Genomic DNA, 61,337 nt, shown 5'->3' on the forward strand with positions numbered 1-61,337 from the left:
AGGCTGCTGCCGGCCCCGCGCCCTGGCTCTGGGTGCTCCGATCAAAGAGCCAACAGCCCACGGCTTCGAGGAGACCGGCCTGCAGCCAGGACTTGACTCCAGGTCTGGTCCGGAGATGGGTGCCCCCCCCGCCCCCCAAGGGCAGTCACTGCTGAGTGGCCGGGGAGCAGGTGAGTCTGTCCCGTGTGGAGCACACGCTTGCTCAAGAGGCGTGGGGGACGCACGACGTCCATCGCTGAGGACGCGGGACAGGAAAGCGCCGCGCCGGACGACGGGCCAGCTTGGCGGGATCCTCCCCGATACCCTCTTATGAGCGGGGTTGGCTGCGGGTGGGAAGGGTGGTCACACCTGCCCCCCTCTTCCTTCAGCACAAGCTTTCCGGAAGCAGGCGCGGGCCGGGAGCCGTTCTGCTCCTGGGGAGGGCCTGAGCCAGCCACCGGCCAGGCGGGGATCCGGGCCAGGGACCTCTGGGCAGATGGCGAGGTGGGGAGAACTGTGGTCGTGTGCCCCCACATCCACCCCCCCCACTCCGTGACAGAACCCCAGGGTCAGCTGGGCACCGCACCCTCAGCGAAGAGCACTTTTCCCGATCTCCCTGGACCCAGTTCTGACCAGTGCGAGACGAGTGGGGTGTCCCGGGGCGGGAGAGGCGTGTGTGCGGCTTCCACTTCGCAGCCGGGACGGCGGGCGTGATGGTGGCGCTCCGGCAGCCACTCCGAGGCGGAAGGAAAAGCCGGCGGGAGCCGGGACCCTGAAGACAGGCAGGGTCTTGGCGCCCGTCCTGGGCGGCTGACAGCCTCCTGCTTCGGCGGGGAGAATGATAAACACGTTGATCTGTAAAGCTCTGCTGCTTGGCGCTTGCTCTCGCACGCGGGCTGCTGTGTGGGGAGAGCATCTGAGGGGGGAGGCCGGCTGTGCGTCAGCTGGGGACAGTCACAGTGCGGCGTGGATGGCACGGCGCCAGGGGATGACTGGGTGGGTCAGGTCACCCCCTTTCTGGTAGGAGCGCCCCCATTTTTCCGATGGAGCACGGCTCTCCCTTTCTCAGCCTGCGCAACTGGCGTGAGAAGGCCTCCAACCTGGGTTTCAGGATCCTGTACCGCCGGACAGTGCTTCCTCTCCCGCCACCGGGACGGGCCCAGCCAGAGCCAGCAGAGGTCATGACGGTCCATCTTGGACCCTGGCTGGGACCTGGCCGAAGAAGCTCTGTCCTCCCATTGCTTGTCCAGCTGCAAGACAGAGCCTGAAGCTGCGAGGGGCCAGGGTGCCGACAGGGCTGCCCGAGCACGAATCCTCAGGAAGCAGAGCCCATGGCAGGGGAGAGAGAACTCACAGTACTTTCATTTGATCCTGGATCCAGCTATGCCTGAAGCTGCGATGCCCTTGAACTCTTCGGTTATGTGAACCAATGGTTCCCCCTTTTGTGACCTCCAACCTGGCTTCTGTCATTTGCAAAGGAAAGGTGCGGATGACACGAGGCCAGCAAGCTACGGTCAGGGCCAAATCCCCAAGCTAAGAGTGGATTTCACTTTGTTGAGAGTCGTAAAAAAAAATCAATAGATCAAAGAAGAGCGTGTGACAGAGAGCACACGGCTGTTTACTCTCTAGCCCTTTCCAGGAAAAGTTTGCTGAGTCCTGGCCCACCACCCACTCGTCGAGCCTTCTACCCGCCCACCTGTAGATCCACACCCGGCCCACGGAGAAGCGGGGTTGTCATGGCCAGAGGGCAGAGGGCACCCTGCCTGCCTACCGTCCTCATTCGCCTGTAGCGTCCACTGTCCCTCTACCCATCCAGCCAGCTGGCCACTCGCCCTCACCCACCCACCAAACCCTTCCTCAGCTCGCCTCTGGGCCCTGGGAGCAGACATGGGTCAGCGGCGGCCCAGGGCCCAGTTAGAGAGGCGCCCAGGCCAGGGCCCCCACGTGACCCTGCTGCTCCCTGTACAGAACCTGCCGTGGCTCCCACTGTCCTCACGGCCAGGCCCGGAATCCTTGGGTAGGGCTTCGGGGTCAGGCTCCTTCCCCACCTTGCGCTCAGTCACACGGAATGGCCTCGCCTCCCCCAAAGGGGTTATGTTCTTCCATATCTTAATGTCGTGCAGGTCACCTCCTCCAGGAAGCTCTCCATACACAAAGAAGGCAGAGTCTCATGGAGGCTGCTGCTCTGGAGGAGAAGGGAGGGTCTTGAGAGGAGCCTGTTGCGTAGAGAAGAGGGAGCGGACCAGGCCGCAGAGGGTATCCCGTGGCCTGCCAGGCGGTGGCCAGGGCGGGGGCTCAGCCATGCCCACTGGGCCCTGCCCCCCTTCAAGGAGAGTCAAATAGAGGCCCAGGAACTCCTCCCACCTGCTTAGGGCGGCCCTATTAGTGCCCCTCAACTGTCCCAGGAAATGGGGGTCAGTGGAGGGAGCCTGGTCAGACAAGGGGGGCAGACGCCTGGCTCACCCTGCTCAGCCACGCCAAAGGCAGCCGGCTCAGGCCTGGAGGACCAGGGCGGGGACCCCGCACGCCGCGCGGCCTGGCCCCGTGCTGGGCGCCACCTGGATGGTTGGCGGCGGAGGACTTGCCCGCGGGGCGGCCGGGCTGCGCCTTCCCTGGGGGGCGAGGAGGAAGCCCAGGCGGGGTCTGAGAGCAACGCCAGGTCGAGCAGGACAGGAAGTGGCTGGACACCCCTGGAGCCCCCTCAGAGGCCCTGGGGTGCCCTGACTCTGGACACGTCAGCCCTCTGGACAGGGGCAGGTCCCCGAAGAGGCGGGAGAGCAGAGCCCGTGCCCGACAGCAGCGCCCTCGGCGCTTCTCTCCCCGCCCTGCCCCACCCCAGCCCTGAGGGGCCTTGGAGCCAGACACGTCCTCCTCAGGGTGCACGAGTGACCTCGCCTTCGGCTGCGACCCCGTCGGTGTGTGTGGGGTGCCTGCGGGGTCACCCTCCGGAGGCCTGCGCTGGGCATAGGCGCGGGGTCCCCAGCAGCCTCCAGCTCCGCGCCCGCCGCCCCGCCCTTGCGCACCCCTGCACGAGGTCACGCCTCCATCGGACTCCCCCCACCCCGCGAGCTCCCCCAACCTTGGAGGGGTTCAGAGCCCCCCTGAGACACGCCTGGCCGGGGTCGCTGTCTCCCTGGCCCAGCGAACCTCCCTCGCGGCGGCGCGTCCCCCGGGGCCGGCAGGGGGCAGCAGGGCGCCGTCCCTGGCCCCCGAGGCCGGGCTCTTCCCCCGCGGGTCCTGGGAAAGGCCGGCCCCAGAGGCGGTGGAGTCGGGGATCCAAGCCCCTCGGGGCTCCTCTCGCTGGGCAGAGCCTTATCTCTGCCCACCCCACTCCACTGGCTGGCCCAGGAGCCACCCTGACCCCTGGCAGGGAGCGGACAGGGGTGCGTTGTGGGGGCCTGGGCCGTGGGGGGCCTGGGGGGCACCGTCCCGCCCCTGCAGTGTTCGTCATTAAGCACAGCCCAGGCCACGGCTCCTGACCTCTTCTGCCATAATGGACGCGAGACAGGCTGGTGGGGGGCAGGGTGTCTTCGAACTCTGCCAGGGATGGGGACACCATCTGTCGTGCGCCCCTGCAGAGGGGCCCTGTGCCAACACCCCAGCCCTGCAGCCAGTGGCCCAGCATCGCCACGGGGTGGCAGCATCTGCCCGTGCGCCTGAGCTCCTCCCGGGGCTCCCCGCCCTTAGCTGCTTTGACCCAGTGTCCGGGGCTCAGCTTCCAGGTCTGTGAGCTGGACACCCCCCCTCCAAGCTGGGGCGCGGGGCCTGGGCAGGGGCGAGCCTCCCATTTCCATTTCTTCTTTCCTGGGCCTCCGTCTCGGAGCCCGGGCTGGTGTCCCACGTCCTCTTCATCTGGGAGCCGCCCCCTGGGAGCCTCTGCAGCTGCAGCGAGGCCTCTGATGGGGGCTGGGGGGAGGGACTGGCCGGTGCCCCTGTCATGGCCAAGGTTCGGGGGTTTGGAAGGGTTAAGGGAGCAGATGCAGGGGTTCCAGGAAGACCGCAGGGAACGGAGGGGGCAGGCTCTGAGCGCCGGACCCCTCTGGCCTGGCCATGTGGGCAAGGAGGGGGGAAGCAGCGTCCCCTCCCCACCCCTGTGTTCACTCCCACCCTTGCCCGCTGGGGCCTGCCCGGCCCCGGGGTTCCCAATTCCATGCATTCGCTCAAGACTGACAGTTCAAAGGTGTCCTGCGCTGTGAACCCCGGCAGCAGGACCAGAGCCTGGTCAGGTCCGTGGTTAGGCTGCTGGCCACGGACCTGCCCCGGGGAGGCGGGCGTCCTGGCGGCGGGGTCTTCAGGGCCTGCTGCGCACTGACCGGGCACTGAGTCGGGGCAGACTGTGTGCAGCGGCGGCTGGCACGGGGTGCTGACCCCACGGATACTGGCCCCAGAGCGCAGGAATGGCGCAGGGGAAGTAGGGAGCCTGCTGCCTGGAGCCTCCCCCAGGCCAGAGAACCCCCCCTTATGTGTCCAACTCTCCCCATGGTGGTGCTCAGCCAAGTGGCCCCCACCCCGCCATGGGAGCCATCCCCGCATCTGGTCAGACCTGTCTGTCTGTCCCTCCCCTGCCCCGCTGCTGGTAGCAGTGCTGGCGGGAGAGACCTGAGCCGGGCACAGCGGGGCCACTGAGGCCAGGGAGGCGGCGATGCCTGGATGGGCCAGGAGGACCCCAAGTTGAAGGTCCCCGGGGGGCCGGGAAGCAGGCCCAGGGTGGCGGGGGCGGGGGGGGGGTCTCTCCCGCCCCCACCAGGAGAAGCTGGAACCCCGCTGGCCCCGAGCGCGTCCCCCAGGGCCGGCCCCTCCCGCCCCGGGCGCCGAGGAGCGGCGGCCGCGCAGGTGTCTCTCCGGCCGCGCCCTCCCCCGCGGCCCCCCCGCCGCGCGCCCGCGCCCCTCCCCGCCGCGCGCCCGGGAGGGGATGGGGACCGGAGGGCGGCGGATGCGCCCGAGTGTCGCGGGGGAGGGCGGGGGGAGGGAGCGGGGAGCGAGCGGCGCGCGGGGCGAGCCAGGAGGGCGGGCGGGAGGCGGGCCCTCCACCTGGGGCGCGCTCGCTGGCGGCTCCGGCGCGCGGAGGCCCGAGTCACCTGGGGAGGCCGACAAGTGCGGACACATTGGCCGCGCGGCGATCGGCGAGGCGCGCGCGGGCCCAGGCGGCTGCGCCCCGCGGAGGCCGTGCCTGCCCGCAGCCGCGCGCCCCGGGCCCCGCCGGCGCTCGGGGGCCCCGCGGCCGCCCGGCCCGGCCCCGAGGTCGCGGCCCCCGCGCGGTCAGCGCCCCGGCGCACGCGGCGCGGGCCTCGGGCTCACCATGGTGGCGGCGCGCGCCCGGTGCCCGCGCGTCGCCCGTCGGCCCGGCCGCCGCGCCGGCTGAGCCCCGGTCGCCGAGCCCCGCCGGCCGCCGGCGCGCGCACCCCCGGCCGCCGCTGTCTATGGCGCAGCCCCCCGCGCTGGATCATGCACAGAAACTTTCGCAAGTGGCTCTTCTACGTGTTCCTCTGCTTCGGGGTCCTCTACGTGAAGCTCGGGTGAGTGCGGGGGGCGCCGGGCCGCGGGCCGGGGCTGCAGGCGGCTCCGGGGCCCGGGCCGGCCGAGGAGCGACCCGCGCCCGCCGCCGAGGCCCCGAGCGCAGGAACTCGGGGTCCGCGGGGGGCGGGGCGCCGGCCCGGGCAGGAGGCGGGAGCGCGGACGCCGGGGGTAGCGGCGAGCGTGCCCGGCCCCCACTTTCACCTGTTTGGGCTCCAGGCCCCGGGGCGGGAGCGCCTGCCCTCCCCCGGCTGGGCTGCGCTGGGCGCCGCGCCCGGGCAGAGGCTGCAGCCGGGAGGGCGCGCCGGGCGGGGGCGGGGGGCGGCCGGGGCGGGGGGCGGCCGGGGCGGGGGGCGGCCGGGGGGCGGCCGGGAGCGTCCGGGGGGCGACGGGGGGGGCGGGCGGGGGGCGCGCCCCGGGCGCAGAGCGGCCGGCCGGGGCCGCGCGGCCCACCGTCTCTATCCATCACCCCGACGTGTTGAAATTACCTTGACAACTCGTCCGGCTGGCTCGGGATGGGCCGCGCCGCCGGCGCAGCCGCCTCAGGCTCGGTGCGGGCACCGCGCCTCCGCCCGCCGGCCCGGCCCGGCCCCCTCGCCGCGCTCCCCCTGGCGAGGCCCGGCGGGCGGGCGGGCGGGCGGGCGGGCGGGCGCCCGGCGGCCGTGCTCGCTGCTCGCTGCAGTAGCTGCTCCGAGTCGTATTTCCACATTCCTGAAGCCAGCCGAGTCCTTACCTGTTGAGCTGCGATCTCCTTTAGACGAAATCTGTCTCGGCCGCCCTGCGGGTGGGGGTGGGGGGTCCGCCTGACCAGGAGCCGGGCGGCGCCCCTCCCGCGCAGCCCGCCCCAGCCCCCGGCCCTGCGCCCTACTGGGTGCCGGCGGCCACCAGGAGGCGGGCGGTGGGGTGGCCGCAGGCCAGACCCCGGGAGCCCCTGGGAGGCCCGTGGACGCAGGAGTGGAGGATCCCCTGGCCGCCGCCCGCCGCCCGCCGCCCCCTCGGCCGCTGAACAGATGGAGAGGCAGAGGCCGGGCAGGGACCAGGAGGGTGGGCGCGGCCGCCGGCAGGAAGCGGTCCCGGCTCGGCCCAGCAGGCCGGCGGCGCGTCGCTGGCGGCTGTTTGCTGTGGGTCTGCGCAGCCCTGTCCCCGGGTGTTTGCTTACGGGAGGCGAGGGCGCCTGCCGTGCTCTCCTGGGGCTGGGGTGGGGTGGGGGTGGAAGGGAGGCGCTCTGCTCTGCTCGCCAGCACCCCTGCCCCTGCACCCGCAGCACCCTGTGTCCCCTAATGGGTCGCTCGCTCCTGGGAGGCTCCGGCTCCAGCCTGGTCTCAGCTCGCTCCTCCCGGAGGCCCAGAGTTCAGTGCTCTCCCTCGGCTAAGGGTTAGGCACGAGCGCGGGGCCAAGTCGCTTGTCCACGGAGTGAGTGGCAGAGCCTGGGCTGGAGCTGGCCCTGGTGTCCTCCACGGACCCCTCTTCCAGCACCGAGTCCCCACCAGGAGTGAGTGCCTCCCCCCCCCAGTAGTGGGCAGAGCTCCATGAACCGTCTCCACCTCCCACTCCCGGGCAGCAGAGGGAGGCAAGGCGGGTGCCCAGCCTGGGCTCGCAGGGCCGGTTCCGGGCTGGGAGGTCTCCGTGACCGTGGGCAGGTCCGTCCCTGCTCCGCCCAGGCCGCTCTTCCCTCTGTAACCCCGACTCCGCGCCGCCTGTCCCCAGCAGGGGGATGGCCTGTGGCCACAGGGAGAGGATGCCCAGCGAGCCCAGTCTGTGTGCCCAGACACCTGTGCCAGCCTCTCCCTGCCTGTGGGTCAGAACCAGGCAGCCGCCAGCCTCTGCCCTCTGCCCCTGCCCAGGAGTCCTGGAGGGGGGACCTGCTCCCCCACAGGCCCCCCAAAACACATGCTTATTCCTGAGGGAGGGGGAGGAGGAAATGCAGTCTCTGGACACCCCACTGGACCTACCTGCAGGGAGGTAGGTCATTGCAGGGTCTGCTGAGGGGTCTGGGGGAGGGGGTGAGGGTTGGAAGGTCCTGCACCGCCACAGCCTCTGCCCGCTGGGCTGCAGCAAAGGGCACGGCTCTCCTGCCAGCTGCCTTGACTGCACGGGCAGGAAGGAGGGGGCAGCTGGGCTCAGATATCATCCCGAGGGCAAAATGACCTGGGGGCCCAGTGCATTGGGGACCGGGCTGGGGGGCGAGTGTGCTGTCTGCGTCCATCCTCCCTCAGCCTCGCCGGCCCGCCTCCCCAGGGAAGGTTATTCCTGGGCCTCAGCCCTGGGCCGTGTTCCTGTCGGCCTCTCCTCTTGCTGATGGCTGGTGTCACAGCCACTGAGCGCTCCGGGGCTCCTTCCGCAGGGGCCCCCGCGAGCCCTGGGATTTCAAACTCAGATGGTACGCGCGGGAGCCTCTGTGGTCGCTGTTCCCGGCCCACGGCCGCGTGTGCCCCAGAGTTGGGTTCGAGTGCATCTGGGCAGCCCCTGGGGGAGCACCTGGACCAGCAGGAATGGAGGGCACTTCCTTGAAGCCCCTCAGGGGTCAGGATCCCAAGAACAGAGGTACTTGGATTCTGAGTACTTTCTAAGCAAATGGCCGTGGGGTTCGAGGCCCTGCACACCCCGCCCCAGGGGAGGCCAGACGGGGGCAGCAGCCAGAGCCCCCCACTCCGCCCAAGAGCACTGGGCTGCAGAGTCTAGGACCAGCCCTCTTCGAGCCTGCCCCTGCCCTGGAGGCCAGGAGGGACAGAGGGCCCCATTTCAGGGAGGGGGTGAAGGCAGAGGAGGCACCCCACAGCACAGATGTTGCCGGGGAGTCTCCAGGCAGGTCTAGAGGCAAGGAGATGTGCTTGCCCGGCCGACGGCCATCTGCAGAGTCCGCACCGCCCCAGCCCCCACGCCCTTAGTGCGACAGTCATATGTCCCCCGGAGGGGCAGAGAGCAGGAGGGGGCCCTCAAAACCTGTTTCTGGGCTTTAAAAAATCACCGGCAGGACAATGGTTCAAAAAAGGGTGTCTGCGTGGACCTGCGCCTCCCGCACCCACCCACCCAACTCCTCAAAGAAGAGCAAAAAAGTGAGGTGGGGAAACCAGAGTTGGGGGGTGGCTCCAAGCTCCTATTGGGGGTGTTTTCCCACCATCAACCTCTCCAGCGAGATGCTGAGTCCTGTTCCGCTGAGATGCCAGTGCGCATGTGCACAGGTAAGCACTGCGGGGGTGCACCTGGCCGGCTGAGGCCACGCGCGCCGGAGACCCAGGCCGTCCTCACGGAGCCAGGGGCGGCGGCAGCGCACCGCGCATCTGGGCGCACACACCTGCGCCCTCTCGGACGTGCCCATGCTTCCGCAGGCACACGCAGGCACACGCAGGCACACGCAGGCACACGCAGGCACACATGAGCGCGCACTCGGGGCACTCGGGGCACAGCCCCCAAGCGGAGCTCACCCACCTCCGCGCCGTCACCCCGCGGTGGCCGCCACCCCCGCCCAGGTGCACCCTCCGGGCCGGCAGAGCGGCGAGGCTGCTGACATGGGGGTGGGCTCCCGGCCCGGGCAGTCGGGCGAGTTCTGGGGGTGGCTGCAGTCGCACGCTCCGGTCAGCCTCCCCTTTAAAAAACCCGCCCGCGGAGGAGGCGGATGTAGGGGCGGCCCGTCCAATGGCAGCCGCGCGCCTCGGGAGACTTGGAGGCTCGAGCCAGAGCGAGCGACAGTGCCGGTTCCGACCGATCGACGGACGCAGCGCCAGACATCGGCCGACGCGCGCCCGCTGCCCCCTGCCCGCGCCCGCCCCGCGCCGGCCCAGCCCCGCCGCGGTCCCAGCGCGATGCGCGGCCCTGGTGGCGGGGCGCTGGCGACCACTGCGCCGGGGCCCGCGCGCCCGGGGCCCTAGCGCCCGGGGCCGCCGCCCTAGCTGGGGGGCCCGGAGACCCCGGCGTCAGCTGGCCCAGGCGCCCGGCGCGAGGGGTCTGCCCAGCCCACGGCGCGCGCCCGCCCACCATGCTCCTGCTGTCGCCGCGCCGCGCGCTGCTCTCCGTCTATTGCCCGCAGCTCTTTCTCATCCTGTCCAGCGGCAGCTACCTGTGAGTGCCGCGGCCGCGGGCCGGGTGGGCGGCGGGCGGCCCCCGCGAGCCTCCAGCCCGGCCTGGCGGCGGGGAATTCCGCGGCCAGGTCCCTGGGAGGGCGCCGGGGGCCGCGCGCGCGGGAGCGGGGCTGCGGGTCGCCTTGGAGGTCTCAGCGCGGCGCACGGGCTTGAAGGGCGGCGGGGGCCGCGCGAGGTGCCGGCCTCGGGGCCGGGGAAGGGGCGCTCCGCAGCGGCCCCACCGCCGATTTCCCCCCCCGGCTGGCTTCGCGCGCCGAGCGCAAGGGCCGCGGAGCGCGCGGGCGGCGCAGGTCCCAGCCGCGGGCAGTCGAGTCCCGGGCCGGGGGGACCGTCCGCGATCAGCCCACGCGCCGGCGCGGCCGTGCCCCACTCGAGGGCGCCGCGCCCGCCGCGCTGCCCGCGCCCACCCTGGCGCACACGTGCGCGCCGCGCCCCACCAGACCGTGCCCCGCCGTCCCCCGAGAGCGCCTTCCCGGGGTCGGGCGGCGGGACCCGCCGGTCCGGCTGCTCACCTGGGAGGGAGGGAGGGGCGCGCCCCGCGCGGGAGTCCGAAGCGCGCCCCGTGTCCGGCCAGGCCGGCGCGGAGGGAGCGCGCGCGCGGGAGGCGGCCTGGCGCGCCCGCCCGGCTCCGGGAAGCTCCCGGCAGGGCCCGGCCCGGCCCAGCGAGCCGAGGGGGTGCGTCGGCAGCGGTGGCTTTGCCCGACTCCTAATGGGACGCATATGCGCTGGCCTCCGACTTAAGGAGAAGTTTGATTTATGGAACCGCCGTTTGGGGGAATCTAAGCTGGATGCTACTGATTAAACCCCGGGGCCGCGCGCCCGCCGCGCCCGTCCCCTCCCCTCCCCCGCTCCTTTGCAGGCGGGCCACGTCCGGGGTCGCCTCCCGGGCCGGGGCCACCGCCGGCCGGCCGCTCCGCGCCCCGCCCTCGCGCGGGCCGCAGCCCTAATAAATCGCCGCGCCCCCACCCCCTTTAATAGAGACACAGCCAATTTCTCCTCCAGCTCCTAGGAAATTACTATCCTACCAGTTTTCCTGCTATAAATAGTCGCGCATCTTGAAACAAAAGTTCGCAACCGCAGCCAGATGCTGCGAGGCCCGCGGTTTCCCGGGCTGTGGAGCGTAATTACAAGGTCCGGGCGCAGCGCGAGTGCTCCAGGCCGCGGGCCCTGCGGAGGCTTCGCCTGGGGGCGGGGTGCAGCCCGGAGGGCACTGCCCGGTGAGCGCCGCCCGAGCCGCTGGGCTGCAGGGCCCCGCTGCGGGGTCCCCCTGGGGCGGCTCCGAGTCCCGGCCTCTGGCTCTCAGAGGTCTGGGGGGGCGGTCGCGGGGGCAGCCTCCCGTCCGAGCCGGGGGGGCTTCGTGCCTGAAGCCTGGGTGGTGGGGAATGGCAGCCAGCAGCGGAGGAGGTGAGGGCTGGAGCCGGCTGGCTGTGGGGCGGCGCTGATGGGGAGGGTCTGGACTGGGATACCGGGGTCCCTCCGGACCTGTCTGGAGTAAGAATCTGGGAGGATGAGGCAAGAGGCTGGGGAGGCCGAGAAAGAGGGGTGCCAAGGCAGTAGGGAGGAGCGCAGGGGCAGGGGTGCCCTGGATACCTCTGTAGACCCCAAGTTTTCCCTTGGGGTCTGCTCCCCAATCCAGGCCTGAAGTGACTACCATCTGTGCCCACACAGGCGCTCCCTGCTGGCACCACCAGTCGGTTGGCAGGAATTCTCCTTAGGCAGCAGCTTTCCTGAACGTCCCTGGGCCACTACTGGGGTCTGGAGGGGGTAATGGGGGTGGCGGGCGGACTCTGCTCCTGCCTGCCGTCGGGAGCCCCCAGTGCCAGCCCAGCCTGCCCCGCAGCCCCTGGGGGACACGGTGCTGACGGCAGTGTGTCCTGGGGAGATTAGCTCAGATGTTCTGGGGGGTGAGCGAGGGGCTTCCCCTGCCCGGTTTGGGATGGCACAGGCCTGCCCGGGGTGGAAGGTGTCAGGCGGAAAGAACCCCGGTGAGCAAGCGGGAGCCTGCATGGCTGGACGCACCTGCGGGGGTCTGTGAGCCCAGGTCGGAGTGCAGGCGAGATGGCCGGGGCAAAGCCCTTGGGGACCCATGGCCAGACACCTCAGTGCCCCCAGGGAAGCCCAGGGGTGAGCTCTGCGGGATCTGAGGGTGCCAGGGCAGGAGGCGCCCTTGGCGGAGGCCTTCTTTCTGCTCCAGGGAACTTTCCAGAAGGCGTCTCACTGCTGGGATCACAGACACTGGCTGACAATTGATCCTGCCCCTTTCATCTGGGCTGACTCCCAGCTCCCTGTCCTGGGCCGTGGGCTGCGCACAGTGAATCCCAGATGCCCGCCCGGGCCTGCCACCGATGGGGTCAGACCGGTGTGCTGGCCTGGAAGCACTGGGGCCCCCACCAGACGCCGAGCTGGGCCCACTCGCACGTGAGGCTGCTCTGGTCAGCCTGGCCCTTCTCTGTGCCTCTGTGGCCAGAGCAGGCACCCCAGGCCCCTGGGGGGGGGGTCACCAGAGCCTCAGGAGGGAGGGCAGGTGGGGGGGGCTGCAGGCCAAGAGGAGGGCCCTGGTGCCGGGCAGCTGGTATGGGGGCCTGGCCAGGCCTCGTGCCAGGACAAGGCTGGCTGCTGCCTTGGGCAGGTCCCTTCCGGTCGAGCCCTCCCTTTCCAGCTGTGGGGGTTGGCTGCAAGGACCCCCCCAGGTCTTCCGGTCTGAGCCTCTCATGGTGACCGCCTGCTCTGGGAGCTGCGTGAGTCATGGGTGACCGGGTGGTTACTCACCGACCACCTGGCTGGGGGGGCGAGGGGCGCTGCCCCCGCCCTCTTCCCGGCTCCACCGCTGTGGCTTTGTTGGTGGTGCCAACAGAGAACCTTGTGGACACGATGGGGGGGCATGTCATGGAATCACAGCCTGGGGGGCCGGGCAGGGCCCTGGCTGGGGGGCTACGTGTGCAGGTGTGGGAGGGGTGTCGTGTGGCCCGGGGCGGGCCCCTGTTGGTCACTTGGGGATGGAGGGCCTTCCTCCGAGGCTCAGGCCAGGCGCACTGACTGTGTGCATTCAAAAGGATAAGAGGATTCAAGAGGGGTGCGCACAGAGGGCTTGGAACTGAGGGTTCCCGAAGGTCCCCCGGCTTGAGATGTACAAAGACAGCTAGCTAGTCCCAGGACCCCGCTGAAGCCTTTCCGTGGGTGAGGTGCTCCCTGGGGTGCTCTCTCTGGAAACTGCGCCTGACCCTCTGCTGTGCGTGGGGAGGGCGGGAAGCCCCAGGGCTGCAGGGCCTCTGCCCCGTCGACTGGGGTCTGCTGAGAGTGGCTGTGTCCCCCCCACCTGACGTCCTGTCCCTCCTCTCCCCACTTAGCCTCAGTGAGAATGGCCATTTTCTAACGGGGGTCCCCACCCCCACTCCGCTCCACTGCCTGGTGCGCCCTGCGCTGCAGCTGCGAGTACCTCGGGGCCTCAGGCACCGTGGAGGACCAGCAGTCCCGGTGGGTGCTCGGGGCTGGCGCTGGGGCCACGGGGCCAGTGGCCACCACCCTCGCCCCCGGGAGCAGGGGGCTGAGGGTCGCAGGCGCCACGGGGAGGCCGGCCACGGCCATCAGGGCAGGGAGCAGGCAGCTCTCCTGGGCGCCTCAGGGCTCTCTGGGAGGGGTGTCACCTACACCGCGTTCTGAGGGAGGGAGGGCGTTACCAGCCTCGGCAGAAGCAAGACAGGCTCCCGGAAGCAGCTCCCGTCGCACGCCCCAGGGGCCTCGAGAGAGCGTTTCGCGGAGGTGGGCATGGAGAACGTGGGGTCCACACGGAGGCCCCCGCCTGGCCAGCCCAGAGCCCAGGGGACCAGCCCCCAGCTCTGGAGCCAGCTCTGTCCACCGCCGTCTTTGACGGGGACAGTGCCCAAGCTGGGCCAGCAGGGAGCGGCATGCGGGGTGTCTGAGCACGGGCACTGCAGCACCCCATGGGCGGGCGGGAATCAAGGGAGGCGGCGGCCTTGGCGGCCTTGACTGCCCAGTGCTCCCTTCCACCTTGCGGGACCCTGCGGCACAGGCCTGGCCGTCACCGTCTCCCCTGTCCCCCACCCCTCCCCGTGTCCACTGGAGACTCCTGGGCCTGGCGGGCGGGAGGCCCGGGCTGCGCAGCCTGTGGGGAGCCAGACCCTGCGGGTCACACCGTTGCTATCCCGGACCTCCCTGGGCAGACCCGAGGGTGGGGCAGGGGATGGATGGGGGGGGTGGCTGGACCCCCGGGGAGACCCTGACCCCTGCCTGCTCAGGGCTGGGCGTGTCCGGGAAGGGCCCCACTGTACAGCCTGTGAGTCCCCAACCTCCCAGGACCTCGCTCTCCCCCATTTTGCGCGGCCGGGCTGGCTGGGAGTGGGCTCAGGCCGCCCCCCGGCCCAAGTGCCCCAGTGAGGGGACAGGAGGCCGCAGCCCTCCCTTGTCAGATGAAACCCCGGCTGGGGCTCCCGCAGCTGATGAAAGGGTCATTGTGCGCGGCAGGCCGCCCGCTGGCCAAGGACAAAACCGCCGTTTGTCCTCCCTCCCTGGTGTGGGCTCGGCCTCCCCTCGGCGAGGGCGGGGGGCACAGGTGCGCGCCCTCCTTCCCTCTCCATCTTCCCTGTCTCCGCTGCTGCGCCGCTCTGCTGCCAGCACCCCCGGGCTCGCCCCACGGCCATCCTCACCCCCGAGCGGGGACCAAGGCTTGGGCCAGCCCCGCCGTGCAGGGGCAGCTAGCGCGCAGCCCTGGGCAGGCGAGCAGACGGGGCGCCAGGGCAGGCTGCGGGGTAGCACCGCTGGGTCCTCTGTGTGGGCGGTCAGGTGTGGCTGCCCACTCTCTGGGTGGGAAGCTGATGCCTGGGAAGGCCGCCCACAGCCCAGCGTGGGACCTGGAGCCCTGCCCACCTGCACCCGTCCCCTCGGCCTGGAGCCGTGGTCGCTGAGGCCCATGGGTGCCATGGGGCTATGGGGGGAGACATGAAAACCCTGCAGCCCCCTAGTAGCCACTGCCCCCCACTGATCCTGAGGCCTGGCCAGGGGACCCAGGAGGGACCCTGCTGCCCGGCCAGTGGCTCCCAGGCTCAGCAGAGGCCTAGAAGGACCAGGGTCAGCATCCCTGCAGTCCCATCCCAGTAACACCTGCGGCTCCCCTGGGCGTCATGCTCCCCACCCTCCTCCACGTGTCTCCCATGCCCAGAGCCCCGGTTGGAGAGCCCTGACTCTGAGCCTGCACGGTCAGCCCTGGAAAAGGGCCCACACGAGGGGCATGGTATGTCCGCTCGTCTTCCTCGCAGTGCGTGCTGCCAGGGAGCCGGGGCAGGTGCCCGGGGTCAGGTGCCCAGGATCAGGTGCCCAGGGGTCAGGTGCCCAAGGGTCAAGTGCCCAGGGTCAGGTTCCGAGGGGTCAGATGTCCAGGGGTCAAGAGCCCAGGGTCAGGTGCCCAGGGTCGGGTGCCCAGGGGTCAGGTGCCCAGGGTCAGGTGTCCAGGGGTCAAGAGCCCAGGGTCAGGTCCCCAGGATAAGGGAATCTGGGGGTCAGCTGCCCAGGGTCGGGTGCCCAGGGGTCAGGTGCCCAGGGTCAGGTGGCCAGGGTCAGGTGCCCAGGGGTCAGGTCCCCAGGGTCAGGTCCCCAAGGTCGGGTGCCGCAGAGCACTCCCTCACCAGCTTAACCCTCATGGCCCAGGGGCTGTGCAGTCAACATGGCGGTGGAGAGGCTCCCCGGCCCACCCCACTGCCCTCTGATTTGCTGCCCGGAACCTCAAGTGGGCTGAGCAATCCCAGTTCGGCCCGTCCTGGCTCAGGGCGCGGTTCTGAGTGGGTGTGTCAGAGGGGCTCTGTATCCACCATGTTTAGGTTTTGGGGCCGGAGGGTGGCTTTCCCGGGGGTGTGGGGACCCTGGGCTCCCGCCCCGAGCTCCTGCTGTCCGAGGGCCTGCGAGACCAGCTTGAGTGGGGGCAGCCACGGCCAGTGTGACCCCTGTTTGGTCCCACTGCAGCTTCCAGGGGTCAGGGTTATGGGCGGTGAGGACCGGGGTGCCGCGGCTCAGGAGACCCCCTCTGACTACTGGGTGGAGCAGGGGCGCAGTGGGCCTGGGCCCTCTGCAGCTGGGGGGCCGGCCCGGACAGGACCTGCAGGGCCAGGCCAGCTCTCTGGGGTTGCCCGCTGCCCCAGCCTCCCAGCCCCTGGTGCCTGGTCACTGCCCCAGTCAGGTGGGCCCGTGTGTCTGGGCACAGTGAGCTCTACTGACCTGGTCGTGGCCACGGCCCCTAGGCCTGAGGGGCGGGTGTTCAGGCAGGAACGCGGAGTAGCTGAGGCTGATGACGTCCCAGCTCCTCGGCTGCATCTTCCCGGGGGGCTTCACCTTGGGGGTGTCGGGACCAGGAGGCCAGGGTGGCTGGGCAGGCTGGTGTGCCGGGGACCACAGGCAGGAGTCAGCAGCACGGACTCTGGGCACTTACCTTGTCCCCAGCACAGTGGGCCTCGGCCTGTCACATGGGGCTCAAGGGACCCCAGGAAGTGGCTCAGCAGTGCTGAGCGCTGCTGGGCGTCTTGCTGCCTGATGGCACCCGGCTGTCCTCTCCCGGTGCTGCCCGGCGGGCGCCGGCTCTGGGCTGAGGCCCGTCTGCCAAGATGGCCCCCTCATCCAGCCTGCGGCCTGGGAGCGGCCGGGCTGCTGCGGTGCTGCCCTAGGGGCGCCCCCTCTGCCCACCTGCTCCTGCGCCTCCAGGGCGGGGAGAGCCGGGCACTCGGGCTCTGTCTGGGCGGACCACAGGGGACCCGCTCCCCTGGCCGCCTTCCGCACCGCAGCGCCGGGGGGAGGGGCAGCCGCAGAGGAGCTGAAAGTGGGAGAAAGGCCGCGGGCCTGACCCTGCTCTTGCCCCCAAGCCAAGTCCCTGCCAGCGTGGCCTCGGAAGGCCCTGCCCCTCTGTGAGCTTCCTCTGCAAACTGGGGAGAAGCCCCCCTCCCCCCGAGGGGGACAGGAAGACAGGGGCGCCGGGACAGGCCTTCTCGGTCAAGGCGTCTCTGCAGCGGCCCTCACCGCCGTGGCCCGTCAGGCTGGCCAGGCGGCGCATGTCCTGGGGACTGAGCCCGTCTTCGGGCGTCCCCCAAGGCAGCGGCCGGGGAGGCCCAGTGACCAGGAGTCCTCGGAGGGAGGCAGGGCGTGGGCAGCTTAGAAGCTGGGAGGGCGGTGAGGGAGCTGTGCCCTGGGGAGTCTGGCCCGGAGGGGCCTCTGCTTTGGGGAGAGCAGGAGACGGGGCTGCGGAGGTGGGAGAGCTGGGGGAGGCCGACCCGACCGGGCTCAGCTGCCTCTGGGGTCCCTCCCCTCCCTCCCTCCCTCCCTCTTCCTTCCTTCCCTCTCTTTTTTAAAGCAGCGTTTTTTCTTTTCTTTTTTTTTTTTTTTAAAGATTTATTTCCAGGGCCTCCCCGGTGGCGCAGCGGTTGAGCGCTGGGTTGGGAAGCTGCCCGCAGCCTCTGCAGCGCCGGTTCGATCCCCGGCTGCTCCCTGGCCCCCGGAGGAGGGTCCCCCATGGCGCGCAGACCTCTCCTGCCGCCCGCTGCTCCCCTCAGCAGTGTCCTTCGGTCCTTCTGCCTGCTCTGCTCCCCGCTCTGGTGAATTCTCTCACCCTCCCGCGCTTCTGACTGTGCCCAGTGCTTGTATAAATAAATAAATAAATCTTAAAAAAAAAAGAGATTTATTTATACAAGACCTTGGGTACAGGTCAGAGACGCAGGAGGGTGAGAGGATTCACCAGAGACAGAGCGGGGAACAGAACAGGCAGACTGACGAAATACACTGCTGAGGGGAGCAGCGGGCGAGGCAGGAGAGGTCTGCCACGCCATGTGCGTCGCTCCCTGGCTGGCCGGGGATTGAACCTGCGCTGCAGAGGCTGCAGACAGCTTCACAGCACGGTGGTCAACCCACTGCACCACCGGCGAGGCCCGGCTCTGGGGTTCTGAGTGGCCCAGGGCAGCCCCCACCTCTCAGCAGAACTCTCAGCTGGCCCCATGGGGGCCCTCCCCAGACCTGACCATGGCCAGAGTGGCCAGGAGGGCAGGAACCTGGCTGACCCAGAGGCACCGGGGCTTGTGGGCCTGCCCACTCCCCGCATGTCCATCTGTCTTTCTGTCTTGAGGTTTCAGGTTGGCGCCCTGGTCACTCTGTGGGTACCCCACATCCGACAGACTCGGGGCCTCAGGATGGAGGCCGAGGAGGGGCCGGGCATCTCATCTGGGCTTGGGCAGGGCTTTCTGCGATGGCAGGTCACGTGTTGCCGAGTGTCACGCCCCCATCTGTGCCACGGGAAGGAGGAGTGGTTGGGACGTAGGGGCAGGGACGGCCTGGCACAGCAGGCAGCGCAGTGTGGCCGAGGCCTGATCAGTTGTTGCTGGATCTTGGCTCCCAAAACTTCCTCAGCTGACCATGTTGAGAGGAGGAATAGGAGTAACCTGAGTGGGCTTCTTGGAGGAAGAGGCACCTAGCAGGGCCTGGAACCTTGCTTGGCTGCCGGTGCAGGGGAGCTGCGTGCCCTGGATGGGGAATTGCTGCTACAGTGTGGCCAGACCCCAGGCATGTCGTGCTGAGTCCTCAGTGCCCAGTAAAGCTGAGGCAGAGACCAAGACATTGGGGCTCAGGGGGCCACAATCATTCAGAGGTTCAGAGTTCACAGACTCAGCAGAAGTGGGACTGTGTCCCCCCAGCCATGCGCTCCCAGTGCCCTGAGGCCCCCTGGCTGTGCTGGCCCACCTCTGGGGTTCTCCGTCCTGTCCAGATCCCCGGCCTGCCACCTGCTTTCTCCCGGATGCCTGCTTACTCTCCAGGGTGGGGTCCCGGGATGCCAGGCCAGGAATGCCAGCTATGTGGGGAGGGCGGGCAGGCTAGCGCCCGCCGGGGGCGCGAGGGAGCGGCGGACGCTCCGCTCTCTTCCTGGGAACACTGCGGCCAGCCAGTTGCACGGAGCAGTGGCCCGGAAAGATAGCAGCGGGCAGGCCCTGAGGTGGCGGGCACGGAATGCAGGGACCCTGGCGGCCAGCAGGGGCTGTTCTCCCTACTGGACAGCAGTGTGCCGAGGCTGGCGGAGCTCGCACCCAGCACCCCGAGCCAGAGACGCCTCCGCAGGAGGGCGGGCAGAGGACGGGCCTTGCTTCCCAGCAGGGCCATTTCCTGCTCGGGCACCTTCTGTGCCTCCTCGTGGGACCCCATGACTCTGCCCCACACCCACAGAACTCTCCCTGGGGTGCTCCCAGCCCTGGGCTTCCTCGTCTGCGGGAGCCCTGGCAGGTCCCCCAGGAAGGGTCTCCTATCCACCCCTCACCCGCGGCTACAGGTGTGGGCAGGGAGCGGGGGCCGATGGTCAGGGCGGGTCTCCACCGCTGCCTGCAGGGACCTGCTGGCCCCACCTGGGCAGAGGAGAGGCCATTTGCCCAAAGAGGTCTGGTTGGCTCCCATCTTCAGAGGAGAAAATTGGGGCTCAGAACAGTCCCGGGGTGGCCTTTCCGAGGCCCGGGGAAGGCCCCAGATCCCAGGCTTCCCACCCCGCTGGGAAGGAAGAAAAGCAACAGAGGTGGTGGCTCAGGGGTCTGCAGAGCACCCCTTGATCTGGACTCCACGCTCACCCCCATTGGACAGGCAGGAACACTAAGGCTCCCCCTAGTCCCCACCCCACCGTCCCTGGGCCCCGCCAGGCTCCGGGGCTGGCGCAGACCCTCCTCAGGCCCACCCGTGACTGGACCAGCCCTGCCCATCGCAGGAGAGCCTGGTGGGGGCCCAGGTGCCAGCCTCCCAGGTATTTGTCGAGTTACTTCCTGGACAAGTGGACCCAGGCCCGCCTCCCTGGCTGATCGCAGATAATTAGAACATTCTTCAAATATTTTGCCGGAGGATGCCGAAGAAGGAAGAATTACAAAGAGCCCCGGGCCAGGAGCGTGGGCTGGAGGAGCTCCGGGCGGCAGGGCAGCCGACCAGGCCAGGGCTGGGGCCTGCGGGGAGGCCGGGTTCTGCCGGCCCGGCACCGTCTCGCAGGGGGCTGGGGCTGGGCTGGGGCTCATCTCCAGCGCCACTTCGGGTCAGGCTGGGACTGGGCCATGTTGGGGATCCCCACCTGGGGAGCCCTCAGCTGGGGAGGGTGGACGAACGCTGCCAAAATGTTGTCAGGAAGTCTGGGGGTTCAGGTGCAGAGCCTGGCTCCCCGAGGGGCCGGTAGGTGGGGATGCCTGGCGGGGCGCTCTGCAGGGGATGACGGCCCAGGGGGCAGGAGCCTCGAGGACTGGGGAGGGCGACTGCAGCAGCGCCGGGCCCAGGGCAGCTGCCGGGGGCATCTGGGACCCTCCCAGCCTGGGCAAGTCGGCCGGGTCTCCCTCTCGGGCACGGGACCCTCTGCGCCTGCTGCCACTCGGGCCCAACCGGTGGACGGGGGTGGCGCCCAGGTGGGCAAGTGCCCACCCGCCAACTGTCTGAGTGGGCAGGAAGAGTGGGCCTGGGCGCTGACCAGCCGGGGCAGGGAGCCGCGGGTCCCCCGGTTGCCGTCTGGACCCCTCAGCGGGTGGCTGAGCCCTGGTTCCCATTCTGGACCCCGGGTTCCCATTCGGAGGGAATCGTGATAATAGCTACTATTATAATAATATAATTAATAACATAATTAAAATAATAACTATTATTATTAACATAAATTCCTATATTCTAATATTAATATAATAATATATCATTATATCATTATAATAAATTATAATACATTATGATAAATAACAAACAACAATAATTTAATGTTATTATACCTTATAGCTATGAATTATTATAATACTTGCCTCCCCACGGAAGGGATCCCACAATGGGGCTCATTCTACCTTGAACCCCGAGAACGCCCGCAGCATGAAGGGTTAGGCCAGAGCCCTGGCTGCCGGGGCAGGCTTTGCAGCGGGTTGGCGTCGGAGTAGAGTGGGGGTGTCCCACGCATACGGGGGCAGGGCGGTGCTCGTGCTGCGTGGGGGGCACTCGCCGGCCCCCTCTCTGGGCCTCAGGGCCCCGGATGGGGCAGGGTCCAGGGCTTGCTCTGAGGAGCCCCGGCGGGGCCTGGGGGAGGCTCGGTGTGGACGGGGTCCTGCCAGAGCTCTGCCCGCCCAGCCCCCCGCTAGAGGGCCCCTTCTCTCTGGCGTCCCGGGCTAGACGCAGCCCCCCTTCCGCAGCAGTGAGGTTCCACTTCTCTTCCGGCCCGATCCCCTCGCTTCCTGTGGCCGGTGGGTCGGGCCAGCTCCACGCCCCATGGGAGTGGCGTGTCCCGGCCGTGCCGGACTCGGGGGGCAAGGCTCCAGGCTGCCCCGCCGGCCGCTGGCGGCTGCTGGTCCGCGGCGCGTGGAGGCGGGTGTCTCCCGCGCGGCCGGCGCAAGGGTTCCGGTCTCCCCGCTTGCTCCCCGTGGCTGCCGAGACGCCGCCGGGCTTTCATTTCGAGGCTCTGAGGAGTCACAGTCGCTGGTGGGTGCCCACAGAAGCCCTGACCCCCAGGGCAGGGCCGGACGCAGGCTGAGGGCAGGCGGGCACTGCCCTGCGTGGGACCCTCCACCCCGGCCCCAGGGTCTGCTGCCCTCCCCCGCCCCGTGGGCCCAGACCACAGGGGTGCCCGGGGGCTGGGTGCAGTGACGAGATGACGCTACTTCGGGGCCGCCGGGTCCGGCGCTGCCCTCCCGGCGGACATGGCAGGCCCTGGCTCCCTGCCGGTCTAGGGGAGCACCGGCTGCACCAGCTGTGGGGTCCCCAACTCCACCCCGGTGCCAAGAAAGGGAGGTGTGTCCAGCCTGCCCTCCGTGGGTCTCCCTGCCGGGGTCCCCAGCGGGGGGCGGGGGCGGGCAAGGAACTGTCCACAGGGTCCAGTTCTCCTTCAAGTTCTCCTCTGGGGCTGGCCTGGGCCAGGGGTGAGGCGAGGGTCCAGGATGCCACCTCTGCCCACCTCTGCCTGGCATCTCGCCTGTGTCCCGAGGCCTCTGAAAAGCACAGGGATGAGCCAGGAGCAGAATTTTCCGTGGAAAAGTCTGATTGAAACCTGAGCCCCTGCCCGGCTCCTCTGTGCCTGTGGCCACTTGGCTCCTGCCAGCCTCCCCGGGCACCTGGCGGGCAGCTGGGGTCCGGGAAGCCACCCAGAGGGGTTTTCCCACTTTGGGGTGAGCGGCGCACCCACCCCAAGGGGCAGCTTGCCGAGAGTGCCCCGTAGCATGCCCTCACCCCAAACTGCCAATTATCCCAAACGCTGTTGGCGCGGACCCACCTGCCTCCTCCAGAGCGAGCTACTTAGTCACTGTGGATCTGCGCCCCTTGGCTCGCCGCTGGGCCCCCGCTGAGCCAGGCACCCATACGGCGTCTGAGCCCCTCCTGCCAGGCCGAAGGCAGCAAGTGGAGGCTGGGGGCGGCAGGGCCAGGCCTACTAGGGGCAGGTCAGTGGCCCTGTGGGGGACAGGGCTGCCGGCGGGCCCCGGATGCGCCTGCGCACGGGAACCTGTCCATGACATAACCGGTGAATGACCCGGAGGGCTCGGGGCAGGGGAGGGCGCCAGCTGTGATTTGAGAGGAGAGAGTGGGCACCATCGCCCGCCAGCCGCCTCCGGCTTGGTGCTGAGGGTGTCTGCGTGCACCTGCACCCCAGAGGCTGCGCGCGGGGCGGGGATGCGGCCTCGGGCCTGGCCTCTCCGAGCTACCGGCCCTGAACTTCAGCAAGGGGCGTTTCGTGTCATTAGTGGGGAGATCCCACATCTTCAGGAGATAATTTTGAAATTATTTCTGCATCATCAACCACATCTGTTTATCTTTGCTCCTGGCACACAATGCCGTGTGTCTGTTCTGTTCCCCGCACCTTGCAGCCCCTCTGCCCCGGGCGTGCGGGGGCCTGGGGCCTGGGGCAAGGAGCTTCTTCTCCTAGGGCCGCACCGGGGAGCACAGCAGCCGGAGGCCGGGGCTGGCCAGCCGGCCGCGTGCCTGCAGCGCCCACGTGGCGTGCTGCAAATTTGTGGTTCAAACGCACTTGAGAGAAAACTCGCCACTGTCACAAGTTCAGCAGCAACCCAGGCTCCCCGCACACGCGCAGCGTTGTGTGGCTGTGTCGCCGTCGCCCTGTCTAGTTCCAGAACATTCTCATGCCCCCGTGGAGACTCCACACCATTGGCAGGCCCTCCCCCCGGCAACCTGAGTCTCCTTTCTGCCTTGGGGACGCACCTGCTGGACCTTGCCTGGGTCATGTGCTGGGGTCACTCCCCATCAGGCACTGAGGCCCACCCACATGGGGCGGTCAGTACCTCCTTCTGGTTGAGACCAAAGTGCTCACTCCATGGAGTGGGGAGGCCTCGCCCTGTATCCCTTCGGCCTTGGCGACTCTGGCAGTGCCCTCGTTGGCTGAGCCCAGGGCGGGCAGAGGATGGCGGGGACCCCGGAAGACAGCTGTCCAGGACTGTGGATACACCCCATAGGGGCCTGCGGATCTAGGCTGTGCTGTGACTTTTGGGGAGCTTCCCCGTGTCTCCCACGGCCATGGCTCCATTTTCTTTTCTGCCAGGCACACAGGAGGCTCTGCTGCCGGATCTGCCAGCCTGGTGGCCTCTCGTTGGGTCCAGCCCTGCGGGCGGACGGCTGCAGGCCCCGCCTGGTGACCAGTGAGGCCGAGGGGTGCCCGAGGGGAAATGTCTGTTCTCACTCTGAGTTGGGGTGTCTCCTGAGGCAGATGGGGGTTCTCTGGACAGGACCCGTGACATCTACTCCCACATTGGCTCATCCATCCATCCCGCAAACACTTGGGGGAGGCCCCCAGGCCCTGAAATCTGTTCAGACTTGGCTCTGCCCTCAAGAGGTTTGCTGTCTGGGGCGGGGAGCGGGGCACAGAAACCTGGAGAGGGGCAGGGGTGGTGCCAGAGATGGCGGGTGGTACTGGAGACTGGGAGGAGATACCAGAGACCAGGAGAGGGTACTGGAGACTGGGGGGTGGGTGCTGGAGACCAGGTGCCCACTCCGAGCCCCCTTGATGCCAGGAGCCAAGGGCTGGGCACCCAGGGGGTTTGCACCTGGGCCTGGAAGGCGTTGAGTTTGCCGGGTAGGGCAGGGGGAGGACGGTGTCCCAGGCAGAGGGACAGGCAGGGTGTCTGAGGCCACATCCCCAGAGGCCTCCAATTCCAAGCAGAAGAGCCTGGGAACTCTGGCTGGGTTTTGGGGGGATCTAGGAGGGGAGCCTGGGGTCTGCCTGGGGGCAGGAGGCCAGAGGACCCCCTGGGCTGTGCTCCTGCCACCCCAGTGGGGGTTCTTCCCATGCGGGGCGGGTGCGGCTGCGGCAGTGGGAGCATCTGGAACGGAAAGCCCGTGTTAGCAGCGGGCCGGAGCCTGCAGCCGGCCTGGGGGCCGGGCCCGGGAGCGTTCCCATCCATCTCATTTCCCCGGCTCGGTTTTCCGGGGAGCTACAATTACTTGGGGCTGAATTCCCCAGATTCCAGGCCGCTCCAGCCCCACCCGCCCGCCTCCTTCCTCCACGCCAGCCGCGGGCGTTGCTGCGCTTTGTGCCGTGGGAGACCAGGGGTCTTGGCCAGATTAGCGGGCGGGGCAGCCGGCCCGGGGATTGGGTGTCAGTCGGGGCGCCCGGGGTGCCGCAGCACGTGCTGTGGGCTCCTGCCCCATGGGGACTTTCCCAGCCAGCTGTGGGCGCCCGGCTGCCCTGGAAAAACACTGAGTGGCTTCTCTCAAGAAAGGGGGTGACAGGCGGTGCCGGAGGGGTGCACTCACTGTGCCCCGAGGCCAGGGCCATGCGTGCTGGCTTGGGGGAGGCCCCGGCAGCCTCTCAACACCCACTCTCTGCATTTCACTAGGCCCCTCCTTCCAGTTTGGTGGCCCCCTCAAAGCAAACAAGCAGCCCAGAGACTCCCCTCCGAGACACGCACCCCAAAGGACTGAAACGGACTCAGACACAAACCTGTGACGGTCCCGAAACTCGGGGGAGGCGCCCACCCACTTGTCCACCACGAAAGGGCAGGAGCAAAGCGCACTCTGCGGATGGGGCAGCGCTGGGGGCGGGGGCTGCGATGCCCCTGACCGCCTCTCACAAGGGGCCGCAGGCCCCGGGGCCCAGCATGTGTGGCTCCAGGTCTATGAGGTGCCCCGGTCAGTGGCAGGTCAGGGGTTCCGGGCAGGGGGAGGGAGGACACGACGCAAAGGTGTTTCTTTTGGGGGTAGTGACAGACCTCAGAGCGAGGCGGAGGGGCGACTCTGGGAATGTGAGTTTGACCCCATGAAACAGACAAGCCGCCTGTCTCCCTGTCCGTGGAGCGCCCCCGCGGGGCCAGCCTCAGCTCCTGGAGGCGCCAGGGGGCTCATTGCAAAGGCCCCGGGACAGCCCCGCGGCTACAGGGCTTCACGACAGGTGGCCGGGCTCAGCACACAGTAGGTGTGCAGCTCGGGTCTGCTCCTGTTTCGTCCCCGGGGGCGCAGCCCCTGGTCACCTTGGCGACGCAGGCGGGTGGGCGGGGACCACGCATGTCGTGGCAGCGGGGCCTGTGTGAGGGCCCGGGCGGGCGCGGCCGCGCTCACCTCCCCTGTCCTCTCCCCGCAGAGCGCTGTCGTCTGTCGTGGCCCTGGGAGCCAACATCATCTGCAATAAGATCCCCGGGTTGGCCCCGCGGCAGCGCGCCATCTGCCAGAGCCGGCCCGATGCCATCATCGTGATCGGGGAGGGGGCGCAGATGGGCATCAACGAGTGCCAGTACCAGTTCCGCTTCGGGCGCTGGAACTGCTCCGCGCTGGGCGAGAAGACCGTCTTCGGGCAGGAGCTCCGAGTAGGTAAGGGCGCTGCGGCTCCCGGCGCCGGGCACTGCGCTCGCGCTCTGCGTGCCTCCTGCTGGCCGCTCTCAGCTCGCGGTGGGCCTGGCGGGGGCGGCCCCGACCCCAGGGACACCAGGCCTGACTGGCCTCTGGGATGCCCGCAGGTCTGGGCTGCGGCGTCCACGGGAAGCCGCTGGGCAGTGGACAGGGTCCCAGCTGGGGGCTGGGGGCGTGTCCTGGCATGGGCCGGGAAGGGAGGCAGGTGGGAGCCAGGCTGGTGCGGTGGGGAGGCACGCTGCCCCCTGGCTTCTGCACCAGCAAATGGGGTCATGGCAGCATCTCCATCACGGGGTGTTTGGGGGCTCAGTCCCCTGGCCCGGGAAGTGCTGTTCACCTTCGCACTGGCCCTGAGCAGCAGCGGAGGCCGCTGGCGGACGTGGTGCTTAGCCTGCGGGGCGGCGGGGCGGCCGCAGGGAGCAGGGCGGGGGCTGGGCTGTGCAGGTGAGGGCACCTTCAGTCCATGACCGCGGCAGCCCCTGCGCTGCCCACAGCCCCGGGCCACACTCCCACCTGGCGTCCCCACAACCCGGGGAGGCTCATGGTTCCACTTCACGGGAAGGAGACTGAGGCCCAGAGACAGATTTAGGGGAAAATGTGAGACTGACCTGGATTTGGACCAGCCTGGTGGACTCGGGGCTGCTCAGAGCCTCAGTTTCCTGCTGCGTAACACAACACTGAGCGGACAGGCCCCTCCTCTGGGTCCGCGACGCCTCCCTGGGCCCAAGCACAGTAGGTGCACAGGCGCCGCGGGGACAGTGAGGGTGCGGGGCAGCGGCCCTCCTGCAGGCCTGGCCAGGGCCTGAGGGGAGTGCTGACTCGGCAGCGGGCCGGCCCCGGGCATGCGGGCGCAGGTGGGCCTCCGCACACGTGGGCACACCCGTCCTTCCGGTCCCCCGGCCCGCCCGGCAGAGCCGCAGCTGCCGGGACCCAGGCCAGAGCCCGGCTCTGCAGGGCCTGGAAGGCCCGGCGGGGGGCTGAGGGTGGCGCAGGGGAAAGCCCCCGGGGGCCCCTTTGTGGTAAGCAGCCTGTGGGTGGCACCTGGCACGGCCAGGAGGTGGCCCCGCCCCTCCCCAGGGCCCCGCCACCCAAGTGCAGCTCCCCCCACAGGTGCCGGCAGGCCGGGGTGGGGCCTCGCTCCGTGCTCCACGGCAGCGCCAGCAGCGGGCGCGGCGGCCGGAACCCACTTGCCCCAGACACTGCGGGCATCCCCACTGCGCCTCCAAGGAAGCTGAGGCCCAGCCTGCCGCGAGGTTGTCCCAGCTCTGCAGTGGACCCGGCTTCAGGCCCAGGTCCTGCCGCCCTTTCTGGTGACCCTTATAGCCCCGCTGGGCAGGGGAGGGCTTCGGCATCGCTGTGGCCAGGAGACGCGGGCAGCGGGAGAGACGCAGTGTGCCCCCAGGGTCGGGTCAGGCCCCAGGTGGGGACGCCGCACCCGTGTGCTGGTCCATGCCGGTGTGATGGGCAGGGCAGAGCCCGAGGCGCGGTGTTGGCCCCCACTTGCTGTCCCCCGTGGTGGACAGTGTCTATCCCCCAGGTCACCTTGGCTGACCGCCACGCTGTCCTGAGCTGTGAAGGTGGCTGGCGACGACCCACAGCTGGAGACTGGCCCTCGGCCCCAGGGGTCTGCGCGGGGAGCACAGCCTCACCCAAGGCTGGGTGGAAGCAGGGCTGGACGGGCCCTCACTTCTGAAGGAAGACCCCCCCATACTCACAAGCATTTCCGAGGCAAACCCCTGTCCAGGGACTCTCGTGGGGCCAGCTGACCCCTCTTTCTCGGCTGGGCCCCGACCGGCCTGGACGTCCTGTCTCTCTGCTGCCCTTTCTCAGCTGTCCTGCTCAGGGCCCCAAGGGGCGTGACCAGCACCGCTGCCCCTGGGGACACATGCTGCACGCGCTCTGCACCCCATCACCCGAACCTCCCTCTTGTCCCCCCACGGCCACTGCAGGGCCTGCCACTCTGGCCTCCCCTGGCAGCAGTCAGTGCCCCTTCCTGCCTCCTACCCAGCCCCTGCCAGGCCGCATTGCACCCTTCCTGCTGTAGCTCGCTCCTGCCACCCCGCACCCCTGCGCCCCTCCATGCCTTCCGGAGACCACGCTTAGGGGTCCTCCCCCCACCCCCTGCCGAGCGGCGGGCCTTCCCGGGCCAGGACTCCGTCCTCCCTGCGGCGTCCCCTCCACTCTGCTCCTGGGTCTGACTCCCCCGCGGGGCATCCCTGCCCCTCCCCCCCATCGCTCAGGCTCGCCTGCCCGGAGCGGGCGGGCTCTCTGAGGCCAGGCTGAGGTCCCCCCACAGCGGCAGGCTGTGAGCTGCTGGCTCGGGGTGGGGGCTGGCCTGGAGTCAGAGCAGGAAGCGGGCCAGCCCCTGTCAGAGGCTCGGGTGCCGGGCGCGGGGTGGGCGCCGCGCCAGTGCTGGCAGGCAGCCGGGGGCACTCGTGGGAGCGCCACTCAAGCGGTGCCAATTAATGATTGGCCCTGGGAGGGGGGAAGGCCTGGGCAGGTGGGACAGCCCCGCAGGCCCTGCTGGTGACCTTGGCCTTGTCTTCGGGCCCAAGTCTTCCGCGGAAGGGAAACCCCTTAAAGGGGCAGCGCAGCCCTGTGCAGAGTCCCGTCTCCTGCCCGCAGCGGGGCGACTGCCGCGTGCCCGGCCGGCTGCTCCCTGGGAGCTTTCTTGCTGTGCCCTGCGCTGGCTGTCCCCGGGACTCCAGGTGCTGCCGTCCCTGCTCCCTTCCGGTGGCAAGACCCACGCCAGTTTCCCTGTGCCCGAGCAGGCCTAGTGATCGCCCCCCTCATGCCCCATCCAGGGAGGCTGTGACCCAGAGCTCCTCCTGACTGTCTCTTCTCTTGCCTGGAAATGAGCTTTGGGGGGCGGCAAACGTGCCTCCAGCTCAGCTGGCGTCTGTCACGAGTGGGGCAGGGTGGAGGGGGGACCCGAGAGTTGGGGTGGACCAGAGCCATCTCTTGGAGAGCCGGGCCGCGGAGGCCCTGAGCAGGGCCTGGGGGTGAGGCCTGCCCGGAGCGGGTGACGTGTAGGTGGAGTCCCGAGTCACCCGGGCCAGTCTGGGGGTGAGTCTGGCGGTGAGAACAGGGAAGGGGCTCCAGGTGCCAAGGCCCAGGGGCCAGGGATCAGAGGGAGCATTGAGGGGGACAGCGGGTGGGGTGCTGAGGCTGGGTGACGCTGAGGGGCTGGAAGGCCCGGCTGGCCTGAGCAGGAGAGGGACGTCCCTCCGCCCTGGGGCCTTCCGGTGGCTGCCCCACCCCCACTCGGGTTCTCTGGCGTGGAACCCCAGTCCCAGCTGCCGTGGAACCCCCAGTCCCATCCACATGTACGGACTCATGCGTGACCAGGCATGGGCAGCCTGCTTTGTGGGTGAGCTTTGCACTGGGGGCCAGTCCTGAGCCCCCAGCCTGGCACTGCAGGGCCATCGGCTCCTGGACCACCCGAGGGTGGAAGCGACAGGCCGCGGGTATGACGCTGATCCCTAGGAGGGGTGAGGCTCAGGACGGCACCCGCCTCTCAGGGGCCGGCAGCTGCTGGTGTGCCCAGCAGACCCGGGAGCCGTCGAAAGAAGAGCTGGTGAAACGGTTCTTTGATAACCTCTGCGCTGATTTCAAGTTGCGATGCTAATATCCAGCCGCATCGGCAAAATGAAATGTCACTAGGATTCACCCTAAACTGGTGACGTGCAAGTGTCAGGTAACGGGTGTGACCCCCAAGGCTTCTGTGCAACGGCTTCCAGCTGCCCTGGCCCGGGGCAGGCGAGCATGTGAACCCAGACCTGCCTGTCTCCACCCCAGATGCCGTCCTCCCGCTCGGGGTGGCAGGGAGGTGGGCGGGGGCGGCTCCTCTGGCTACCCCTGCATGTGGCCGCGCCTGCGGGCTCTGTGCTGGGCAGGAGTTGGACGTGGGGGCCGCCAGCTCCGCTCCTGGAGTCTGCACCCAGGAGGCACCTGTCGAGCTGTGAGGCCGACTGCGTCCAGCCTCGCACTGGGCAGTTCCTCCCCGCCAGCAGCCCCCAACCTGAGGGGGCACATCCTTGCGCCACTGGCCCCGTTATTCCCACTCCCTCCCCGTGCTGGGGCCGGGCACAGGACGCCGGGGCAGTCGGATATTGCAGGGCAGAGCAGAAAGCCTTTCCTGCAGGCTGGGCCCCCGCGCTCCCCTGGCTCAGGACTCAGCAGGCACCCCTTTGGCCAGCCGGGTGCCATCAGCAGGGAGGCTGTCAGTCCTCGGGCCCAGACTCTTCCCCTGGGCCCCGGCAAGGCTGCCTGGATCTCCCAGCCTTCCTGGCGAGGCCCCGCAGCAAGGGGTACAGTGATCCCGGCCGGCCGCCAGGCTCTGCTTGACCTTGGGCACGCCTGCGGGCTCTGGGGCATCAGTCCACCCACCCAGCCCTGGCATGACTGGGGCCCAGACACCTCCAGGGCTTGGGGATCTCTCCTCAGAATGGAGGGGGGGGGCCTGCTCCCTCAGTCCTGGTTGGGGCTCCCTGGAAGGCCTCCATGGCCAAGCGTTCCCACATCTGCGGCCGCCACCCCAGGATCCACGAGCCTGGCCGCCAGCCTCTGCCCCCTGCCGCCGGGCTAGGAGGGCTGTCTCCCCGCGCTCTGCAGAGGCCGGGCCGGCACAAGCAAGGCTCCCCGGCTCCTGCTCTCCGCACGTCAGCAACAGCCTGGGGCTCTCGGGGGCGGTGAAGGAGGGCGAGGGATTTGCCTAAAATCACACGCGGTAAGAACTGGGGCTTTGAGCCTGGGGTTCCAGGGCTGTGCCCTGGCAGAGGCCCTGGGGGGACGAGGCTCCATTGCCCCCCACACCTGGTCCCCACACATGGGCAGCTGCTGACTTTGCCCTGAGCCCTGGTGAGGGAGAGGCTGCCAGGCTGCCGGAGGCCCTTCCAGCCGCCCCAGAGCGAGGGCTGGGGCGAGGGGCCCCAAGACCCACCCGACTTGGAGCAGGCCCCGGGGCTGCCAGGTGACTTCCTCGCCCGCAGCTGCTGCGTCTCTGCCCCTCGGCTGGGTGCAGGACCCACCTCAGGCCCGCGCAGCATGTGCGGCCTCCTGGGTCAGAACAAAGGCCCGGGGCGCGGGTGTGCCGGCGTGTTCGGACCTGGCAGGACTTTCCAGAGCTCTGTTTATGACAACGGCCGCGAGGGCTTAGCATGGAGACACTGACTCAGCGAGCCGGCGGGTGGTGGCCAGCGGGCGGGGGCCGGGGGCACAGAGGGACAGACAGGGACAGAGGGCAGGGTAGGCGGGGCAGAGAGAAGACACAAGAGCACATGCAGTGCACATGCCACACACACACGAGTGCACCATGCACAGACACATGCGCCATGCAAAACACACAGGCACTGCAACACGCACACACACCATCATGTGTGCACCACACACGTGCCCAGCAGCACCACCTCATTCCCTCCTTAGGACCTTAGCGTTGCTGTTCCTTCTTCCTGGAACACTGTTCCCTGTGCCTTTGCATGGCTCACTTCTCTCGTCTCACAGGGCCCACCTCCGGCACCCCCTCTGAAAAGGGCCCTCGTGGTCCCCCTCTGCCCTGATGACTCCTTGTGGCTCTGGCGGGTGCCCTGTTTCTGGCCACACCCATCAGCTTCGTGCCTACATTTGTCTAATCTGGATAGTTCATACCTGTGGCCTCATACTAGGTGGTCTTTTGTGGCCGGCATCTCTCACTCAGCATCATATTTTCAAGGTGTATCCACGTTGTTGTAAATTGGCCACTCCTTCCTTTTCATGGCTGAGTAATATTCCATGACACGGAGAGGCCACCTTTGCTGTACTCATCTGCTGGTGGACACTTGTGTTGGAGGTATTATAGATCACGCTGCTGTGACCATTTTTTTTTGTGTGTGGACATATGTTTGCTTCTCTTGGGGACACACCAAGGAAGGACATTGCTAGGTCCTGGAAGTCTTTGATTAACCTTTTAAAGAACAACCAGGCTGTTTCCACAGTGGCTGTAGAGGCAGTGTATGAAGACTGATTTCTCCACATCCTTGTCAACACTTGCTACTGTCTGTCTGTATTTTAGCCCTCCCTAGCAGCACGCAGAGCCACCTCGCTGTGGTTTTGATTAGCATTTCCTGGAGGGCTCATGATGTTGAATATCTTTTTCATTGCTATTTGGCCATTTATATACCATCTTTAGAGAAGTGTCTCCTTGGCTCCTTTGTCATTTTTAATTGGGTTACTTGCCTTTTGTCACAGTCACACTTCACTTAGTGACGCTTGTGTGGGTAACACACGGCAAGCATGATGGTGGCTGCCCGCCCAGCTGGGTGCGTCGTGCCCCCCCCAGCGATGAGCCGCTCCAGTGACGCGAGGCTCTGAGGGGCCCCGTGACACGTGCCTGTGCCGAGTTGTAGAAAAGGCCACATTTTTTAAAGAAGAGCAAGGAAATGTTGGCAAGGGCAGGGAGGTTAAACAGCGGCAGCCCCACGCGTGGACATGACGGTGGTGTGGAGCCCAGGTGTGTGTCACAGGCAAGGTGGGGACACGCACCGAGGAGTGTACTTGGACGCCAGACCCGCACCCGGGGAGCCCGCCTCGCGGGGGCGGGGCACGAAGCCCGGCTTCCCCTCCCCCCAGCAGGGCCAGGCCTGCCCACCCCCACCTCCGGCACCCCGCGCCGTCACGTAGGAACCACGTGGCAGCTGGGGACGTTGAGACACGAAAGGGCCCCTGACTTGTCTGACGGGCCAGTGTGGGATCCGGACGTGAATGTGCGGGTCGGGCTGCAGGACGCCTCCTGGGCTGTGTGACCCGCCAGTCATCGCAGGTCAGGCCCGGGCCCGCCTCTGTGTGACTGGTCGCGTGTCCCCTGCTGAGGACAGGGTGACTTCAGAGGCCCCAGGCCCTTCCCTGCACTGAGTGGAAAGCACTGACCCTGGGCAGTGGGACAGCGTGCTGTCCCTCCAGGCCTGTGGCTACTCAGGGCATCAAGAGCTCAATCACGGTGTTTTAGGATTTCCAAAATGGCGCGCCAGCCCCATGGACACTAGGGAGTGGCAGGGAGCCGGGGAGCCGGAGGGGACATATAGGATCGCTGGGGGCACGGGGCGCTGCCCTGGGGGCTCTGAGACTCCTGTCTTGCCTGGATGGCACACCTGTCCCCGCCAGGAGCACCCCAGCACCCTCCTCAGGGTCAGTGAGGTGTCCTGCAGGCCCTCTTCCCAAGCGCTGGCCAGGCTGGCACTGCTGAGGGGGTGGCACGAGCAGGGGCTGTTGGTCCCTCTGAGTCTGGCATCCAGCAGGGTCAGCCGGGGCTTGGGCTTGAACAACGTGCAGGACAGGGAACAGCCTGGGTGCCTGAGGGACCTGGCAGCCTCGGTTCACCCACAGGGCAGAGGTCCCTGCGGGTGCGGACTGCCCAGAATGCAGTGCAGTGGAGGCCGGCTGGGCCGGCTGACCAGGCGCGTGCCAGGGTCGAGGCTCTGGATAAGCAGAGACGCCAGGCGGCCTGTGGCTCTCCCCGCGCCGGCTCTCCCCGGAGGGGCCTGCCGGCTTGCTATGGACACCGGCTTGCTATGGCGGGGGTGAGGCCCCTTGCTCTGCTTCTCTGGGGCTGCTCCTGGGGCTGTGGATGGCAGGAGGACTCTGAGCCCCTCTTGGTGGAGGGACACGGGCTCACAGAGGGTCTGTGACTTACCTGGGGCTGCAGCAAAGCGAGACTCCTCTCCCGACGCCGCCCGCCTCCCAGCACTTGCTGCTTACCCACAGCTGGCCGGGCCTGCGGGGCTAACGGCGCTCACCTGCGCCCGCTGGGGGCCGGGCAGGGCCGCCCTGGGAACGTGGGTTTGGCGCCAGGCCTGTGCCCTCTTGGGACTCACCAGGCTGGGTGTGGGCGAGGCCCACCTGCCCTGGCGTTTCCCGGGGACCTGCCGGCCGGGGACCAGGCCCAAGGACGCTGCATCCCAAGAGGCCCTCCAGGCCGGAGGCAGCTGCCCCAGACCACGCCCGCCCCTTCCCGCGGGGCCCCGCACCTGAGCAAGTCCCCTTCCCTGAGGAGACGCCACTGCGTCCACTGCGAGGTGGGCAGGCCTGGGCTTAGGCCGCGCTGTCTCGCAGGCCCCCGACGTGCGCAGCCCCGACCGGCCCTGTGCGCAGCCGAGAACCAGGCTGGAGGGGCCCAAAGACTCAGCCATGGGTCCCGCCCTCCGCGCCCGAACCCCGAGGGGCACCTGGCCAAGCTGGGAGGAGGGTGCCTGCCCCCCGGCTTCACAAGCAGCTGCGTCCTGGCCTGGGCAGCCGTCGCCACCCGGGCAGAGCAGCCACCCGTCCTCTACGCGGGATGAGCATGGGCAGCCCCGCCCGGCCTGGCTGTGGAGCAGTCAGGTGGGGCCAGTCCTGGACTCAAGGCCATCCGGAGGCCAGGCAGCCCCCGGAGGCGGGAGGCGCTCTCCCTGCACCTGTGCGCCCCCGTTCTCTCCCTGGAGGGGGCAGTGGGCAGTGCCCCAGGACGGCCAGTCTGCACCCGAGTGAGCTGGGATGGGACTGTCCCCTCCGTGTCTGGTCTCACGCTGACCCGGGCGAGTTAGGAAGCCCCTCGAGTCTGCAGCAGGGGTGGGAAGTGGGGTGCAGCACCCGCTGCTGTCAGTGTGGGCTGCACAGAGTTGGGCTGAGCGGGAAGCCCTCAACCCAGGATGCCCATCGGTTCTTCCCAAACCCCAGCTTCTTTGGAGTCCCTCCCCGCACCCCCCCCCACCCCCGTCTCCATGGCGAGGTGCAGGGTTGGCTCATTACAACCAAATAAAACAAGAATTAGCGGGAGCAGCGGTGAGTAAGCCTGAGTAACCCCGCTGAGCGGGACGCGGCGCGGCCAGGAGGGAGGCCCGCGGCGGGGAGGCGGGTCCCTGGGAGAGCCCCCAGTGTCATCCATGGCTGTGGGGGAGACCCTCCCCCGCCCCTGTTGGGGGAACCCCTCACCTGCCGGCCGGCCCCCTGCCAGGCCCACAGAGGGTTGAATCAGCCGCTCCCCTCGCCATGAGGGCCTCTTCCCCGTGTCCTCCTGCCCGCGGTCAATTAGCCGCAGCGGGGCCATGCCGCGGGCAGCCCCGGGGCCCGAGTCCCTCCCTCCGCCCCACCTCCTGTGTCATCGCCTCCCGCGCCCCGGTTTCCTCCTCTGTGTGGGGCTGTCCGAGGACAGATGTGGAGGCCGGAGGGGCCCCGGCAGTGATGCGAGGGTGGCCGGCGGTGGGCGGCCAGCACAGCTCTGCTGAGCCGCTTCCTGCACCCCTCCGGGCCCCGCCCCTAAAGCCCACAGGGCACCCCGGCCGGCGGCACACGGCCTCTCGGCTCTCCCGCGCCTGCTCCTCTCCCGCTGCTCTTGACCTCATTCTGGCAGTGACCCCTGCACCCTCGTTCCTGCTGCTCCCCCCGAGGGGTGCACGCGCCTGCCACACACGCTGTGCACACGCTGCACACCCCCCGCACACCCCCCCACGCGGGCGCACTAAGAAACACCACAGTCACACACACCCTCCCATGCACTCACAGGGCGTTAACTTGTACTTTTTGTTAAGACTCACTTTGCTTAAGATGGCACCTCCTCCAGGAAGCCCTCCTGGCTGGGGTGGGGAGCCCAGGAGGACTGGCACCGAGTCTGGGCAATTGAGGGCCCCTGAGACAAGTGGAGGTGACGGAGGGGAGGGGCCCGGGAGGCCAGGGCCTGGTGATGGGGCGTGGGAGGGAGAGGGAGGCGGCAACAGAGAGCGTGGGGCGGGGGGAGGGAGGCTGTGAGCACTGTGGTTGCTGCCTGGCTCCTGTCCGTTGGGGTGGGTGCCCCCGAGATCCGTCCTGGGGGCTGGTTCATGAGGATCAGGGCTCGCGGCTGGCCGAGGAGGAGCAGGGGCTCAGACTGTCACATCCGTTCTGCCCTGTGCCCTCCCGGGTTGGGGGACAGGCCTCTCCCTGGGCTCTGGGGCTAGGGAGAGAGTGGACCAGCCTACCTGCTGTTGGCAGGGCACGGCATGCTTTAAGTGCCCACCTTGCACCAGGCACTGTGCCCTCACAGCCCACAAGGCGCAGGGCTCGGCTGAACTGGAAGCTCAGCGGGAGGTGCTGATCCCGGGGTCACACGGGCGCCCATGGCCAGAGAGGGTGCAGCACGGGTCCCCCGACGCCCCGGGCGGAGAGCCGCTGGGCCTCACCGCACAACCTCTCCCCCCAGGGAGCCGCGAGGCCGCCTTCACCTACGCCATCACCGCTGCTGGCGTGGCCCACGCCGTCACTGCTGCCTGCAGCCAGGGCAACCTCAGCAACTGCGGGTGCGACCGCGAGAAGCAGGGCTACTACAACCAGGCCGAGGGCTGGAAGTGGGGCGGCTGCTCGGCCGACGTGCGCTACGGCATCGACTTCTCCCGGCGCTTCGTGGACGCCCGAGAGATCAAGAAGAACGCGCGGCGCCTCATGAACCTGCACAACAATGAGGCGGGCAGGAAGGTACTGCGGGCAGGGAGGGAGGTGAGGCAGGCAGGGGCCCCTGGACAGCCACCTCCGCAGCATCAGGCTCCATCCTCGTGGAGGGAGGGGCGTGCGTGCGCGCAGTGGGCAGCGCTGGGCCTGGAGGTCACCCCTTCCTCCCGCGCCCCCCAGCAGTTCTGATAGGAGCCCTGCTGTGCCTGTTTCAGAGGGGCAAAAACGGAGGCGAGGAATGGCAGAGGGTGATCCCGAGGCCCCCGGCTGGTGGGCAGCAGGACTGAGAGGTTGTGGGAGGCCCCTGGGGCCACAGTCCCCTGTCCCCACCCTGACCCCAGAGAGGTCCCCTCGGTTCTGGGACCCGCCCTCATCCAGGGGATCCTTCTTGGTGGCATCTGCTAAGACCAATTTCCAAACAAGCTCACGTTGTGAGGTTCTGAGTGGACTTGAATTTGGGGACCTCTATTAAGCATTTCCCAGGCTGGCCATGGCCCTCATGTCCTTGGGGGTCGGGGTGAGAGGGTGAAGGGGTGGCTGGATCCCCCAGGGGTCTGGAAATGAGCAGTATGGGGGGTAACACCAGGGCGGGTCCCCAGGCTTAGAGCCAGGGCGGCATCTGGCCCCAGGCCCTGCAGGATTCCAGGCCCCTTCTGGACTTCGGTCCCTCACCCCCGAGACTGCCCCCCCTGGGCCACAGAGCCCCGTCTGAGCCGGGCCCTGCCCTGTTTGCGGAGAGAACCCCAAGCTGGCCTTTCCCAGGAACCCCTGCCCCACTCCCGGCCTACGGGGGAGGGGCCCCGCTCAGCCCCCTCTCCTCTGGGCAGGGCCCCTCGGCACCCCAGCTCTCCTGGGCAGCGGGGGCTTTCGCTCTTGTCCTGAGGACGCTGGAGACGGACAGGAACCCACATCCTGAAACCTGAGCTCCCTTCCCAGGAGAGGCACAGGCCCGGGGCCCAGCCAGCAGCTGCCCGATGGAGCCCCCAGCCTCTGCCCCCCTCTGTGGTCCTCACAGCGGGCCCCCATCCAGCCCCGCCCAGATGCTCACCGTTGGGGTTGAATCTTCCCTTGTGGTGTCAGTGACCGCCCCAGGCCCACTCCTGCTGTGGGCTGCCCACCCTGCTCCCGCGCCCCTGCTCCGTCAGGTGGGCTCCTCTCCTCCACGGGCACCCAGTGCAGGACACCTCCTCAGGGAAGCCTCCCGGCCTGACCACATCAGGCTCTACCGCCTGTGCGCGGCATTTTGCGCGTCATGTCCTTGCTTCCCACCCAGGACTGAGAGCCAAGGCGTGTCCTCTGAAGCTGGGGCCCCTTGAGGCTGGGACCGGGAAGCAATGGGCAGTGGCCGGCCCTGTGGGAGGCTCCTCACTCTCCTATTCATTCATTCACTCATTCCCGTGGGTCTCCGCGCGTGTGCCAGGGCTGGGGTCCTGACTGGGGGGCAGAGCGTGGTCACCATGGCGAGGCCAGCGTGAGCCTGGACAGCTGACAAATGGCCCCTCTGCAGCTGAGGGGCGGCAGCTAATGATTCCCCATCTTTCATCCGGCCCGGCTGGCAGGGGCCTTTCGATCCGGGTAAATGAGTACCCGGGGTCAGGGCTGGCTCTGGGAATCGGCCGTCCTGGGCCACGAGGGAGGTCCAAGGAAAACACAGGCTGTGCCCACCGAGGCCCCAGCGGAGCCGGGGAGCAAGAACACGCGGCGGCGGCCCCCAGCACCGCACGGCTGGGCCGCGCTGACCCGTGCACGCCCCTCCCGCCGCCCAGCCCGTCCTTCAGCCAAGGTGGGCCGCTCCGCGGGCATGCCGGTGACGATGCCGCGACGGGCCAGGCCTGCCCTGGCAGGGGGGCAGGCGCGGCGACGGGGCGCGGGCTCCCCTTCCTAAGCACCTGCTGCTGCCGGGCCTGGGAGGCGCCTCCCCCAGCCTGGCTGGCTGCCAGCCCCCACTCGCCACCTGGGCTGTGCCTGGCGCAAGCCCCACGGCCGGGCCTCAGTTTCCTCACCGCCGCGCGGACCCAGCTCCCTGCCGGGTAGTTGTGAGAATTTAGCCAACTGTGATCAACGTGCCACGTTCTGGACTCCTCTGGGCTTCTGACCGTGTCCCCAGCAGTGGGGACGCGTGGTGAGCTGCCCCCTGGACAGAGCAGGAGACTGAGGCTCGAGAGGGGGAACATTTACCTGATGCGCGGGAAGGTGGGCTGCCGCAGGCAGGTGGGGCGGGAGGTGGGGCGCTGGCTGGGGGCGCTGGGGGCCCGGCGCCCCCACGCTGAGCTCTGCCCGGTGCCCCCCAGGTCCTGGAGGAGCGCATGAAGCTGGAGTGCAAGTGCCACGGCGTGTCGGGCTCCTGCACCACCAAGACGTGCTGGACCACGCTGCCCAAGTTCCGGGAGGTGGGCCACCTGCTCAAGGAGAAGTACAACGCGGCCGTGCAGGTGGAGGCGGTGCGCGCCAGCCGCCTGCGGCAGCCCACCTTCCTGCGCATCAAGCAGCTGCGCAGCTACCAGAAGCCCATGGAGACGGACCTGGTGTACATCGAGAAGTCACCCAACTACTGCGAGGAGGACGCGGCCACGGGCAGCGTGGGCACGCAGGGCCGCCTGTGCAACCGCACGTCGCCGGGCGCCGACGGCTGCGACACCATGTGCTGCGGCCGCGGCTACAACACCCACCAGTACACCAAGGTCTGGCAGTGCAACTGCAAGTTCCACTGGTGCTGCTTCGTCAAGTGCAACACCTGCAGCGAGCGCACCGAGGTCTTCACCTGCAAGTGAGCGAGCCGCCGCGAGGGCCCGGGCCCGCCTGCCAGGAGCCGGGGCTTCACCTGCGAGGGGCCCCTGGGCTCCGCCTCGTCTTCACCTGCCCACGGGCAGCGCCGCGGAGGCCCGCCCCACCGCACGGCCTTTGCACACCCTCTCCGGGCGCTGGTGTGGGCGCAGGAGCCTGGCGAGCTGGGGGTCTCCGGGCCCGGCCCCCGCCCCGGGCTGTCCTGCCCGTCGGTCACCTCCTGCGGCAGGACGGGCCCACGCCCCGGCCAGAGCCCTTCCCTTCTCTCTGGGAACGCGAACTGAAGGGCACACGCACGTGCCCCGGAAGTGATGCCACGACGCTGTGTGTCCCGCCCCGCCTGGTGGCCCAGACCCAGGGGCGCTCCTCAGAGACTGCAGCACCCCCCCCACCCCCCCGGCCCGGGGGCGCTGCGCCGGCGGCCACACAGTTATTTATGTTTTCCTAGTGTCAAAGCCGGCGGGCATGGCCGGTCCTCACTCCACTGCGTGCAAGCAGGCCCTGGGCCGCCTTCTGCCGCCCCTCCGGGCCCTGCTGCTCCTGCCCCGGGGGGCCCCCAAGTGAGCTGGATGGGGCTTGGCAGCCAACACGGTCCCGGCCACACTCAGGGCCTCCAGGCCTCCCCTTGTCTCTGAGAATCGAATCAAGTGAATCAACATGGCCTGAGTCAGGACCCAGGACTGATGAGTCCTTCCCACGCTGTCGCCCTCCCGGGCCCCACCTGGCTCCCCGACCCTGGAGTGAGCTGGAGCTCAGGGTGGGCCCGGTCCTGGGTGGGCTGGCGGCCGGCTGGCTCAGGGGGGGGCTGCCCAGTTTGACAGATGGGGCCATGGAGGCCCAGAGTGACTCCAGCACTTGTCCAAGACCTGCACCGTGAGGAGGCCTGGTCCAGGCATCCTGAAGTCCAGCCCAGGCCTTCTGGCCCCAAAAGACACCTCCTGGGACACTGGTGGCTTGGGGGACCCCAGGCCTTGAGGAATCCCTGGGTCCTCACCCCCAGAGGTGCCTGCGAGGGCTTCTCAGGTGCTCTGCTGGGCCGTCCTCCATGGCGGTGCTAAGAGAATTGGACCTGGGACTCGGGGTCACACACCAGGGTCCGGCCCTCAAGCAGACGCCCGCCCAGGCCCCTCCTTCCCTTGAAGTCCGGCTCACCCCAAAACCTGGGAGATCGAACCAGGACAGGTTTCCCTTCGGTTCCAAACCGTGTGGGCAGAAGAGCTGGGGAAGTGGGCTCAGGGTGGGACGTCACCCCACCAGAGTCTCACCCTCCCCGGGGAAACCGAGGCAGAGCGTGGCCTGCCCATGGCCGGACAGGAGGGGTCCCCTCGCCACCCCATGCCCCTCCCACCTGTATGTGTTTTCCCGAAGAAACTGTGGAAATGTGTCCTCAGGCTTCTGACGCCCTCCCCCCACGCGGCTGGGCATGCTCCTGGGCCAAGCTGTGGTGTCCGGGCCTCGGCCCTGGGGTCCACCCGCTGCTCCCGACCGTGGCGGGCTGCTCCCCCGTCTGCTGTCCCGGGAGCTCAGGGCCCCGTGGCTGCCCTGGCCCCTCTGCCTCTCCCCACCCCGTGTCCCAGCTGCCCAAGCCCACAGGCCTGGGGTCCTCTGACCAAGAGCCCGGTTAACTTATATTGTCATATAGCGTCGAAATGTCTATAGTGTCTTAAATTATTGTGACCTACACTGGGTACGGGGGGCGGCGTGCACTGTCCCCGAGCCAGGCCCCTCCTCCTGCTTGAAACGGACCTGGGGCCCTGAGGCCACCGAGTCCCTCGCACTGTCCTTGCTGCCAGGAGCCCGCCGGTCCCCGCCCTCCCCAGTCGTCTGTCAGCGGCGGCCCTGCCCTTGGCGAGGGGGTCAGTGTGGCTGGGCGGGCGGTGGCCGCACCCCGCTTCAGGGGAGCCGGTGGGTTTCTGACGGGCTGTGTCTGCCTTCTGGAGCGGAGCGCCGGCGCCAATAAAGCTGGAGTCAGAGCTGTGTGTGTGGCCCTCACGACGCCCTCGAATGCTGGGGGGGGGGCATGCTGTCCACGGGGAGGAGACCCCAAACCTCTTGGCCCTCACTCCTGCCCCTGCCCCCTGACCTCGTTGTTCCTCTCTGCAGGCCCCGGTCGCAAGCAGGGACCCCGGTCACGCCTGCCGGCCACCCCCACTCAGCAGAGACCCCAATGGGGGCGGGACACAGGCCCTGAGGCCACCCTGGACAGCCGGGTTCAGGCTGCATGGACAGGAAGACCACACACTGACCTGAGTGGCTGGGCGGGGCTGCTCTGGGGGAGGGGGAGGCCGGGGGTGGGGACCCCCAGGCCAGGGCCCATTGTCTCCCTGTGTCTCTGCCCTTTCTGAACCCGCTGGGTCTGGCCTCAGGGCCCCTGTGGGTCTGTCCAGCTGTGCCTGGCAAGTTTGGGTCAAGTGCCCTGGGGCACCCCTTGGCCTGTCCATGGCAGGAAGGCGGCCGGGGGCCCGTGGGAGCCTCGCAGCCCTTGGCCGGCCAGCCGGCTGTGCTGTCCCGAGGCCCGGCCTCTGCGCCTGCGGTAACCGAGCGAGCGGGGAGCAAGCGGGGATGAATGGCATTCCTGCCGAGGGCCGGAAGGCATGCGGCAGGGCCGGTTTGGCCACTGCCCGCTGTCCCGGCAGCCTGGCATCAGCGGAACCACTGATCAAACAGCCCCTGTCCCCCCCGGTGCCCGGCGGGCACCCACGGAGACTGGCCCCAGACTCAGGGCCCCGTGGAGGGGCCACCAGGTGCGCTTTCCCAGGGGGACGTGCTGCGCCTGGGCGTGGAGAGGGGGCACAGGCGGGAATGCACCCGGACCTGGAGCCCAGGTCCTGCCCCTTCCTGGCATGTGGGTGGGGGCAGCGCTGGCCCAGTGCTCCCTGGCCTGTGGCCTCAGTTTCCCCATCTGAGAGCACAGGGAGCCCTGGCCACTGACAGAGTGGCCAGTGGGGCCTGTGGGGCCCAGGGCCGAGCCGGGGAGTTTGGCAGCAGGCCCCGGTTCCCCACGAGACGGTAAGCAAATCCGCGGTGGTGGCTGCGCGGAGCGCGGGGGTCTGGCTACTCCCACAGGGCCAGGAATGAGGAAAGAGCTCGAGAATGCCCAGCCCCGGGGCCCAGACTGTACTTATTTCTTGGCCACTGTTCAAGCCCAGCCCCAGCCTCCCAGGGCCGCCCAGCACATCCTCCAAGGGGCCCTGCCCAAGGCATCGAGCCCACGCTGCCCGGCCCCGGGCCTGGCCTCCAAGGCTGAGATTTCAGAAGCATTTGCCGGGGCCCTCTGACCCCCCACACCCCCTGAGAGCCGGCCTGAGCCTGGGGCGCTCCGGCAGCCGGTTCACTCTTCCCGTCTGCCCGGGCGTCCCCTCGATTTCTGGCGCGTGCCCAGAGCCCAGGTCACCCAGGGCGGGAGCCGGGACCCGGCTTCCCTGGGCGGGATTGGGGGTGCTGGCGGCGGAGCCCGGGGCTGTGGGAGCCCTTCCCCACTCGTCAGTCTCGCGCTCGCTTGGCCACTGCTTCGGCCCCCGCTGGAGACTGCCCAGGCCTGGCTTGGGCCCGGGGCTCCGGCTCTTGCCCCACTCCCGCCCTGAGTGGGAGCCCCGTGCTGGGGTGCGACAGGGGACTGGGCGTTGGCCTGGCTCCTCCGCCCTCTGAGCCTGGCCGGGTGGAAGGGAGCACTCTGCTGGCCAGGTGCACCCCCACTTGTGGCCTGGTAGGTGCCCTGCCACACGGCTGCCCCACACGACCCTGGGGCCGGGCTGTCCGCACCATCGCTGTCTCCTGGTCAGAGCTCTTGGGGCCTGCGGGCGGCGCAGATGCCCCCTGACCTGTCTCTTCCATGCACGCCCAGCTGCCGCATGCTGCCCGGCCCGTCACACCCGCTGCTGCTCGGCCTTCGCTCCGGCGGTGCCCTCTGCCTGCGATGCCCTTTCTTTGACCATCCCTTGTCCACACCTCCCCTGCCATGCCCACCGCCCCCAGCAGGCCCAGGGGACCCCGCTCTCTCCCTGTGCCCTGCCCTGGTTCTCACCCCAGTGGGCAGGACTGCTTGCCGTGCCGGCCAGCCTCTGCCCGCGCCAGCCACAGGCCCGTCCACGAGCTCAGCCCTCACAGCACCCCGAGGGCCGCTGCCGGTCCACCTCAGAGAGGTGCGGGAACAAGGGTTCTGAGGTGAGGGACCGCGCAGGCAGGCCCGGGCTTGGGTCCTCTGGGGCGTTCCTTCCACCTGACGCCTCATTGCCTCCTCCTAGAAGGGGGCCCAGGGCCTGGTGGGCGGGCTCTCGGGAGCGCTCTCAGGAGGGCGGCAGCAACCTCCACCAAGGACCCAGGGGAGGCCCGAATAAGGCGCAGGCGGGGATCCAGTTTAGACACGGGGAGAGCTTCCAAGCCTCAGGGCCAAGAGGTGGGGAGGCTGGAGCCCTGTCCTGGGGGCCGAGGGGCTGGAGCTTCTCATGTTCTGGGTCAGTGTGGGCTGGGCCCGGGCCAGGGAGCTCCGCTGACGTCGGCCTGGACCTGCGCTGCTGGGCAGCTCCTGCTGCACCTACGTCCACCTTCCTTCTCTGGTGCCACCTGTGTGCCTCTCAGGCCCGTGATCCTGGGAACTCAGGGACCCAGAGCTGCCTGACTGGGGCCTCCGGGGGACCCTTGGGCCTCAGAGCTCGCCAGTCTTAGGGCGCTGTAGGCCATTCCCACAGCGGCACCCAGGAGAGGCCTGGGGTGGGCAGGGCAGCCAAGTGCTCTGGCAGAGGGGCCCAGGGCCCCACGCCCACCTGTCCTGTCCTGGTCAGCCCGCCCGGGCTCCCAGCTGCCCCAGCTGCACGGCACCCTGTCCCCAGGGCCTAAGCCCAGCACTGTGGGCAGCCGGCCGGGGAAACCCTCACGGCCGCAGGGCAGCGGCCCGGAGGCAGCGAAGCGGGATCAGAAGTCCTCTTACACCACCTGCAGGCAGAGGCCAGTGGCCAGCAGGCCAGGGCTGGGGCACCCAGGTGCTGGACACGGGCAGCCTGCTGGGGCCTCCCTGGCTCCCCTGGGCGGCCGGCCCAGCCCACACAGACACCTGAGGGCGGCCGCTAGGACTTCAGTCCCTCCAGGACAGACCCTGTGAGGGCTCTGGGTTGGCCATCTCCCGGGGGTCTGCCCTGCTGGATGCCCCTGCCCAGGCTGGGTCGCCTCGAGTACCCCATCCCAGCAGCCCAGAGCACACTGGGGCCTCGGCCGGTCCCTCTCCTCACTTCTGGCTCCAGATCCCCCCGCAAGAAGGATGGGGTGGTGCTCACCCCGTCACACACTCCTTTAGTCTTGGGGACCCCCTGTGTGCTTAGTGCTCAGCTGGGCATTTTGGGGTGTCAGAGCTGACTTTAAACTGAGGGACCTGGAGCATGGGGCCGGGCAGGGGAGAGGGGCCTGGAGCCTGACGGGTTTCCGCACGGCTGTGGGAGGACAGAGGGGAACTTTGCGTTTGAGTTTCACGGTTCCCAGCACCTGGCAGGGCCTCTCCCTGCCCTCAGTCCCGTGGCCAGCACAGGCCCCTGCCCTCCGGGTCGCGGGCCTACACGCCAGCTGGCATCCCTGGCACCCCAGCTGGGACCAGAGGCCCCTCCTCTCAGTAGAAACGGGTCTCAAGTAAGTCATCAGGCTGCGGGGGTGTGGGCAGCCAGGCCTGGGCACGGGGCCCCTCCTGAGGCCACTGATAACTTCCCTGTGCCAGGCCCTCCGCTGGCCTAGGGACCAGGGCTGTGGTGGGGCCGCCTCACGAGGCCCCAGCCCAGCGGGAACTGTCCTCTCCTGGCCTGTGTGGACTCGCTGGTGGCAGGCTTCTCCCCAGGCCGTGGGCCGAGCCCGGCAGGGGACACCGAGCAGATGGCTCCTGGCTCCTCACACCTGCCCCTAGAGACAGTGGGTGGCCTTGTCCCGGGTCCTGGCATGGGCGGGGGGCCGTTCCGGTACCCCTTCTGGGTCCCCAGGGAAGGAGGATCGATTAAATCTCAACAACAAACACGACAGGAGAGGGCGGGCGGCCGGTGGCAGCTCCAGTCTGAGTCACCAGGACTGTCTCCAGGGGCTGGGGAGTGTCCAGGGCAGGAGTGGCCTCTCCTGCCTCAAAGGGCCTGTGCTGGGAGGCTCCCGCCCACCGCCAGGGCCAGCCACCACGGTCCAGTCCTCAGAGCGGCGGCTCTCCTGGAGGATTGTGGGGGCTGCTCGGGAGGCCAGTGGAGGCAGCTCAAGGACTTTCTCTTGGCCAGTGAGCTGGAAGGAGGGAATCCCCATCCCCAGAGGAATTCAAGCACAGCTCGATCATTCGGCGAAGGGGCAGCGGCGCAGCTCTTGAACCTGCCACCCCAGATCCCCCCGGAGGCGAGACGCCCACCCTTTTCGTCCCCCAGTGCCTATACTGTGTACCGCTGAGGCAGGCGCTGAGGATGCGAGGGCGTGAGGGCGGGGGCCGACAGCCTCTCTTCAGAGGCCAGAGCTGTGCCCAGCACAGGAAGGTCCTCAGGGCTCCGGGAGAGCCAGGGAAGGTGTGGAGGATGGACAGGGGTCGGAGTGGGCCCGCGGGAGACGGGCGAGCCAGCACTCGGTAGAGAGGCCCAGGGGAGTGAGAAGGGCAGGTTGGGGGCGCAGGAACGGGGTGGGGCAGAAGGGGGAGCAGAGGACAGTTGCTGGGTCAGTCTCGAGAGGTCTGACTTCTCCCGGTGACTCTCCAGGTCTGGAGGCTTTTCTGGGGACCAGACCTCCCTGTGCCGCACGGGCTGCAGTGGAGGGCAGGGCTGGGAGCGGAGACGGGCCCAGAGCCCACGGCAACGGTCCGGGCACGGTGCCGCCATGGGAGGAGCGGTGGACTCTGGACACAGAGAGCAGGCAGGGCAGCGGCACTCCTGGGGGATGAGGCCCAGGAACCCCCTGGGGGGGCGGCCAGGCTGAGCTGTCCCTCGGAGCAATGTGGGGCACGGGCCCTGGGGAGCACCCGTGGGGAAGGGACCAGCACTCCAGCCTCTCTCCCGCCCAGGAGTGCCCGCCCCTCCTTCACCCCCGTGGCCAGCATGTGGACTCTGTTGAAGGTCGAGAGCACTGGGCCCAGGCCCGATACCTTGACCCCACTCTGCCTTCTGCTTCGGTCTCCTCACTGCAAGGGCCCACGAGCGCACCCAAGGTGAGCACCCAGAGGTCACCATCCCTCCCTGGTCCCCTCCTCCCTGCCAACCAGCCCATGAGGGAGCAGAGACAGGCGTGCCCTCGCAGGCAGCCACGTCCGGGCCCGGAGACCCTGCACCGCCTGCCCAGCTCAGCCCCACCTTTGCAGGGCAGGCGCACCAGCAGGGGGTGAGGGGGCCCTCCCCAGCCCCCTCACTGAAGCGGGGGTGTTTCCCGGGGGTTCTGGCGTGGACAGGCCCTTTGCCCAGCCAGCCAGAGCTGCACAGGATGGGGCTGCTGGGAATGGGGTGCCCTACCTGTGAGCTCAGCCATGTCCCGGCCTCTGCCACGCTCAGGGGACCCCCCTAGCTGGGGCTCCTTCCCTTCACTGGCTCTTCTCAGGGACCTCACTCCTCACTGGGGCTCAAGGGCCCCCACCCTAGGCTCACCCCCTCGGGGGGGCTCTTGGGGCCCCGTGTCTGTCCATGTCCAAAACCTCTGTCTCTGGCAGGCTCTGCCGGTCACTTTCTAGACCCAAGTCCCTGACGCCCCAGAGCATCGGATATCCTCCGACCCGCCCTGCCCCAGCTGGGGGCCGCTCCCCCCGACTCCTCTCCTCAGCCTGGCTGACCCCTCCCCAAGGGCCCCGGGCCACACTCTGGGCCCCGCAGGGGGCCCCCGGGCGTGCGGAGCCCTCCGTGCTCAGACCCTGTGCACTGTGGGTCACTCCTGCCCGCCCCACCCCCCAGGCCCGCAGCTGCCCCTCGCCCCTCGGCCTGGCCGCACCTCCCTGCCCGCCTGCCCTGCTCCTTGGCGGGCCTGGAGGGCCGGCCGGGCCACCTCTGCGGCGGGTGCTGGTGGCGTCGCTTCCTCTTAAAGGGCCGGCGGTCACTGTCCCCGGGGCGAGGCCCAGGCGCCCGCCCTGCCCTGGGCGTGGCCCGACGCGCCCCCGCGCAGCCGGCATGGCACCTTAATCCCATAATCATTTTGCGATACCTCCGTGCTCCTGTCACCGCCGCGCCGTCAGAACTTGGCTGGGCCGGGCGGCAGCCTTGCACAACCGCGGGAGGGAGGAATCCCCGCCGGGCGGAGGCGCCTATTTTTAGCCCCGAGAAGCAAACTAGAGCCCAACACACACCAGGCAGCACAAATATTTGTTTTTCTTCTTAAAAGGGCTCGGTGGCGGGCTCGGGGCCTGACGCGCACGCTGGGCTGAGGAAGCCGGGCCAGGCCGCGCACCCCGCCCGCCACGGCCGCGCACCCCACCCGCCACCCGCCACCCCACCGGGAGCCTCCCGGGCCCCCACCCAGCCAGCAGCACCGTCCCTCGCGGAACCAGGAACCAGCCCGGCAGCTCCCGCCTCCGCCGGCACCGGGCCCTCTGCTGGGGCCTGCCGCGCCTCCTGTGGGGCCACCTCGGCCCGGCCCCCGGGGCTGCCACCAGCGACATGGGGAGCACTGCCCTCGGGGGTGCCCTTCTGACCCTGCCGGCTCCCGAGCCGGCTGCTCCGGGCTGGAGGAGCACCGGCGGTTGAGCTGCGAGCTGGGGGCCGTGCACACTCCGGGACCACGGAGCTGCCGCCCGTCCAGCTCAGGAGCTGCCGGCACCCTGGCTGGTCACTCCCGCCTTCCGGGCCGACCTCTCCGTCCCTCTGTGTCTGCGGGGCTGCTCCTCTCCCAGCGCCGGCTCAGGGACACCAGCCAGGCGCCCAGACCAGGCCCAGAGTCCATCCTCAGGCCCAAGAGGACGGCTTCCTTGCACAGAGGCCCTGGCAGCCCCGGGAGCTGGGCGCAGGGCTAGTCTGACAGCAGGGCCCTGCAGCTAAAACTGCTTGGCCATGGAGATGTCTGACCCCTAGTTTCATGGGCAGCACAAGGCTCAGAGAGGGCTGGGCCCCTGCTGGGGGGCCACACTGTCTGTGCTGGTCTCTTGGCCCCACCGTGTGGGCGCCACACCCGCAAAGACTCCCGCGCTGGGATCTCACTGCTGCCAGCCTGGGGCCTGGGACAGGGCAGCCCGGCCAGCCCTGCCTGGGCCTCGGCCCACGGTGTCTGAAGACTGGCCCAGCCAGAGTGTGGACCAGGCCAGGAAAAGCTCCGGGGGCGGGGGCTGTGGGCACGGAAGGGGCAGGACCACCCTTAGCCGTCTCGCCCAAAGCCCACCTTCCTGACTGGTCGTGCTGGGGCAGGGGCGTCCGAGGTCGGGGGCAGGAGGCCCCGGAGCTCCAGGCCGCATGGGGCTCTCAGGCCACCCGGCCTGGGTCTCAGCCGCGTCAGCTTCCATGTCTGGCCACTTTGCCAGCGGCTGGGAATGGGGTGAACGGGCAACTCTCCTGACCAGCAGCCACGCAGACCCTCTGGGCGCTGGGGGCAGTGTGTGGGCTCTTGGGCTGGACCAGACTCCTGCCCACCTCCCTCGGGGCTGGTAGGGCCGGCGCCAGTCTCTGGGTGCTTCCCAGGGTCCCAGCCACCTCTGGGCTCCCACGAGCACGCAGGGCCTCCTATCTTAGTGGAGGTACCAGGGAGCTTGGGACAAGTGGGCCCTGGTCAGCCTGGCCGAGGAGTCGGCGCTGGGGGCCTCTCGCCTCGGGGCAGAAACCCCTGGTGTGGCTGACTCGCCCGCCCTGCCCTGCGTAGCTGGGAGCCAAGCTGAGCTCCAGCCAGGCCCTGGGAAGCGGCCCCAGTCCCTGTGCTGAGGCCGCGAGGTCAGCCCTGGGGTTTCACGCGTCGCCCCCTCTTGGGGTAATTGAGAAAGCGGCTTCCTTTTTAATTAAAGCTCGGCAAAGGGCCTGAGCTCCCCGGGAAGAGAGAAGTGTAGGCGCGGAATAATTAGCCAGACAAAGGGCAAATCCCCTTAGCATCTCCCTGGCGATTGCAGGTTAATTGGCTGATGCTCCCGACACCCCGGCTTTCCCCAGCCTCCCCCAGCCTCCCGCGGCTCACTGACCCCGAGGCCACACCTGCCCTGCTGTCCAGCGTGGGAACCCAGCGGGGACTCCGGTTGCCCTCTGATCCGGCCCTGCCTGCCGGCCTCTGCTCGGCCTCGCGGCCCCTCCCTCGCCGGCCCTCAGAGCCCGAGGGAGCCAGGGAGCCTGGGCAGGCTTGGCCGGCGCCCTGGAGCTCCCCGAGGCCCAGGACAGTGTCCTGGCGCTGCCCCAAAGACGGGCTCCAGCCACAGCACGGTTCTGGATCTGCGCCCAGGCTGACCCCTGCCCGGACTCCCCGCCCCTCGCACCCCAGGGACCTGACTGAGTCCCTCGGGGGACAAACTCCTGCCCCCTTGACCCTCACAGCAGGGTGCCTGCTGCAGCCCCTCCCTTCCCAGCCGGCCAGTCCTCGGCACACAGTAGGCACTTGGGCTGCCAGGGCCGGCGAGCAGCCTGCAGGTGCCAGCGAGGAGCCGGTGCGGAGACGCCTGAGCATCACCATCGCGCACCACGGCGCCCGCCGGCGGCCCTGCCCGCTCCGCGCACGGAGGCTGCTGGAGTTCATGGGGGTGGGGAGAGGCGCGAGGCCATCGTGGAACTGAGGGACGGTGGGATCTTCAGGAGCTGAGCTGTGGGAAGGTGGCCCCTGGGGCCCTCACCCATTTCCACCTTCGTGAGAGCCTGAACGGGCTGTCCTGCCGGCTGGGAGGCCGGTCACAGGCCGTGGCCCTTCGGGGCCACCAGGAAGACCCCGACTTGCCTCCAGTTTGGGTGATGAGGCCTCGGCCACTGGAGGGGGCCGGGCCCTGTCCACCTGACCAGTGGAGGAGTGGGGCCCAGAGGGGCGGGGGGGGGGCTGGGCCTGAGGTCACCGCAGGCCCCTTCTCGCCGCCGCCCCCACCGTGGAGGGTGAGTCAGCCCCACGGCTCGGCCCGAGGCCTGGGGCTGCGGTGGTGTTTCCAGTCGGGAGCGGGAGGACAGCTGTTTATTTTTCTTGCAGTTGAGGGGGGTATCAGGGCCCAAAGGCGGGATGAGGAGCTGACCCTGCTCCCCGGGAGCCCCGAAGGGGAGGGGGGCCTCCAGGACAGGCTGTGGGGGGGTGCCTGGGCCTCCCTGCCGCACCGCTGGGGAACCCGGCCAAAGCCAAGCCCACAGGCCAGTTCCTGGAGCAGGGTGTTGGGGTTTCTGAGGTCGGGAAGGGACTGGCAGCGCTCAGCTCATGACGTCACCGGGCGCAGCCCCGCTCTAGGGAGCAGGACACCCCGGGGTGTGCTCACCGCCCCAGCGGGCACCCCTGCCCCTCCATGCTCAGACCCCCAGCGCCGCCACCCCCCGTGGCGCTGGAGGCAGACCCGGCTCCGGGCCGGTCGCGGTGGCACCGAGGGAGTTTCCCGGCGAGATCCCCGCCCGGGAGGCCTCTGCGGACCGGACCTGCCCACCGGGCGGGCGCAGGGTCAGGCCTGGTGCTGGCCGCCCGGACACCCCACCGCCTTCGGAGCCCCCTGAGGTTGAGGCCCCGCCCGGCAGAGTGGGTGAAGGAGTTCTTCCTTCTTTTCTGGGGTTTCCAGTTTTCTGCCACAAACGCTATTTGTTCTGGAACTTTTTAATGATGTATAACCCACAGGAAAGTGGACACAGACGGGTACAGCCGGATGGATTTGCACAAACCCAGCCCTGCACGTACCGGCGAGGGGAAGCCGCCGCCCCGCGCCCGCCTCCGCGCCTCCCGGCCTCTCCCGTTCGCAGCCCTGGGCTGGGCGCGGCCGCGGGCGCTCCTTCAAGATGGCGCTGCCGAGAAACAGTGTGGAAAGGGGACGGCGCGGCCCGTCGGGGGACACCGGCCTCTGCCGCCGGAACTCGGTGCCCGCGCCCCGTCCGGGCCGCGTGTCTGCCGCTGCCACGCACGTCACACGCCGCTTTATCGAAACCAGGCCGTAGATTCTAGAGCAGTTTCAGGTTTACGGGGAAACTGAGGCATTAGAGTTTGCTGGAAACCCCTTCATGCCCCTCACCCGCCACGTCCCGGCAAACCGCTTCACTGCCCCCACCACGTCCTCAGAAACCCCTCACTGCCCCCCACACCCCCACTACAACACGCGCATTTGCAGCTGATGAGCCACTATCAATGCGCCTTTACTCAGTCCTCACTTGACATTGGGGTCCTTCCTGGCACCCACCTTCTGTGGGTTTGGAAGTGAAACCCCCCGCCGTGACGCCACACAGAGGTGTCTGGCCCCAGACCCCTGGGCTCCGCTGACCCACCCTGCGGCCCCAGACGTAGCCTGGTCGGGAGGCTCCAGGCTGGGCGGCCCAGCACCTCCCAGCCTGGCTCCTGTACCCGCCCGGCCCCCCCCACGGCGCCTCTGCACCCCATCCGGATGGGCCGCTTGGCTTGTCCCTGCCCCCCCAGGAAGGCCCTGGCTGTGACAGGCGCGAGTGAAGCTGCCTCAGCGCCCGGGCAGGGGCGCAGGGACCATGCTTCCAGCTCCTCCAGGGGGAGGGTGAGTGCCCAGTTTTGTAAGGAGCTGCCCACCTGCCTCCTGGGCGGCTGCCGTCCCCAGGCCCAGCCCTCGCAGGTCGCGCCCTGTGACTCGTGGGCCTGTGACCCCAACAGGGCCGGGACCTTCCCGGTGCTTGGCATCCCCTCTGGGGGGTTTGTTCTCCCCCCAGATCTTCTGCCCATTAAAACTCGGCTTCCTGCTGCCGAGTGTCCAGAGTCCCTGTGCCTTGTGGACAGCGGCCTGGCGCAGGCGTCTCGGGATCGCCCCCCGGGGTCTGTGACCGTTGCTCTCCTGCGCTTCCCTGCTCCTGGGGACGGCAGCCGTCCCGCGTCCCTCCGTGGCTGTCTTCGGCGTTGCACCTGCAAGGTCAAGGCTGCGCCCAGGTTCCTGCAGGTTTTCTCCTGTCATCTTGGAGCGGTTTTGTTGTGTGTTCGGGCGTCCAAGCACACTCGGGCCGGGCGCCCGGCTGCCAGGGGAAGCAGCGTCGCCGGCGCTCGTCAGACATGGGCCCCCTCGCGGGCCCCCTGCCCCCTCCCGTCAGCCCCGAAACAGCGCCGCCACCCGGAAGGGTGGGCTCCAGAGACCCTGTGCCGCCTGGCTGGGCAGACGCCCTCCTCGTCGTCTCCAGCGAGCGGCGGCTTCTCTCTGGGCCTCGGTTTCTCTTTTTGTTAAACAGAGGGTCCCGCGCCGGCCCAGCAGGTGGCGGGTCAGTGCCCTCCTCGCAGACGGGCAGGGCGGGCTCCCCCTCGCCCCAGGCCCTGCTGGAGAACCAAGGCACGGGGTCGTGGGGCTTGCCCCACTGTGCCCGCGACTGGGTGCAGCACCCGGGCCGCGGCCAGAGCAGGAGCCCCCGTCCGCAAGTGCTTCCCCGCAGGGCGCTGGGCCCGCGCGCCGGAGGGCACGGGTGGGGGCCTGGGCCATCCTGGTGCCTCTGACTCTGGGCTGTCTTGAAGGAGGAGCTGGGGCGCTCGCAGAGCCGTGGAGCACGGGGTGGGGGCCCTCGGAAGGAGGCCCCCGCTGAGAGACCGCAGAGGGCGGGGGCCGGGCGGGGGGCGTTGCGCCCAAGGGCGGACTCGGAGAAACGGAAGGGTCTCGGGCTGGCGGCTGGGCTCGGGGCTGGCGGGACCGCGAGGGGGACGTGCGGGTCCGACGCTGTGGGGCCGGCCAGGCCTCCTGTCTAGCCGCGGCCCGAGGATGGCACACGTCCCAACACAGCTCGCCCGTGCCCTGGGCTGCCTGCTGGGCACCGGGCGCCCCTGGGCGTGGAGGAAGGGCTGCTGACCGGGGCACCTCCATGTGCCTGACCTGGGCTGGGGGCCTCTGGGGAAGCCACCCTGGTCTCGCCCCGAATTCTGCAGCCAGACAGCAAGCTCGGGGAGGAGGAGGGCCTCGCTCAGAGCCCCACACTGGCTCCCTGGGAGATCAGCCCCCGCCGCCAGGAACCCCTGTGTCACACGTCCCAGGCCTCTGTGCACTTGCGGGGCTGGGGTGTCCAGGCAAAGCCGCTGTTTTTCCAGGGCTCACGCCGGCCTCTGGGGCCTGTGGGAACCTTCTGTCCCGAGAGTCCTGAATGGCCGTGGCGGGGCGGGGGGCCGGGTCCTGCTGATGCAGGCGAGAGGGGCACTGGCTTTGTGTGGCTGCATTAGCCAGCGACTCCCTCTGTCCGCCCGGCGGCTGTGACCGGCCGGCTTTGTCCTGTCCTGAGAACAGCGGCGGCGGCCTCCGGGCCAGACAAAGGCGGCGCTGACGTGGCCTTTTCCATGGTCGGGCAGAGAAAGAAAGGCCTTGGGACAAAGCCGCCGAGTCAGTGGGTCGGGTGGGGTGGTGCGGCCCGCGGGCACCCCCCAGCGCTCCCCGCCCCCACCGCTGCCCCGGAGGGCAGTCAGGCAAGAGACCAGGCGAGAGCCTCCCTGACCAGGGTGGGCCTCAGGGCGGGGAGGCAAGGCCTGTCCTGCCTCAGCCCTGTCCCGAGAGGAGGCCCACCCCGTCTGGCTCCAGGCCTGGACATACATCCTGAGCGCACATGCCTGGCCCCCAGCCCCGAGGTGCCCCCTGGCAAGTCCAGCCAACCACGAGCTAAAGCTGACCCCTGGTGAAGAGTGTGCAGGGCTGGTGGGTGGAGGTGGGGGACCCCAGGCTGGGCTCGGAGCCCCCTCCCGCCCTCCTGTTCCCTGGCCAGCTCTGCCTCAGGCTCGCAGAGGAGAGGCTGCGGGCTGAACAGGAGGCCTGCGCAGCAGGGACAGCAGGTGGAGGGAGAGCCCCCAAGAGAAGAGCCTGGGCCACGGTGGCGCCTCTGGCCGGGGCCCCCGCAGGTAGGTCCCCTCAGGAAGGCCCCCGCAGGAAGGCCACCTGCAGCTTCCAGGCTGTGCCTGGGCCGGGCTGCTGGGGGGTGGCCCCATCTGGGACACTGTACCCAGGGCTGCCAACTGGCCCCAGCCTGCAGCTGGCCCTGAGGCCTCTGAGCCATCCCAGTGTGCTCGTCCAGCCCCGCAGGTGACAGCAGCCTCCACAGGGGCCCTGGGGCCGGGGGGCCAGTGTGCAGCTCACCAGAAGGCACTGGACCTGGGCCAAGGTATCCATGCTCCAGAGTGGGACCCCCAAACCGGGAGCTGGAGCCCCCAGCCTCCCCCCGCCCCGGCCCGAGCTGCCCTCTCAGGCCTGCCCCGGCTCCCATCTGGGTCCCATCAGCTTCACCCTCGGCCAAGAGCGTGTGGCGTCCGTGGGAGTAGGAAAAACAGCCGCAGGGCCCGGCCCGCTGCCGACAGGTCTGGCTTCGCCCCAGCGGGGAGGGCGCATTTCTGATGAGGAAGCAACTGGGAGGATCCAGCTCCCATCAGGTGGCTCCAGCCCCCGCCACTGCCACCAGGCTCCGGCCAAGCCCTTCCGCCGGGATGTGACCAAAGGCCCGGGGTCTGTGGGCCACCTGGAGGGCAGCATGGGGCGTGGGGCACCGGGAGGGTCAGGAGAGGGTGTGCGTGCGTGTGTGCACGTGTGTGTGCACCCATGCTGTGTGCGTCTGCACTATGTGCATCATGCACGTGTCCATGCTGTGCATACATGTGTGCATGCATCCGAGCTGTGTGTGTACATGCTGTACAGCCCATGCTGTGCGCGTGCATGTGTGTGTGCGTGTGCACGCTCAGCTCTCCAAGCCTGCAGGACAATGAGGCCAGCCTGAGCGTCCTGGCAGGCGGGTCCAGGGCCTGCTCTCCGGGTCCGGCCCACCCGCCCGGTGAGCCGCCCACAGACAGCCCTGGGCTCGGCTCTGCGGGGCAGGGCTGTGTCACCAGCCTCCCACCTGAGCCCGCTTCCCCGAGAGCGGCGTCAATGGCGCCCACAGACCGCTGTGGACAGCTGGCGGGAGGCCATTTTCACCAGCCCCAGCCCTCAGCCCGGAGGGGTGAGCGGTCTGTGCAGGGAGAGGGCAGGAAGGAGGCGGAGGTGCGGCAGGCAGCCCAGGCGCCACAGGGGGCAGGGTTGCAGATGACCCCCAGCTGCGGGGGAGCCGGGTTCTCTCTCCCATGCCCCCTCCCACTTCCAGTGCCAGCGAGGGGGTGTGGCAGCAACGCCCCGGGAAGGGTTTGCAAACCTGCTTTCTGAGGTTGGAAGCTCTTGGGTTTGGGGGTCACGTGGCTCACCCTCCAGCCCCATCAGCACCAGTGGGGCCCATCGAGCGCCCGAACCAGAGTCAGATGCCGTGTGCGTGCAGGAGAGCGGCCAGAGGCCCCACCCCGGCCCCGGGAAGCCTGGGGGCCGGATGTGGCTGGGCCAGAGCGCTCTCCCCGAGCTGGGACCCCCAACCTGGCCAGGGCTGCCGTCTGCGCAGGCCACGTCTGTGGACAAGGACGGCTGCTGCGTGCACGCAAGCCTGCCTGGGGCAGCCCCACCCCGGGGGCTTGGGGACGAGGAGGCCCGGAGCTCGCGACCCCCGGCGGGCGTCCACCCTGGCTGCCCGTGACCAGGAGGTGCAGGCGATGGCCCCCCAGGGCTCTTCCTGGCCCGGTCGGACACCGGGGCCCACGCTACGGGCGAGGGGTGGGGCGACGGGCCGGCCTCCAGCGCTCCCTGGCTCTCTGGGACGCCTCCCGGGGCTGGCTGCACCAGGCCGGGCTCCCGGACCCGCAGCAGAGGTGGCACAACGCGTGTCATGCACACTTGCGGGCTTCCCAGTGCACAGGGAGCTGTTCACCTGCGCTGTGAACGGGAGTGTGCGGGAGCTGCGAGCCTCGTCCACAGCGCTTTGTTGCAGAGAAACTCACCGGCTCGGATGCCCGTGGTGGTTGTGACTCTTATACGCGGGGGCGGAGGGGGGTCTTGCTGAATGTGCAGTATCGAGAGCCGCGAGCAAGCGAAGTGAAATCCAACGAGGTGTGCCCTGCTCCGCTGGACCCTGGCTGCGGCCGGCCTGGGCCCGCCTCTACGGGCTCCTGGCCGCTCACCTGGGCGGCTCACCTGGGCAGCATCGGCCTTCGGACCAGGCTGTGTGCCCTGGAGAGGCAACCTTGCCCACCGAGCTGGCCCTCCCTTCCCTGGTGCTGAGGGGTGCCTGCTCCCCTCCAAATCCTCAAGCTGGAAGGCTGGGCTCCCCAGTTCTAGGGCCCAGGCCCCGGCTCCTGCCCCTCCGCACTCTGAGCCTTGGTTTTTGAGTCTCCCTCCCAACCTGGGCCGTGGTGCCTCCACCCCCATCCGCCGCAGCTGGGCCCGGGAGCCATGGGGGCCAGGCTGCCCTCCTCCCCGGGCTGTGCGGCGCTGGCAAGGGTCAGCCCCATGGCCGGCCCCTCCCAGCGCGGCTCCACCCGCACCACAGATGAGCTCAGGGTCAGCAAATGCCACTGCCGTTGGCGCTGGGGTGATGCCCAGCCCCAGGTGGCAGCCGGGCCCCAGACCTGCTGCCCAGCCTCCCTGGCTGCCCGTGACCAGGAGGTGCAGGTGGTGGACCTGTGGGTCACCGGGCTCGAAGCTGCCTGACTGGAGGCACGAGGACGAGGTGTCCCCCAGGCCCTGGTGACGGGGTGTCCCCCGCTGCCCTCACAGCAGGGCCACAAGGGCCCCTCCCAGGACCAGGAACGGGGCCCCCCTGGCTGGGAGCCCGCCCCCAACCCAGGGCAGCTGCTGAGGACAGTGGGTCGCGCCCTCGTGTGCCCACATCGCCCATCTTCCCGGAGGGGGTGCTCCCCGCTTCCTGCCGCCTCCCAGAGACCGGCCACCACGGGCTGGTGCCACCGGCGCGGGGTCACGTTTAAGCAGAGGACGCTCTTGCCTCACTGACTGCGACGAGAAACCCACATTCACACACACGCCACAGCCCCTCCCGGCGCCTGTCTGCAGCGCCCTCCGCCCCTGGGAACAGGCTCTGCCTTCAGCCGGCCACCCCTAGGCCGCGGCCTCCGACTCCTCCTCCGGTGGTCCCAGCCCACCCCTTCCCGGCTGCCACCGCCCCGAGGGGTGCCCGGGGGCCTGTGCCATTGTTCCCCGGCCACCTGTCCCAGCCGGCGTGTTCCCACAGGGCTGAAGAAGCCCCCCACCCCCCACCCCGCTGTCCTCCCTGCCCTGCAGGCGGCGCAGGGGGCGGGGCCGGCCCTGAACGTATTTTCTGTTCTTCCCTGCACCGAGGCCCATCACTTAGCAGGCAGGAGGCCGCCGGACGAGTCCCCCGGGGAGGGCACCTTCCCACTCCCCTGGCGTGGGCTGCGAGGTCTGCCCAGGCACGGAGGGCTCTGGGGGACACAACAGGGCACCCAGCCCTGCCTGCAGACTGCCGCTGGGCGGGGGAGCCCGCAGGCCAGGCGACAGGCTTCTCCTGAGGGAGCCCGACAGGGTCTGGGTGCCCGGGCTCTGGGGGTGACCTGCCCGCTGCCTGGCCGCCTGCCCTGCCTTCCTGGGGGCTCTGTCCCGAGCAGGGGGCGGCCTGGATGCAGGGGGTCACTACAGCTAGTGTGCGCGGGGCCTGCTCCCCTGAGGCCTTGTTGGGCCATCCCCTCCCCCTCACACGCAGCAGGGCCAGAGCCTCTGGGCCCACCGAGGGCCCAGCCAGCAGCCCCGCCATGGGCGCCCCTCCTCGGAAGGGCCCTTGTCGGGGGCGGTCAGCCGACTCCTCTCTGAGCCACACCAGGCTGAGCCACCGCTTGTCCTCAGAGCCCCGAGGCTGGTGTCTGGGCCGGAGCCCGAGGGCGGGGTGCTGGGGGCACGAGGGGTCGGCTGCCGGACTTGGCCGCTCTGGCCTGAGGTGGCCAGAGGATGCCCTCTGCCCTGGGCCTTGGCCCGCGCCCGCCCTCCCAGGGGCGGGGAGGTGGAGAGGAGCTGCCTGCCCATCCCCCAGCCCCTCTGCTGTCTCCTTTTCCAGGTTTGCTGGTGACTGGTTGTGCCCCAAGGCCCCGGGCACCCTGACCGCCCCCGGACCTTGGGTTCCCGGAGGGCAGCACCCCCTCTCCTGTACCGCGGGACCCCCAGCTCCAGCTCAGGAGGGACTGGATGGATCTTGCTCCTACCTGGTGGCCGCCTGCTGTCTTGCAGCAAAGCCAGGGCCCGCCAGGGCCACCCGCCCACCCTGCCCGCCCCTGTGTCCTGTGGACGCCGGCCCCGGGCCCCGGCCCCAGCTTCCGGCTCAGCGGCGGCCCTGCTGGCTGGGGCTGGCCCTGCCGGCCCCAGGGCGCCCCCGCCCCGCCCCGCCCCGGCCGCGGGTGAGAACAGCCGGGTCACCCAGGGGGACGTGGAGGTTGGCGGGCGTGGGCTCAGGTCCAAGCCCCTTTGATGTCCTGCGGGCGGAGCCGCCTCAGCTCCTCCTCCGAGGAGACGCGCTCCAGATGCCGCCGCGCTCATTAGCGCTAATTAGAATCTGATCGGCTCGCCAAGGCGACCCGTCCTGCTGGGCCAGGCGGGCTCCCGGGGGCTCGGCGGCCCCAGGGGGACGGGCCTTTTATGCGGAGGGGCCCCGTGGGTGGGGGCGCCTTTGTGCCCGGCAAGGGCTCCCAGGACGTCCCTGTGAGAAGCCACTCTGTTCAGACGAGCTGGAATATTCCGGGCAGCGGAGACAAACGCACGCCTTTGAGGGGCGGCGAGGAGGGACGGTGGCGAGGCCGGCCAAGTGGCATCGTGGGCGCTCGGTGCCAAGGCTCCCGGGGGCTCCGGGGCCAGGATGAGGCCCCCCCGGGTTGCCATGGGGATGGTCCCTGACAGGAGGGGGAGGCGGCCCGGCTCTTTCCGCTTCTCTCCCTCTTCCTGGACGGCTCCCGATTGGGGTGGCGGGACCCCGCCTGGTCACCGGGCAGGGGGTGGCAGCGGAGCCCGGGGTGGGGCGGAGGGCGGGCGGGCAGGGGCGAGGCTTTGGCCCCCAGCCGAGCGGTCACTGTAACAAGTGGCTGACCTCGACGGGGGCCCAGAGGCCCGCGCTGGCGTCGCCACCGGACAGACGGGAGGCTGAGGCCCAGAGGTAAGGACGGCGCCGAGTCACAGGCGGGGAGAGGCGGGCGGGGGAGAACCAGGGCCAGGCTCTCCCAGCCCAGCGCCTCCTCCCACACTCACACGCGCCCTGGGGATGAGGCCTCCACCTGGCCTGGGTTTCTGGAGTGTTCCGGAGCCTCCGCCCTGCTCCGGTCTGCAGGCGGAGGGGCGGCGGAGCTGGGGCTGGCCGGTGCTTTGTCTTGCAGCGGGGCCTGCGCCGGGGCGTGGACCCCAGCACTGCAGCCGTGCCGGGGCGTGGGGGCAGGGAGCGGCCTCCTGCTCCTTCCATGGTGGCAAGCGTCATGTCTGCAGTTGTGGGGAGGAAAGTGTGTGTCCTGAGGCCCTGAGGGTCCACCAGGCTGGCGCTGGGACGCTCTGGGCTGTGAGGAGGCCCCCGTTATTACAGGGGCCCCACAGTTTTGCTGCCGTTTTTTGCTAACCTGAGACCCGGTCAGCGGGACCTGGAGGTCACAGGGCCAGCCTCGGGGGCCGGGGGCCTGGCAGCTCTGATGTGGGGGCACCCTGTGTCCCCTCTTCCACTGATGCTTCCGTCCCCCCAATCCAGTAAAGCACCCTTGTGTGAGGCGCAAGTCAAGAGCCCCTGGGAGGAACCAGCCCCAGCCCCTGTGGAGCCCAGGCAGAGCCAGCGGCCCCCGCGCCGCCCCCACCCAGCGCCTTCTCCCCCGGGAACCCGCTGTCGCTCCGCCCGCCCGGCCCCCCAGGCCTCCGCTCCCCCCACTGTGCGGGGTTCCCCTTAATCACTGTTCTGAGCAATCCGCTTCTGATGGGCCTTGATGCTGTTTCTTCACGCTTCTTGCGCCTGGGGTTTATCGAGTGTTCGGATCTGTAGGGTCATAACTTTCATCATCGTGGTGAAATTGGGGTCATCATTTCTTTAAAAAGTGGCCCCCCCCCCGCCCAGGGGCTCTAGTCACCCGTCTGACTGCTTGAAGCTGAAAAGGGGTCCGGGTGCCCCTTCCCTCGGGGGGTCCTCCCTGCTCTCTGCGTCTCCGAGGTCGCTTCTCTCTGCGAGTCCAGCCCACGCCCGGCGATCAGTGGTTTTCCGTGACGTCTGATTTGGGTCCTTTTCTGTCCTCCGTGTCTCTGTCACCCGAGCGTGTGGGACGCGGCGGGGTCGCTGTCTTGACGTCCTCTTCTGTCCAGGCTGATGTCCGTGCCCGCTCCGGCTGTTTTGGGAGGCGAGTTCTCTCCTTCTAGAGACTCTGCCTCCGGCTCCTTGGCCTGCCTCCTGCTCTCCGCTGGGGCACTTGACATTTGCGGCGTCTGACCACGTCGGGCGCTGGACATTACTCCCGTTCAGTTCCTGGCTCGGGATTCTGGGGACCTGGGGCCCTCCGCTCCCCACCACGCCCGTCTGGGCTCTGATCCTGCGCCCCATGGGCGCGTTACCTGGTCCCCCTGGAGTCTCGGCTTCCTCTTGGCCACCGTGGGAGCAGGGACCTGCCGGGGCCCCCACGCCTGGACCATTGCCTGGGAACATGCCCTCGGGGCAGAAAACTGGGGCAACTCTGGGCTCACCCCGTCTGTTCTTGACTCTCAAGCATCACTTTTTTCCCCCAATGTCTGATGTCCAGTGCGTTGGAAACTGCTGTTTTCCATATTCTCCCTGGTTTTTCTGGTGGTTTCCAATGGGGCGCAACACAGCCCTGTTACTCCCCCTTGGCCCAAAGCAGGTGACCACAAGTGCCAGCCACCTGTGTCCTGCTGGAAGCAACACTAGCCTCCTTGACCACGAGTCCCCCCACGACCTCCCAGCGGACAAGGTTGGAAGTGAGGGTGTGGGGTGGGGAAACACACAGCAGAGGTTTCGGCAGGAAACTGACAGGGGCTCGACGCTGCTGTGGGCACCTGGCCGGCCAGGGCAGGACCGGCACCTGGACAGAGCCAGCCAGCCGGAAACAGGGCCGCCTCCGGGCCAGGCCACTCGGGACTTTGCTCGCATGACAGGGCAAGCCAGAACGGGGCTGCCAATCAGGCGCTGCTCAGACAGCAGCAACCCCTGAGCTGGACACAGGGTGATGGGCCGGCAAGAGGGCAGGCGCTGGCGGCCAGGAGGGCGAGGAGCTGCCCACACTGGTGTGGGCAAAGCAGAGCAACAGCGGGAGGGGCTGCATGCCATTCAGGGCGCCGCAGCCACCAGCGCCGGGTCTGTGCTTCGGGCTCCCCTGGCTGTCCTGTCCGGGCCGCGTGGTGGCCGGGTGACCGGCAGGGCGGCTCGTGTGCATCCCCGGGGCGGGGGGCGCCGTGGCCAGTGTCGCCATCACGTCCCACAGGCAGGGGAGCCGCCGCTCTGAGGTCAGAGCAGACAGTGGCCGCCCTCCCCGCAGAGCCCCGGCTGTGGGAGATGCTGGACAGATGGTTTTGACAGGAAGGGGCAGGGGGCCCCGTGAGCCATTAGGAAAGTTGAAACCCCCCCGGCCCCCCAAACAGTGGCTGTGTGCACATGTGCCTGTGTGCGCCTTGTGCAGGTGTATGAGTGCTGCGGGTGTGCATGGGCACACTAGTGTGTGTGTGCGCACGCGTGTGTGGGGAGTGCCTGAGGTCTGCGCTGAGCCTGCCTCCGGGGTGGCCAGGCTGAGCCCGCGGTGCGGCAGGAACAGGCCACGGGGTTAAGCTGGGAGCTAATCCGGCTTTGCCGCTGAGCCCTGGTGGGGGCGCCGGGTCAGGGCCACCCGCTCTGCGGGACGAGACCCAGAGATCCAGGCCCCGCACCCTGACTCAAAGCC

At 69.0% G+C, this 61,337-nt stretch overlaps 1 protein-coding gene across 2 annotated transcripts; it reads left to right on the top strand.

Annotated features, from left to right (window-relative positions):
• The first annotated feature begins 5,090 nt into the window (after positions 1-5,090).
• On the top strand, positions 5,091-38,627 carry WNT7B (Wnt family member 7B). 2 transcript variants are annotated; one of them, XM_037513379.1, is made up of 4 exons: positions 5,091-5,495; positions 25,117-25,343; positions 35,569-35,840; positions 38,105-38,627. In XM_037513379.1, the coding sequence occupies exons 1-4, from the start codon at positions 5,425-5,427 to the stop codon at positions 38,582-38,584; spliced, it is 1,050 nt and encodes a 349-aa protein (XP_037369276.1). In that variant the 5' UTR covers positions 5,091-5,424; the 3' UTR covers positions 38,585-38,627. The 2 variants fall into 2 exon arrangements, with proteins under 2 accessions (XP_037369276.1, XP_037369275.1); XM_037513378.2 differs by lacking the exon at positions 5,091-5,495 and adding an exon at positions 9,470-9,552.
• The last annotated feature ends 22,710 nt before the right edge of the window (positions 38,628-61,337 follow it).

Source organism: Talpa occidentalis, unplaced genomic scaffold (assembly GCF_014898055.3).
Source record: "Talpa occidentalis isolate TD23 unplaced genomic scaffold, MPIMG_talOcc4v2.1 talOcc4.16, whole genome shotgun sequence".
Classification (NCBI taxonomy): Eukaryota; Metazoa; Chordata; class Mammalia; order Eulipotyphla; family Talpidae; genus Talpa; species Talpa occidentalis.

Excerpts from the sequence above, each read along its gene's own strand:
- WNT7B (XM_037513378.2), top strand. The coding sequence starts at position 9,470 with ATGCTCCTGCTGTCGCCGCGCCGCGCGCTGCTCTCCGTCTATTGCCCG. Across the intron at positions 9,553-25,116 it reads CTGTCCAGCGGCAGCTACCT|AGCGCTGTCGTCTGTCGTGG; the intron begins GTGAGTGCCGCG and ends CTCTCCCCGCAG. Across the intron at positions 35,841-38,104 it reads ACAATGAGGCGGGCAGGAAG|GTCCTGGAGGAGCGCATGAA; the intron begins GTACTGCGGGCA and ends GGTGCCCCCCAG.